The sequence below is a fragment of the Rana temporaria genome, chromosome 10, assembly GCF_905171775.1.
Source record: "Rana temporaria chromosome 10, aRanTem1.1, whole genome shotgun sequence".
In the NCBI taxonomy this organism is placed as follows: Eukaryota; Metazoa; Chordata; class Amphibia; order Anura; family Ranidae; genus Rana; species Rana temporaria.
The window spans coordinates 71,349,431-71,421,519 of record NC_053498.1 but is presented as its reverse complement, the minus strand read 5'-3'; the positions used below and the strand labels follow the sequence as shown (position 1 = coordinate 71,421,519).

General features: G+C 44.0%; 2 protein-coding genes across 5 annotated transcripts in view; both read left to right on the top strand.

The window, feature by feature from the left end:
- The window catches only part of MPZL2 (myelin protein zero like 2), a 32,208-nt gene extending 32,171 nt beyond the window's left edge, over positions 1-37 (top strand). For all 4 annotated transcript variants that reach the window (XR_005743847.1, XR_005743846.1, XM_040325438.1 and 1 more), the window contains one exon: positions 1-37. This exon is cut by the window's left edge and continues 723 nt beyond it. The gene's annotated coding sequence lies outside the window, so the exon portion shown is untranslated.
- Positions 38-23,533: 23,496 nt separating this feature from the next.
- On the top strand, positions 23,534-63,750 carry MPZL3 (myelin protein zero like 3). The gene is made up of 6 exons (XM_040325436.1): positions 23,534-23,903; positions 36,360-36,523; positions 49,025-49,235; positions 51,536-51,698; positions 61,310-61,418; positions 63,428-63,750. Exons 1-6 carry the CDS (start codon positions 23,849-23,851, stop codon positions 63,443-63,445), a joined length of 720 nt encoding a protein of 239 aa, XP_040181370.1. The 5' UTR covers positions 23,534-23,848; the 3' UTR covers positions 63,446-63,750.
- The last annotated feature ends 8,339 nt before the right edge of the window (positions 63,751-72,089 follow it).

Below are 72,089 nucleotides of genomic sequence, written 5' to 3'. Positions count from 1 at the left end.
AAAGGTCCAACAGACTTTTTCCATCTGAAATTCCGACCGTGTGTATGCCCATCTGAGTTTTTCCATCGGATATTCAGAGGACTTTCATCAGAGTTTACATAGAGAACATGTCCTCTTTTCCTCCGATGGAATTCCGTCGGAAATTCCGATGTGAGTTTGGTCGGGCAAAAACCTGATCGTGTGTACAGGGCATTGGGCTACACTATTTGCCAGGGAAGTTTTACATTACAGCAGTCTGCCAAAAGTGAGGTTAAAGAGGCAGAAGTGTGTGGGCTTAGGTTCTTGCCCACTGGCCTATGAGGTTTCAGCATTGGAGAGCACATGGGGTGCATTAGCTGATAAGAAATTCTAGTTCAGTGCATCCAAAGGGACCTGCTTTATGCTGACTGCTCTCTATTGGTATTTTGCTTTTTAGGGATACTTTATAAAAGGATTTGCACATGTGTAAATAGAATCCTTTGGTTTTGAAGTGTGGAAGTTCCTACTGTGGACATGTGTTTTGAAGGTGCAAGTTATGGGGCTGACAAGCATTTTCCTTTCTTCACTGCTTAGTTGATCATTGACCTGAAACAAGCATTTGCATATCCAGTGTTGGTAACTGTGCACACACTTGTCCTGAGACAATGATTCATTGAGTAATACAAGAGTATATACACCTTCAAATATTGTTAAATAATAGCTAACTTACAGACCCTATCTTGGTTTCTTTCATTGGTTTTTGCCTTTCTTTAGTTTGACCTAGCGATTCTGAATGAATGAATGAATGAAAAACTTATAAAGCGCGGCGCATGCGAACTGAATCGCTTCTGGGCGCTAGTTGTTCGTGTCTCATGACATCAAAAGAGCAGAGTTTTGATCTGTCTTCTGAAAGTCAGGTGGTTTTCCTCCAACCGAATGCTGGTTGGTAAAGCGTTCCATAGTCTAGGACCCTGAAAAGCAAACCTTCTTTCTGCTTGGCCACTTCTTTTCCCAAGGTGACAATGCTCTTTGAGCAGCTCTATAAGCAAGCATTATGTTGTCACCATAGGAATGAGCACTTTTGTCCGTACTAAAAGCTATTTTTCCCTCCATTTTCAATTTTCAGTCATTCCTTATTGCATTGTCCATTCCCAGTGACATTGGCACCCTTCTAGGGTATATTTCTGTCATGTGCTGCAGCTTACAGTCCCATGACAAATGCCTTTGGCAGTTGGCCAGCTTTAAAAGGCAGGCTTGGGTATACTTAAGACATAGATGAAAATGACAGCCCTGGGGTTTGCACCTAGTCAGTTTTTTTTTTTTTTTTTAAAGGACACTATATTTGGTCAAATATATTTTACTTTTTTTATGAAAGTTCCTAAACTGATATAAAATAATATTTTTAATATTTGTATAAAATACCTATTTTACAAATAAACATTTTAATGCTTCTTTGTAGGCAGTACATGGCGAGCTGTCGAATAAGAACTTCCCAGCACTAGATCTGCATGTGCACACTGATCACACTGCCTTAACGTTGTATTTTTGCACATTCAAAGATCTGTGGATTGTGTTGCCTTGATGGTATGATATATCCAGTAATAGTTTTCATCCGAAACTCTGTTAAGCCCTAACAAAAATCATTTTTTTTTGGGTGGATGTTGGGGCAAAAGCAATGTAGGACATACTGGTAGGAGACTTTCCTTGCTAGAGTCCCTAATCTCATCACACCGCCTATGGGAGAAGAGCCGACACGCGCAGAGGGGGCGGGGCAGACAGGAGACTGCTCCACGTGCACCAGACAGAATTAATTAGTGGAGCCTAGTACCGGAACGTGTTCCAGTACTAGGCTCCGCTGCGGTACCCAACCCGGATTCCGGGGACAGCAGGAGGTATGCGCTCTTGTCAGTTCCCAGCGGAGAGAGCAAGTGAGATGGGGAACCGCAGCACCCGCTACATGCGCTCTGCCTCTGGACACAGACAAGGATGAGGGAGGGGAGCACTTTCAAACTTTGGCGCCCCCACCTCTGCGGCGCCTGGGTGTGAAGCACCCCGCGCACCCTGCCTAGGATCGGCCCTGTTCTGTAATATTGAAGGCATTTCATAGCTTATCTAAGCCACTTCTGATAAACCTGAGGTCCTCAGCACACCAGCATTTATAACTAACTGCACAGGTATTACAGGCTTCTTAATACAATCACCATGGGATGTATCAAGGCAGATGTTGATTGTAGCTGGAGTGTCAGAAAAAGATCTTTATGCCCATTATGAAGGAGGAATAAGTAAATCCTAATGTCTGAACACTGTTTTAAAACATTGACATGTGTTGGTAAAACTGTAAATATCATTGCAACTACTTAGTGTATCCAGGTGGACCATGCCTTGTTTTTTCAGAACAAATTGGTTATGGATATTTTCAGAATTTTTCTATTATAAAATCAAAACTGACACAAAATGGTAAAAAAAATATGTAATTCTTATAATTTATCTGTATATTCCTTGCTATTACCATAAACTACCAGCAAAAGTTCCCAACGATCACATCGATAACACATATGTGTAAATTGTTGTTTGTACCTGGAGTAAGACCCAGAAACAATACAGTGCATTTTGCTGTTTTTTCCTACCTAAAACTGATACCAATTAAGAAATAAATTAAAAAAATACACATATATATATATATATATATATATATATATATATATATATATATATATACCATCTAAAATACTCTGATGCTGACCTTTGACTCTGACCCTGACCCCCTAACTGACACTGACTTAGATCAAACCCTGATCTAGATTTTTTTCTTCTTTTTTTGTTATATTTTTTTCTTTACACATACTTCTTTGTTTACAATTTTATCCTCTAAAATTACGTGTATCTTTTTTTTTTCTCCATTAAAGAGGAGAAAAAAGCACTGGGTCGAGCTACACAGAGACTGATCACTGTAATAGCCTCTGACTGGCTATCACAGTGATCGGGAATGGGGCCTTCCGAGTTTACAATCATTGGGACAGGACATGGGAGACAGCCTGGTTTCTGTGCTTGGAGCGCATTCCGAGCACAAAGACAATTATGGATAGAGGACCCTACGGATAAAGACAAACAAATAGCCAAACTTAAGAGGGCACTTTTTACAGGTCACCGAGCAGTTTTCCTACACCTTAAGAAAAGAAAGAAAAGGAAAAATATTTTTTTAAATACAGTGAGTTGCACATTTTCAGAACACAACTCTATAGCATGAGGCCTGAAAGAAACTATCTACGCCAAACTGAAATAATCCCTAAACAGGGATGTGTGCCTTCAGCACATTTTCACATTTAATCTTCATCCTGACAGTTTGACAACAATTTATACTTCTAGCACACACATGTGAATAGGAAGATTAACACCTATGTAGATTTCCTGTCACCAAATATGGAATACTTTAACTAGAACATGGTGGTTCTACAACTCTTGCACCTCCAATTTTGTCCTTAGACAATCAACATCTGCCTTGACACATTCCATGGCGATTGGATTAAGGTGTCTGCTACCTGGTGGATATAAAAACAGGGGGAATTTTTATGGCACTCATCAAAATTAAAGAAGTGGCTTGGATAAGCTATAAAAGGTTTTTAGAATTATAGAAGTCCAACTGAATCTAACTATTACTAGTTATAGTATGACCTGGATGAATGAGAACCTTCACCGAAACTTTGAAACTATTTATTTTTATGGCTTCTGGCTTGTCAAGGTATTCTGTTCCGTATTTAATACTATTCCAAGGACCATAAAGCAACCAATGTGACTTTCACCAAACATTCACTGGTGGAGAATCAATCACTATTATTTAAAACACATGCACCTTGATGATTCTCCTGCAGTGAATGTTTGCAGTTTCACTGCTTTAAATATAAATTACACCTCTAAATGCTGTGGCTTTAGCTCAATGTTTTTGTTATCACTACTTTTGCTTTGCATTATTAAAACTTGACCAAATGTGAACCCCCCCCCCCCCCACTCCAAATTACTGAGTTCAGGGGGCAGATTCATCAAAGAGATACGACGGCGGATCTCCTGATCTGCCGTCGTACCTCTGAGTCCAGCCGGTCGGATCTATGAGGCTGATTCCTCATAGATCTCCCTTAGATCCGACTGGTGTAAGTGACTTACACCAGTCGAATCTTAGGCTGCAATCTACCGCCGGCCGCTAGGTGTCGTCGCTTTTTTTTACGCGTCGGATATGCAAATGAGGAGAACCGCCGATTCAAGTCCGTACGCCCGCCCGTCGCTTTTTTTTAACGCCGTTTGCGTTCGGCTTTTTCCGGCGGATAGCTACCCCTGCTATATGAGGGGTAGCTAATGTTAAGTATGGCCGTCGTTCCCGCGCCGAGATTCAAATTTTTACGTCGTTTGCGTAAGTCGATCGGGAATACGGATGGCCGCAATTGACGTAGCCGTCGCAAACAATGACGTCCTAGCGACGTAATTTGGAGCATGCGCACTGGGAAATTACGCCGGCGGCGCATGCGCAGTTAAATCGGCGCGGGAACGCACCTGATTTAAATTGTACACTCCCCCTAGCCGCGGAATTTGCATTCCGCCGGGGGAGTTACGATCCAACGATGCAATTTTCGAGGTAAGTGCTTGATGAATGCTGCACTAGCCTCGCTAAATTGCACCGGCGGATCGTAAAACACGTAGATCGAGCGGATCTAAAGATCCGCTGATCTACATGAATCTGGCCCCAGGTGTTTTGAAGAGTCTGGTGTGGAGGAACTCAAGTAGTCTGCACAGAGCCTGGGCTTTATTAATTGAAGTTCTTTGGAAGAATTTAGAATGCTGATTGTGAGCCAAGTGTTATTCAAGTACCTGACCTCGCAAATGTTCTTTTGGCTGAATCGGAACAAAATTCCCACAGACACACTGTGACTACAAGATCTTCCCAATATAATGGAGGCGGTTATAGACACAAATAGGTATATAGGTGCGATGGTCAAGTGTCTGCAAACATTGCCAATATAATGTATAGTTAATTACAACTAAATCCATCTTGTGTTATATTAACCTCTTTACCACCGCGCTATAGACAAAAGACGTCTACAGCGCGGTGGAGTTATTGTGGGAGGACGTCCTTCACTCGCGCGCCCTCTAGAAGACCCGGCGCATCACAGATCGCGGTTAATCGCCGCTGATAGCGGCGGTTTACCACGTGATCGCTCCGTCAAATGACGGAGCGATCACTTGTAAACAAACCGGCGTCCCTCTCCTCTCTGTACCGATCGGTACAGTGTGAGAGGAGAGGGGGGAGAGCGGAGGCAGCAGCAGCTGCTGTGGCTGGATCTGTGACAAATGCAGTCACAGATCCAGCCATCCATCCCTCCCTGTGCAATACTCTGCAACACCATCAATACTCTGCAATAACCCCCCCATACTCTGCAATACCCCCATACCCCCCATACTCTGCAATAACCCCCCCATACTCTGCAATAACCCCCCCATACGCTGCAATAACCCCCCCATACGCTGCAATAACCCCCCATACTCTGCAATAACCCCCCCATACGCTGCAATAACCCCCCCATACTCTGCAATAACCCCCCCATACTCTGCAATACCCTCAATACTCTGCAATACCCGCTAATATGACAGAAACAAGATTTTTTATTTTATTTTTTACAGAAATTTCAGTGTTTTTTCTTTTATAGCACAAAAAATAAAAAACCCAGAGGTGATCAAATACCACCAAAAGAAAGCTCTATTTGTGGGGAAAAAAGGACAAAAATTTCAGATGGGCACAATGTTGTATGACTGAGTAATTGTCATTCAAATTGTGAGAGCACCGAAAGCTGAAAATTGGTCTGGTCAGGAAGGGGGTTAAAGTGCCCAGTGGTCAAGAGGTTAATAAAATGTAGCTTTATTACAGTCCAAACCGACCGCGTGTATGGCCCATCGGACTGTTGTCCTTCAGTCCAAAGTTTTAGGCCTTGTACACACGATCAGTCCAAACTGATGAAAACGGACTGTAGTCTGATGGTCTGATGTGCCTACACACTATCAGTTCAAAATCCGATCGAGTCCAACGCGGTGACGTAAAACACAACGACGTGCTAAAAAAACTAAGTTCAATGCTTCCAAGCATGCGTCGACTTGATTCTAAGCATGCGCAGGTTTTGAACCGATGCTTTTGCGTACTAACCATCGGTTTTGACTGATCGGTCATCAGTCCATCGGTCCGATTTTAAAGCAAGTTTTAAAACTTTGGTCTGAAGGACAAAAGTCTGATGGGCCATACACACGGTAGGTTTGGACTGATGAAACTGAACTTCAGTCCGTTTTCATCAGTTTGGACTGATCGTGTGTACAGGGCCTCAGAACTTGCTTTAAAATCGGACTGATGGACGCCTGACCGATCGGTCAAAACCGATGGTTAGTACGCAAAAGCATCGATTCAAAACCCGCGCATGCTCAGAATCAAGTCGATGCATGCTTTAAAGCATTGAACTTCGTTTTTTTCAGCACGTCGTTGTGTTTTACGTCACCGTGTTGGACTCGATCGGTTTTGGAACTGATGGTGTGTACGCACATCAGACCATCAGTCCGTTTTCATCAGTTTGGACTGATCGTGTGTACAAGGCCTATGAGTACTTGTTTAGGTACTTTTTTTTACGTATTATTTTTTATAGAGGGAAAGGGTCCTCTTTAAGGCTCAATGAGAAATTATTTAAAGTGAATGGGCTGCCTTAACTTGGCACATGAATAAACTCATGTGTGGAAGCTGTATCTTTTACAAGCTTTCTTATTTTTATAACTTTACTTTTTTATGCTCATTGAATAGTTTGAATACTATGACTTTATAAAAAACATAATTTTTTAGATAGGATGCTTTGCTTTGATGGTTTATTTTATACTACTTTATACAAAGCAGACATTTTGTATTTGTAGGATATATGTGCATTTAAAGGGCACAACATGTAAAATAGGCTTATTGTGACTTTTTAACCTAAACTATAGTCTGTCTGTGTCAAACTCTGTGCCATATTTAATAGGAGACACAGTTTAGGAGAGAGTGGAATGTTTTTTCTTTTGTCTACTAAGAAATATGATAGTAGGTAAAAAGGATTGTAATACTGTCTAAAGCTGGCCATATACTAGTATAATTTTATTTGAAAACTTTGATTTTACGAACATTTATTCAATTTTCTAATCCTTAGTGTGGTCAAATAGACATTCATTTTGTCCGTAGTGAAGAGGCTATTCAAAGGAACAGGTTGGAAATGGAAGTGAATGTGTTTTCTGTTCAAAAAAAGTCCATTCACTTCAAAAGTCAAATGTTAAAAGCAAGTTTTTTTTAAGTATTTTCTATTATGATTCAGCATGTTATTGAATATCCTGATGAGAATCTTCATATGAAAGCTTGTACGAACGTTTGCGTAGATGTTCGCTCAGGAATCGACCATGGAAAACATCACTGCAACAAATAGTAACCAATTGTATGTTCTTTTGCATTTTCAAATTGTGGGTATATTTATCCTATACGATGCTGTTTTCAATCTTCAGTGAGATAAAGACACTGGGCCAGATCCACATAGCGTGGCGCATTGTTCCGTCCGGCATAGCGTACCTCTGATACACTACGCCGCCGTAACTTACAGCATATTTTCCTTATCCTGAAAGAATTTGCGCCGTAAGTTACGGCGGCGTAGTGTAACTTTGTTGGCATAAGGGCGCGCAATTCAAATGGATGAGATGGGGCCGTGTTTTATGTTAATGCGTCTTGACCCGACGTAAATGACTTTTTTTTTAACGGCGCATGCGCCGTCTGTGGGGGTATCCCAGTGCGCATGCTCCAAATTAACTGCCAACATGCCAATGCTTTCGACGTGAACGTAATTCTATGCAAAGCCCTATTCGCAAACGACTTACGCAAACAACGTCAAATTTTCAAAATTTGACGCGGGAACGACGTCCATACTTAACATTGAGTACGCCTCATATAGCAGGGGTAACTTTACACCGAAAAAAGCCTTACGGAAGCGACGTAAAAAAATGCGCCGGATGTACGTTTGTGGATTCGCGTATCTAGCTAATTTGCATACTTGACGTGGAAATCGACGGAAGCGCCACCTAGCGGCCAGCGTAAATATGCACCTTAGATCCGACGGCGTACTAAGACGTACGCCAGTCGGATCTAGCCCAGCTTCAGCCGTATCTTGTTTTGTGGATACAAAACAAAGATACGCCGGAGCAACCTAGCAGTTACGCGGCGTATCAATAGATACGCCAGCGTAATTGCTTCGTGGATCTGGCCCACTGAATTTAAAGAATAGGTAAATAGGCAAAGCCTCAAAATTGAAGAAAGTTCACACTTATTTTTCTACTATAAAACATTATCCTATGTATCAAAGCCTACATATATTTGGGGTCAGCAAAACTTCACAAATATATTTTAGTAAAATACTGCCATAGTATTATTGTAACTGAACAAAATAAAACTGCATTTTTTAAAGATTGTTGTCTGTTTATAGTAAACATTTCATGCAGAGTATTTATTAAATCCATCTACTAAATTAGAAGTTTTACATATGTTAAAGAAATGGTGGTGTTCTCAGTTTGCTATGCAAAGCAATTTTAAAAGAGATGTATTACTAAGTTAACTGACAATAGCCTACTGAATTTGGTTTGATCACAAAAATGTTAATTAACCTTGCCTAAATTGTCATATTATCTTTTACTTTGGTGTAAATGGGATTCAATTCCTGGTTAAAATGTCTGCAAATAAGTACTTGTGTTTGAGGTTTAATTAAACAACAAAAAAAAATGACAAAAGCCATTTACTTATTAGTTGAAGGTTACAGATAAAACAAAAGAAGTAAATGCTTAAATTAGGTGGGATTTAGCCATTGTCCTGTGACTTGTTTGTCCTTTTTTATTGATGCTGTCAGTGAGGCAATGTTGACTTGTCACTGATTTCATGTACTAGACCAGGGGTGGCAAACTCAAATTCATCGGGGGCCGCATCAGCAGTATGGTTACCCCCAAAGGGCCGGGTGCGCTACGTATACAGTGCATGGGTCAGGATTGCGTTACGTATACCGTGCAGGGGTCAGGATTGCGATACGTATACAGTGCATGGGTCAGGATTGCGATACGTATACAGTGCATGGGTCAGGATTGCGCTACGTATACAGTGCATGGGTCAGGATTGCGCTACGTATACATTGCATGGGTCAGGATTGCGCTACGTATACAGTGCATGGGTCAGGATTGCGCTACGTATACAGTGCATGGGTCAGGATTGTGCTACGTATACAGTGCAGGGGTCAGGATTGTGCTACGTATACAGTGCATGGGTCAGGATTGCGCTACGTATACAGTGCATGGGTCAGGATTGCGCTACGTATACAGTGCATGGGTCAGGATTGTGCTACGTATACAGTGCAGGGGTCAGGATTGTGCTACGTATACAGTGCATGGGTCAGGATTGAGCTAAGTACACAGTGCATGGGTCAGGATTGAGCTAAGTACACAGTGCATGGGTCAGGATTGAGCTAAGTACACAGTGCATGGGTCAGGATTGCGCTACTTATACAGTGCATGGGTCAGGATTGCGCTAAGTACACAGTGCATGGGTCAGGATTGCGCTAAGTACACAGTGCATGGGTCAGGATTGCGCTAAGTATACAGTGCATGGGTCAGGATTGCGCCTAAAACTTCCTCACATCTGTACTCTCTCCTACCTTCCTACCTGGACCAGCTCTGGTACCTCCCTGTATAGGCGGCTCCCTCCCTTTGTATTGGGCTATAGTACCTTTTTTATTTCATGGGGCTATAGTGGTACCATCCCTATTTGGGCGGATCTCCTGTGTTAAGTATCAGTACTATGCTTTTTTTTTTTTTTTTTTCTTCACTAAAACTGTAAAATAGCAGCAAACACTTTATTAAGAAGAGCCACAGGACACAGCCCGCTGGATGGGAGGAAAAAAATGCCCAAAAAGCTGCCAGCAATCTCTGCCACTATGCACAGTCAGTGGCATGCAAAAAAGCCGGCATCGCTGGCTGGAGGGACTGGGGAGGCGGGGTGGAGACGGGGCGGTGGTAGAGGCGGAGACAGGGCGTAGACCAGAGCGACATTGTAAGCCGACATGGCTGGAGACAGAGCGGAGGCGGAGACCAGAGTGGCAGCCTGAGACGCGGCGGTGGAGGCGGAGACAGAGCGGCACAGTAAGGGGAAGATGTTAATGCCTATGTTCAGACTGGCCGTGCATGTGCTAATTTGCTGCGCCGCTTGCGGCACTGGGGCTGGGAACCCAACCTGGCAAAATGAGGAGACTGCTGTGCGGGCCACATTACAAGGTCCGGCGGGCCGGATTCGGCCCACGGGCCTTGTGTTTGCCACCCCTGTACTAGACTGAGTTGTAGTAGACTAAAGTCGTGCATTCATGGATCAAAATTTGGCCGGTTTAGCAGGGACCTGACAAATGTTGATCCATGTATGGATAGAAAAAAATATAAATCATTGGTTTATATTGAGTCTTAGTTTTAAAAAAAACAGCAAGACATTACTTACCATCAGTGTGATTTGTTCCTTTATGGTCCTTTCTCCAGGTTTAGGTGACAACTTCCTCCTCTGATCTACCCAAAGTTTTCTAAACTTTGGGTTTAAGCTGGCAATAAACTGTGTGAAATGTGTCCGGTTTCTGATGCATCCAATCAATTGGCCAGTGAGACTGGCTATCAAAATACAGTGGCCAGTCTGGGAGATTTGTCCATTCCTTATATATAGTGTGAATGAGCCCACAGGCTGAATGAAAAATATCTGTATGGGCATGGCCACCTTTAGTGATGAATAAGAAAATTTGAGAAGAGCCAGATATGGGCCCTTAAGAATGTGATAGTCCGCCAAAGTCTGAAAATGTTAGCCTAGTATCTAGGTATTCTGGTTAGTATGAGGCAGGACCACCATGTTTCAGTACATCTCCATCTTCAGTCTACTCCTATATTTACAATCTGTAAAGCATTAATTTGAGTGAGAAGTGTGAAGGTGTACCAGTCAAGGTGGTTCTAAGAACCAATGGGGGAGAACTTTGAAGGTTGATTTCAATTTTGGTAATATTGATTCAACATATGACTGGGAAGTAGGTTTGTTGCTATTTCTCTCTAGGGCGACTAGCATTTTCAAAAATAGAGTTTACAAATGGTAGAATATTTTTAATTTTTTTTATTTTTTACAATACAGGTCTACTTTAAAGTGATACTAAACACACACTGTTCATTGTCCCTTCTATTTCTTTATGTGGATGATGGCACTGTAATTACTTTAATAAAAAAAAAAAATATCGAAGTATCTTTTTGCTAATCGATATACAGCTGTCACATGACCCAGATCTTTCCCAGCCTGTCTGCAGGGAAACATAAGCAGGAGGAGCTTCTAGTCCTCTGCTGCTGGTCACAAAAAAACAGCCTTTGGAATACAGATCAAAAACAAATAATATCAATAAACTGTTTTAAATCGTCATACAAATATATATTTGAAATCAAGTCTTTATTATTGTTTGCCAATAACAAGGGGTGTGTGCAGATTTCTGCCAGTCACAAGCTGTGTCACACCCCTCCAGCATTTGTCTTAAGCCTCGTACACACGATCGGACTTCCAGTGGACTTTTCCGTGGATTTTGGTCTGAAGGTCGTTGGTTGTGAACTTGTTCTGCATACACACAGCCCAACATTTTCAGCCAACATTCACCAAACCACATGGCTTTTCAGCTCTTTACCATCACCCTTTGGGCAACTTCTGCTATTTTCTGATGTTTAGCATTGGTTTCCAAGTATGCGTGTTTATACTTTGGATTTTAGTTGGACGGATTTGTGTACACACGATTGGATAAACCGACGTAACAGATTTATTGCCACAGTTGTTGAGCATGAACAGCCAACATTTGTTGTTAATTCAGCCAACAGTAGTCTGATGAAGAATACACATGGTCGGATTACCTGACGCAACACGTCCATCAAACAATTATGGCCATAAAATTGGATCGTGTGCACAGGCCTTTAGAATAAGAGGGAGGTGAAGCCTCCATTAATCTACATGTAATATCTCGCCTATTGTGTTTAGCTGGTTAGAAGGCATGGAGGAGGGAGAGGGCTGTCATTTACCACTGTGTATACACCTACATGTGTGACTCTATAGTAACATGGGCTACTCAGATATTATAGAGAGGAAATATTCAGCATAGAAACTCAATGAAAACTGAGCATGTACAGGGTTGCAAAATCCCTAGCTGAATTGCGGACTTGGACAGAAGGTAGAGATGGAGAGCATCCGGGTCAACCAGGTTTTTTGCAGAATGCAGAAAACGAATCTCACGGTCACTGAGTGAATATAAACAGCATGTAATGCAGCATTCGTTGATAGTTTCTTAATGATGTGGGTTTAGTGACACTTGAACATCATTTTCCTAAAGAGAGCCCTTAACCTTTTTAACCACTTAAGACCCGGACCTTTATGCAGGTAAAGGACCTGTCCAGTTTTTGCGATTCGGCACTGCATCGCTTTAGCTGACAATTGCGCAGTTGTGCGATGTGGCTCCCAAACAAAATTGGCTTCCTTTTTTTTCCCACGAATAGAGCTTTCTTTTGGTGGTATTTGATCACCTCCTGCGATTTTATTTTTTGCGCTATAAACAAAAATAGAGCGACAATTTTTAAAAAAAAATCTATTTTTACTTTTTGCTATAATAAATACCCCCAAAAAATCTATATTTTTTTTTTCTCAGTTTAGGTCGATACATATTCTTCTACACATGTTTGGTAAAAAAAATTGCAATAAGCGTTTAACGATTGTTTTGCGCAAAATTTATAGCATTTACAAAATAGGGGATAGTTTTATGGCATTTTTAATAATATATATTTTTTTACTACTAATGGCGTATATCAGCGTTTTTTTTTTTTTCGTGACTGCGACATTATGGTGGACACATCGCATTTTTGGGACCATTGTCATTTTCACAGCAAAAAAAATGCTATAAAAATGCATTGTTTACTGTGAAAATGACAATTGCAGTTTAGGAGTTAACCCCTACAGCGCCCCCTAGTGGTTATGTGTCACCTCATATGTGTTTCTAACTGTAGGGGGGTGGGGCTGGACATGTGACGTCATTGATCGTGTTTCCCTATATCAGGGAACACACGATCAATGAAGCTGCCACTGTGAAGAACGGGGAAGGTGTGTCTACACACACCTCTCCCCATTCTTCAGCTCCTGTGACCAAACGCGGGACACCGGCGGCGATCGGGTCCGCGGGCCCGCGGCCAAGGAGCTTCGGACCGGGTCGCGGGCGTGCGCCCGCGACCCACGGCTGGGCACCTAAAGGGGGACGTACAGGTACGTGCCTGTGCCCAGCCGTGCCATTCTGCTGACGTAAATGTGCAGGAGGAGGTCCTTAAGTGGCTAAAAAAATTTATTTTAGACCTACAGTATGTAAAGGTGACAGCCATAACTTCAGTCAAACAGCTAATTAAACACTTATAGGATATAATCTGTGAACAGGTTTTACATGCTATAAATATTTTTAATTACTGCTTACCTTTTAAAAATGGCAGGTTGAAATGATATGCTTTTGTGAGAAGACTTACCTTGGCTGCACTTTCCTACTACTACCATAATAGAAATAGAGGCGCATGTGACAATTCTGCCGGCGCGCTTGAGCTACCAATCACCAGGCCTAAACACTGTCACATGAGGGGGGAGGAAGAAATTAACCCTGTGTAAGCTCTGACGCCAGTACAGAGCATATGCTGGGTTTGCTGCTCTGCTGCTGATATCTTCGGGAAAGATGAGTATCAGTGGGTAGGGATTGTTCCTACAAGAGAACCTGTCACTAAGCTCTGGGTGGGCAAAGTAACAGAGTTTCTTTAAGTGTAAAAACAATCAGGCCCTACACTACGGACATGAAATACACTCCCAGAGGCATATAGGATCACTCTCTGGTGATTCACTTAGAGGTCAGACCCACAACTGCCTTGGCATGTGCCCATTGGAAGCTTAATGAATTTTGTCTTGAAGGAGTCCAGCCTGAGCTTGTTTGGCTGGGATTTCTCTATGGGTCACAGGAGTGCAACCAGTGCACTCCTGTGACCCGTTTTCTAGCAGAGAGCGGTCTGAAGTCTGCTATCTGTTGACGTCACCAATATCAGTCCAGGCACCACGTCATCCCGACTCTGGATGTGCCAGGTGCCTGGACTGATAGCAGTCTCAGCCTCTCAGCGAGCCGCTGAGATGGCCGCTCCATGCCTCTCCACAGCTCAGTGCTCCAGTGAGCGTGGAGGAGCAGAGCAGGAGAGCTGCTGATTGTCAGGCAGCAGCTCTCTGCTCTGGGAGTCGAGAGAACTGAGCCATCAGCGGTATTCAATCGCTCGGTTCTCAGTGCAGAGATGCCGGTGGACAGATGCAGCATCCACCTAGGTAAGTATAAAACCTTTTTCTTTCACGTCTGTAAACCACTCTATTGCAGATTTCCTCACAGCCCATGAGCATCACGTAGATATCCTACAAGGCTATGATGCGTTTAACCACTTGAAGACAAGCTGCCATCATTATACTGTGGCAGATCGGCTCGTTCCCGCAAATAGCCGTAGCTGTACGTTGGCCCTTAAAACTGCTGTAGCAGGCGTGCGCATGCCACTGCAGGCACACGCGCACGCCCACTGCACAGCGGGGGGGCTGATGCATGTGGCCGGCACCCGCGTTGTTCGCCAGCCACACATGATCACTCCACAGTCAATGTAAACAAACAAATTCCTGTTCTGTCAGGGGAGTAGAGAGTGATCGTCTGTTCCTAGTGATTAGGAACGACGATCTTTCTCCTCCTCCTTCAGTCAGTACACTGCCCCAACAGTTAGAAACACCTCCCAGGGAACACATTTAACCCCCTAATTGCCCCTAGTTTTAACCCCTTCCCTGACAGTGACATATATACAGTAAATGCATTTTTATAGCACTGATCGCTGTATAATGGTCAAGTGTCCGATCTGTCCATCGCAATGTCACAGTCCCACTAAAAATTGCTGATTACTGCTATTACTAGTGTAGAGGTACCCCCGTGGGGGCTGCTGATAGACTCTATACCCCACTGGCCACCCGACCCAGAAAATCCTCTCTTACCTCTGACACCTTGGGTTCCATTCTGAAATGTTGCATTAGTAATGAAAAACTCACACAGTATCACTGAACTACTCAGAAATGTTTACTGAGATAAAGAATCAACACAAGAAAAGATATGAATGAACACAGCTTATGTTTGACAGAAAACATCACTTGACACTGATATACAAGGGTGTGTACCTTTATGACCTGAAAAAGATAATATCCAACGCACTCAGCACACAAATATTGTGATAAATAGTGATTTAGTGATAATAGACTATTTATCACAATATATTTCATTATATTTCATCACATCTACATCTATATTCTAATATTTTATAATTTTAATTTTATTTACCATAATAATTTTTACATTACAAAATTAGTGCCACTTAATTGGCCTTTTACATGATTTATATAAAATACAAAACATAAAATTAATAAAACACAAAAAATAAAACGCATAAAACAAAAATATTTATTCACACATTATATTTTTACTTTTATTACACCATATTAGAAACATTTCCAATGTTATGCATTTTAGGTGACAATTGGTCATTTTTATATATATATATATATATATATATATATATAATCACTTAATAACTTTTATTAGTTCCTGGAAGCGAACAAGATTCACTAGTAGCTTTTTCACTGTTTAATTTTCATTTTAATTTTTCATTTCCTATATACCACATTTTAACCACAAAATCGTATCACAAAGGCCATTTTATTTATTAGTTACCAGGTGTGCATACACTGTCATTAAAACAGTTTTTTATCACTAGACACGCATATCTATTTAACCTAATTTAATGCATTTTTGTTACGGTATCACTATAATACCCATTTACAGATGAATTCATATACTTTTAGCTATTCACTCCTTCTTTATTCTAAATGTGAGTTATATTTTTGCATCTATATGAATTCCTTATACGGGAAACATTTATTACATATTTTTTTTTATTATATATTTTGCAACGATCCAGATATTCCAGGGTTAAATCTCAGTGATCTCTGAGATCTATTCACATACACAGATGATTGTGGTTAGGGATTTAGATCTGGTCATCCCATTGGTTAATTGTTTCTGACCTATTAGGGGCCAGCATTGATCACATGCTTTTGAAAGTTTATTATATATTATAAGTGATGTTTTATAATTGTCAGCTATGATTAAGCACTAATTAATAGTGCGAAATGCGTCAGGTGTTTTACCCCTGTGTGGTGTGCTGTGATTTGTAGTGCATCCTTCCTTTTTTTTAAATAAAGACAATCATCAAGGTTTTTTGGAGTGCGGCTGTCCACATTTCCTCTTTCTACTTGATGTCTTAAGTTACACACTTATTGGGTGGGAGTAATGCATACGTTAAACGCGGTATTTCAAATTGCTATATCGCTTGACCCTAAACTTTGTCTTTTGGGCATATGGCTAGAGCTCTCTTTCAGGCTCGGAGAGTAGTACTTAGATACTAGGGGGCAGATCCACATACATCTGCGCCAGGCGCAGCGTATGTAAGATACGCTACGCCGCTGTAACTTACTTTGCATTGGTTTGAATCCTGAAAGAATTTGCACCGTAAGTTACGGCGGGGTAGGGTATCTCTCGCGGCGTAAGGGCGCGGAATTCAAATTCGGCGGGTAGGGGGCATGTTTCATTTAAATGAAGCGCGTCCCCGCTCCGAACGAACTGCGCATGCGCCGTCCCTAAAATATCCCAGGGTGCATTGCTCCAAATGACGTCGCAAGGACGTCATTGTTTTTGACGTGAACGTAAATGGCGTCCAGCCCCATTCACGGACGACTTACGCAAACGCCGTAAAAAATTCAAAATGCGAGGCGGGAACGACGGCCATACATAACATTGAGTATGCCACCATATAGCAGCTTTAACTATACGCCGGAAAAAGCCGAACGGAAACAACGTAAAAAAATTCGACTGCCGGTCGTACGTTCGCGGATCGTCGGAAATAGCTAATTTGCATATTCGATGCGGATTACGACAGGAACGCCACCTAGCGGACGCCGAAAAATTGCATCCAAGATCCGACGGCGTACGAAGACGTACGCCTGTCGGATCTAGCCGAGATGCCGTCGTATCTTGTTTTGAGGATTCAAAACAAAGACACGACGCGGGAATTTTGAAATTACGCCGGCGTATCAGTAGATACGCCAGCGTAATTTCTTTGTGGATCTACCCCTAGAAGTCTACTGACTCTCCATCCCACAAGGAGTAAGTACACTGTATGGGTGAAACTCTTAAGCTTTTTACACACGATCGGATTTTCCAAAGGGAATTGTGTGTTGACAGACTGTTGTCCTAAAATCCGACCGTTTGTACGCTCCATCGGACAATTGTTGTCGGATTTTCCGCAGACAAAAGTTGGATGGGAGGCTTTAAAAAATTTCCGCACAAGTCCGTCAGACAAAAGTCCAAAGTATAATCACGCATGCTCGGAAGCAATGCTCACCAAACACAACATTAGCAGAAGGTGCCCAAAGGGTGGCACTAAAGAAAACATGTAGTTTTGTGTTTGTTGGCAGACAATTGTGTGCTGTTTGTATGCAAGACAAGTTCATAGCCAACGCCCGTCGGACAAAAGTCCTACGCTTTGTACGCAGAAAATCCGATCGTGTGTACAAGGCTTTAGACTGGAAAAGAACATTTATCGGCACAGGGGATGCTCCCGGCAAATTGGAAAACCTTTGGGGCCCTTGGCTGGATACCCCAGACCTGAGTCCATTAGAATTGGTTATGGATTGAGCTGATTGAACTCATTAGTTGAGCCATACCCCCATGGTAGGATCATTTAATTGTGCATGTATTAATAGTGGTAGTGGAATGTGGTTATTAAGTCGTTGCTTACTCATGGCAAAACTATATTGTCCTTTAGAGCTGGTACACACTTGTGTCGCCCCAAGTCGCACGACATGACACATTACATGCAAGTGAATGAGAGCCGTCTTAATGCACACTACTGCAGTCGCTCCGACTTCAGAAAAGGTTCCTGTACTACTTCAAGGCGACTTCTAGGTGACTTGTACCCATTGATTTCAATGGAAGTCGCCTCCACGTCGGATCCCTGTCTTAACTGAAGCAACTTTCCAGGAAGAAAAACTAGTTTTCTCAGGCAAACTCCTCCCTCCCACAGAGCTGATTACTGTTTGATTGGCCACTGGCAAAGTCGCCTGTCCTGCAGTCACCTTGTAAGTCGCGCTGAACTTGCTGAAACTTTATCTGATTTAAAAAAAAAAAAATTAAAAACAGGAAAGGACTAATGTACAGTATGAATGGCCCAGATTTCTCTGTAAAGCACTGTACAGTATGCCACAGCTCTAAAAATGAATATAATACTTCTACTATCAGTTTTTTTTTCCTGTTTTTTTCTTCATCAAACAGAGCTCTAAAGACCTCTGTTGTAAAAAGACATAATAGGAACGTTCACATACAGAAGTCATTTTTGTGAAATAATGAAACTATGCAAAAGGTAGCTACTAGATTAGGCTGCTACACGCCTGCTTTAAGCAAATAAAAGTCAGACTGTTCTCTGTAAATGAAGTAATATTATTATTATTTAGATGAGTGATAAAAGGGTTTAAATGAGAGTTCTTGGCTTGCTTTGTCATATAATCTTATACAGGTACATTGGGCCAGATTCACATACATTTGCGGCCGTGTAACGTAACCCGTTTACGTTACACCGCCGCAAGTTTCCAGTTTTAGTGCCCGATCCACAAAGCACTTACCTGGAAACTTGCGGCGGTGTATCGTAAATACGTCCGGCGCAAGGCGGGCCAATTCAAATGGGCGTGTGCCATTTAAATTAGGCGCGCTCCCGCGCCGGACCTACTGCGCATGCTCAGTTTCGGAATTCCCGCCGTGCTTTGCGCGCAGTGCCGTCATTTTTTCGAACGGAGACGCGCGTAGCGTAATTCTGTATTCCCGGACGGCTTACGCAAACGACGTTAATTTTTAAATTTCGACGCGGGAACGACGGCCATACTTTATACAGCAATACGATTGCTGTGTAAAGTTAAGGCACCAAAAACGACGACTAACTTTGCGACGGGAAACTAGACTAGCGGCGACGTAGCGAACGTGAAAATCCGTCGTGGATCGCCGTAACTCCTAATTTGCATACCCGACGCTGGTTTACGACGCAAACTCCCCCCAGCGGCGGCCGCGGTATTGCATTCTAAGATCCGACAGTGTAAAACAATTACACCTGTCGGATCTTAGGGCTATCTATGCGTAACTGATTCTATGAATGAATGTTTGCTGAAAATTAAAGTTTTCCTTTTACCTTGTTCATGTTTTCTCTTCATACACTCAGCACATCCCGTGAACTCTTTGTATGGATCTGTGTTCATGGTAAGTCTAGCGGTGGCTGAAAATGTATATTTTACATTTGTATTCTGGGTTTGGCTCAGGCCATGCCACAACTTCCCTGCAATAGTGTGTAATGCACACGGTTGCAGCACAGTGGTGCAGTGCTTATGCCTCTAAAAAGCAATCCACCACAGATCACTCTTCAGAGGGTAATGTGGGTGTAAACAAGCCCATTCTGCATACCTCCTAACTTATACTACAATATGTGAAGGCAAAAGATACACATTCTGCCAGGCCTCCAGTTACAGGGACTATAAAGAATGATTTAAACATGCACCTGCGCTGCACCCGGTGAGGATATTCCCTAAAAGGCCAGGACAAAGGAAACACCATGATGGAAAAACACCCCCGCATATGTAGCTAGCAAGCGCATGTTTGCCACCTCCAAAACACATGGTACCTCTGTACCATGCATTTTGGTGCGACATTTTTTATAGAGGTCTCGACACCTGTCCAAATAGAGAAACAACTAATGCCCCGTACACACAATCGGAATTTCCGATGGTCTAAAATCCGATGTAATTTTTCGTCGGAATTCCGTTCAAGCTGTCTTGCATACACACTGTCAGACCAAATTCCAACCGTATAAAACGCGGTGACGTAAAACACTACAATGAGCTGAGAAAAATAAAGTTCAATGCTTCCGAGCATGCGTCGACTTCTAAGCATGCGTGGGTTTTTTCCCTGTCGGAGTTGCACACAGACGATAGGAATTTCCTATCGTTTTTTTTTTCCATCGGAAAAAAATAAAACATGTTCTATTTCTAAACACCGACAGAAAAAAGTCTGATGGGGCCAACACACGATTGGAATTTCCGATGAAAAAAGTGCATCGGGCTATTTTCATCGGAAATTCCGATCGCGTGTACGCGGCATAAGGAGAAAAGAGGGACAGAAGGTTTTGGTTCCAAATAAAGGGACAGCTGGAAGGTATTTAACTCTATTAACTTGAGCACCAAGTGCTAAGGCAAATCATTTACCACTTTGCATGGGCACAAATGCTTGTAGTCCAACTCATAGGACACACCAACCACCCAAACATCAAACAAAATAAATATAAATAAAATAAATGACCACAACATATTAGACTGGAAATGGACACTGCACTTTATTGTTTTATTACACAAAAAAACATAAACATATAATGCTAAAAACCAGTATCAGAACTTGACCTATATCAACATGAAATACTTCATCACTAGATATAGGTGTCTACACAAGGAGATGTAAATAACATGCACAAATAAGTTAAGTGCATACTTGAAGCAGTAGTAAACCTCAGAGAAAAAAAACGAGCCCCGGGGAAGTTTAGGTCATAATGTGCTTGTATGCATCGCATACTAGCATATTATGACAGATTTACCTGAATTTGAGGCTTTTCAGTAGTACGCTGTCACCACTGAAGGTGCTTTCATCCTCACCCAGTATTGTTTCCGGGTTCGCAGGCTTTGGCGTTATGTATGGCCGAGCTGGCAATGACGTTACTGTTTACGGCACGGTTCCTTCAGAGTGCATGCGCCAGTAATGACCTGTGACACGTGTACATACAGGTAAGCCTTATTATAGGCTTACCTGTATGTACAAGTGGTGTAACAGAGTTTACAACCACGTTTTAGGGAGCTTCCAGATTCCAATAAGCCCCCTGCCCACAGACCCCCATAACCAACCTCCGGCCAGGGTTGTGGGGAAGAGACCCTTTCCCCCATCAACATGGAGACAAGGTGCTTTTTGGGTGGGAGAAGGAATGCCTCCTACCCCAGAGCACCTTCTCTATGTTGAGGGCATGTGGCCTGGTATGGTTGGGGGTGGCACTCTGGATAATAGTCTGGTATAGATTTTGGGGGCCCCCATACGCCATTTTTTTTTAAATGTTGGCATGGGGGTTCCCTTCAAAATCCATACCAGACCCAAAAGGACCTGGTAAAGGTTGGGGGGGGGGGGGGGTAGAACGCTGTTTTTTTTTTGTTGTTCTGATTGAATTTGTGTTCAAAACTGATCAGATGTCCAATTCAGATGTGTTCCCATAGAAGGCAATAAGCCTGGAATTTGCATCTGAATCGCACTGCAGTACTTGCAAAATGCACAGGGCTCTTTTCAAATTTGCAGGAAATTTACACTGCCACTGCATCGCATATATGCGAGCTGGCTCCATAGAAAGAAAAACAAAAAAACTGCGCTAACACACAATAAACATCAAGGCAGCAGCTAACGTGTGAAGTACACAAATAAACATAAAAAAAACAAAAAGCTGCGCCAAGATAATAGTTAAACAAGTCCCCTATTTAAGGTAGAAATGGTGGCAGTGAAAAAAGTCTGTGGGTTCTTATCCAGAGGCTAGAAATTAGCTTTTGAAAGTACAAAGACACAAGTTCCATATAGTGTGGCACAATGATGAAACGATGGATGTAAATTTCTCCAGCACCCGGTGACATGCATGCAGTAAGTGAAATTCCTCCACCTGGAAATTAAAGCCTCTTACCGGAAGGTAAGAAATCAAAGCAGATGGCTATAGCCCAGCCTCGGCCTTTGTATCCCCAGGGATCTCAGATCGGGAGTCTGCAGCGTCACGTTCAATAGACCACAATCGCTCCAATGGAGGGAGTGTATATAAAAAAAGAGGACGCATATAGCGTAATACAGTACAATACCAGAGTTTATTAAAAAGTATTCTACTTACAGCAGCAATGAATAAAAACAGCCAGTGTGTTTTACAATTGGAAATGCCGGCCGGCAAACAGGAGCCCTTCCTCCCGAGCGTGGTGACGTCACTGACGCAGCCTTCCAGACGCGTTTCGTCACAAAGCGGACCTTATCAATGGGGGTGCGCTGCAGACTCCCGATCTGAGATCCCTGGGGATACAAAGGCCGAGGCTGGGCTATAGCCATCTGCTTTGATTTCTTACCTTCCGGTAAGAGGCTTTAATTTCCAGGTGGAGGAATTTCACTTACTGCATGCATGTCACCGAGTGCTGGAGAAATTTACATCCATCGTTTCATCATTGTGCCACACTATATGGAACTTGTGTCTTTGTACTTTCAAAAGCTCATTTCTAGCCTCTGGATAAGAACCCACAGACTTTTTTCACTGGCTCCATAGAAAGCCAGCTTGATTCACATGTCATGCGAATCAGATGCGGTTCAAAACACATCCAGTTTGTATATGTAAACGGAGCCGAAAGGTGATTTAGGCCTCTTTCACATTGAGGCGTGGAGCCGCGGTGACGGTATTTGTAGCGCGGCTATACCGTCGTATTTACTGCGATATTCTGGCGCTAGCGGTGAGGTTTTAACCCCCGCTAGCGTCCGAAAAAGGGTTAATACTGCCCACGTTGCGGGTGGTATTACCGCGGTATTACCGCGCTTTCCCATTGATTTCAATGGGAAGGCGCGGTATAGGAGCGGTGAACACACCGCTCCTATACCGCGGTAAAGATGCGGCTAGCAGGACTTTTGGAGCGCTCCTGCTAGCGCACCGCTTCAATGTGAAAGCCTTCTGGCTTTCACATTGAACACTACAGGGCAGGTTTTTTCATGCGGTATAGCAGCGCTATTTTTAGCGATGTACCGCATGAAAACCGCCTCAATGTGAAAGGGGCCAAAGTGATAACGTTTTATTTCGACGTCCTGAGGAGGACGAGCTTGTGCTTTGTTGAAACATTGAAATAAAATGTCATCCTTTCAAGCCCTGTAAATGGCGCTTCATATTTCCGATTATATATACGTTGTGCTGAGCACCCGGGCCCATTTTCTCCAGACGTGTGTGCAGCGGCAACTACTGAATTATACATCATTTTAGCGTAGGTAGAAAATATCTTATATATTATTGTTCATATAATAAAATAAGTAATGGTACATTCTATTATTTTATTATATTTAATATCTTATTATAATACTGTACTACTTATTTTACCTCATGAAAATCTACAAAAAATGTTCTGTTCACAAGTATTGCTTAGCTTTTAGTTTTATTTTATGAAATTGGCTCTTAGGTTTTCTCCCTCACTGTTGGTGTAATCTTGCAGGACGCGTTTTTGATAAGATTAGGCTGCTGACATAGTGGGGAGGAGATCATTGTGTCATTATGTAACCTCACTGTGATGAATACAATACAAAGTCCTGTTGAGCAGCAGGAATGAGCAGTGATCCCAGCTGGAGGAGGTTGCACTCAGAGGCGGGAGACAAATGTTCTATACTCTGGTTTCTCTTCAGATCATATGTCGTCAGCAGTAGTATTGGAGGCTGGCCTAGACACACCGCCCCGCCTGTGAATCACCTGTACACCGAGAGCTCTTACCTGTAATTCCAGCCATCACTTCCTGTTTACTCACCTGTTAGTCAGACTGGAGAGGCATAAACAAGCAATGGCTCCGTTGTGGGGGAATGTACTATGGAGGTCTCTTCTCCTCCTAATGATGGGTGAGTACTCATCATTTTACACTGCTGATCTTACTTCTGATATGTTACATATTATACATGTGAAGGAACTGCTGAAAGTTCTGTTCTATGGTATTAAGCCGGCCATAGATGGATTGAAATTTGTCCGGTTCAGCAGGGACTGGCCGAGTTTCGATCCATCTATGGGCAGGCTAGTTGTACAGAAGTCAATCTATTGACTAACTTCTGAACAACCAGCCTGTTGGAAAAATGTTACTTGATCAGTGACCCCCAACTATAGCTGGCAGTGCTGATGAGTGTATTCTAATGGTGGGGAAGCCTTCTTTCTGTCAGAATGCAGGAGCTCTGCGGCAGTGTTGCCAATTGTCCGTATTTTCGTAAAAACAGGCACTTTTTCCCCCCCGTTTGTAAATGTCCGTGGTTGTGGAAATGTGCCAGTAAAAATAGCCAAGATCGGTTTGGCTTGGAACTGTGCACGGAGATTGGAGGCAGGGGGTGATGGTGGCTGCGGTGGCACCGCAGAGGAGGATGAAGGCAGGGGGTGTTAGTGGTAGGGGAAGATTGGAGGCAGGGGGTGTTAGTGGCAGGGGAGATTGGAGGCAGGGGGTGTTAGTGGCAGGGGAGATTGGAGGCAGGGGGTGTTAGTGGCAGGGGGAGATTAGAGGCAGGGGGAGATTAGAGGCAGGGGGTGTTAGTGGCAGGGGGAGATTAGAGGCAGGGGGAGATTGGAGGCAGGGGGTGTTAGTGGCAGGGGGAGATTGGAGGCAGGGGGTGTTAGTGGCAGGGGGAGATTAGAGGCAGGGGGTGTTAGTGGCAGGGGGAGATTAGAGGCAGGGGGAGATTAGTGGCAGGGGGAGATTAGAGGCAGGGGGAGATTAGAGGCAGGGGGTGTTAGTGGCAGGGGGAGATTGGAGGCAGGGGGAGATTGGAGGCAGGGGGTGTTAGTGGCAGGGGAAGATTGGAGGCAGGGAGTAATGTGACTAAATAATTTGCCCTTATTATATCGAAAATAATAAATATGTTTTTTTTTACCTAGCGTACTTGTTTGTAGCCTAAATACTGAAATTTGCACCTAAAAATGTAATTTAGTAACTTTTGTGAAATGCCAGTAAAAACGTGGCTGCGCCAGTAAATTTCAGGTGTCGTGCTAGTAAATTTCAATCTGGTAGGTTGGCAACACTGCTCTCTGCGGGAGGGATTCCCCCATTCACCTGGAATGTGTGGATAGGGAAATCGAGTAATTTTGTTCTTTCGTTCAACCCGCTGTTTGAATGACCGAAAACAAATCATGTATGGCCCGTTGGCTTGTCTTTACACAAATGTATTTTATAGTACGGTATGTGGACTATTCACTTTACAATGTACAGTAAAACCTTGGTTTGAGAGTACCTTGGTTTGAGAGCGTTTTGCAAGACAAGCAAAAATAAATAAAAAATTGACTTGATATACAAGTAGATGTCTTGATATAAGAGTAGCGTCATGTCACAACTGAATATGAAAGAGAAGAGAGGAGCCTCTAAGTGTAGCAATATGGTTACATTTAATGAAGGTACAACATTTAGCAACTCACATGGTTGATGATTTAAAGCAGCGTTCCACCGAAAAAAATATATATTAAAAGTCAGCACTTACAAATACTGCAGCTGCTGACTTTTAAAATAAAGACACTTGCAGTACCTGTCCAGTGCGCCCGCAATGTCCTCACCCGAAGCCAACCTGTCCATAGGCTCTGTAAGGGAAGTGAAGCCTTGCGGATTCACAGCCTGGTTCTCTACTGTGCATGTGCGAGTCACACTGCGCATTCTGACTTGTCCCTGCTGTCTTCTGGGACCTATGTGTCTCCCAGGAGACAGCAGGGGGGGGGCGGATATGGCGTAGTTCAATTTTTGGATAGAACTCTGCTTTATTTAAAACGAGTACATCCAAGTATGCAAGCATCCAGGGTAAAGCTGTCCACATAGACCGTCCTCCACACCACCATTGACGTCATCACTTCCACAAGCGCTTCAAGCCTCGCATTCAAATCGCTCTACTGCAGGGTAGTTTTCCCGGTCACGATTGCAGACTGACAGCGGTGAGAGCTGGCGGTGCGGAGGATGGTCTATGTCAGCCATTCTCAACCAGGGTTCCTGAGCGGTTGCTAGGGGTTCCTTGAGCTGTTGCTGATGAACCACCTATTTGATGCCTGCAGAGTTCAAGGTTCCGCACCATGCCAGCAGCATGACGCCAAATACATTTTTACCTTTATTTAAGTGTGACATTCTGAGCACCACTTTAAGGGGGGCATTCTTCCTATTGACCACCAATATAAGGAGAATGGTTCCTATTGAGTCCTGATGAATTGGTTATAGTAAGGGTTCCTTGAGACATGAAAATCATTTTTGGGGTTCCTCTAGGGTTAAACGGTTGAGAAAGCATGGTGGATGTGGACAGCTTTACCCCGGATGCCTGCATACTTGGATGTGCCATGTGAGTTGCTAAATGTTGTACCTTCATTATATGTAACCATATTGCTACACTTAGAGGCGCCTCTCTTCTCTTTTATACTCCGTAGCTCCTGCTGGATTTTGCTTCTAAACCCCTTGTGGAGGCTTCCATCTGTGGATGAACATGTTATGGTTACACAACCTATCACATTGCTATAATCTTTTTAAATGGACTATAAACTGAAGAACTTATGAATAAATGGTTGTGGAACGAATTATCTGAGTTTCCATAATTTCTTATGGGGAAATTCGCTTTGATATACAAGTGCTTTGGATTACAAGCATGTTTCGGGAATAAATTATGCTCGCAATCCAAGGTTTTACCGTATTTGTCACCTGCCAGAGTTGGTTATGGAGATGGATTGGTTATTGTATCCTAAATGATTTCCAATCAGGTCCATCTGTCCATTTTTCAGGTGGATCTGATCCAAAGCTCCATGCAGCCCTATGGACAAGTAAACAGATTTGTGTCCCTATAAAAACCCGGCTACCACAGAGTCCATCGGGGTCCAGAGAAACCTGATCAAGACAGATCATAGCCTGATGTAGGGTTGCCACCACATCCCTTTATAACTTAACACATATTAATTACACAGGTTCTCTGACTGATTAAGGTGGTAATTGAACTCACCGGGTGCCTTGCCTGCATTAAATTGGCCTCAGAACCTGTGTAATTCATGTGTTTTGGATTTAAAGGGATGAGGTGGCAACCCTAGCCCTGATGTAAATGGACAGCGGAGTCCGTGTACATCCGGCTGTCCATGGAGCTGTCACTGGTCTGCCAGACACAAACTGAATGGGCACAGATGTCAGAAAATGGACATCTGGATCTGATTCAGAAGGTGATCTGCTCATGGATCCCCTGCTGCCCAGAGCAGACACTGCTCCATGTGAAATAGCCCTTAAAGGGTTTGTAAAGGAAAACATATTATTTTTTTTAATGAACAAACATTTTATACTTGCTTCCACTGTGCAGCTCGTTTTGCACAGAGTGTCCCCGATCCACGTCTTCTGGGGTCCCTCGGCGGCTGTCTCTGGTCCTCCCCGCAAGAACTCCACACATTCATGCGAGCTCCCTCACATACGGTGGAGTCCTTGCGGGCACGCTCCCTTGATACAGTGAGCGGCTACGGCCCCTCTGTGCGCCGCATCATTGGATGTGATTGACAGCAGCGCCAGCCAATGGCTGCGCTGCTTTCAATCCATCCACTCTAGCCAATCAACGGCCAGGCTGGGTGGCGAAGAGGATGTCGGGGCCAAGCGCGGGACTTTCGAGCGGTCAGGTCAGTATAATGGGGTGCCGGTATACTCAGAATGTTTTTCACCTTAATGCATAGAATGCATTAAGGTGAAAAAACTTTTCCTTTACAACCCCTTTAAGCTGGCTGTAGACATCTTGTGCTTTTTTCTTTTTTTCTTTCATCACCAAGAGAAAATCTATGGATTCCCCCATGCTTGAAGCTTTGACGGATGAGTCTCCACTATTGGCTATTGAATTGAGATACCTGCAGTACCCAAGATTGTCTGAATGCAGTGGTGCTGCCAAGTAGTGACTGCATCTGATATAGGACTGTTCAGACAATACTTTTCCATGCTGCTCAGTCGATTTCTAAATCAACTTTTGTCAAGCAGGGGGGTGCTTGTAGGATCACACAACTTATAGCTGGTTTATCAGGAATTGGCCAAAATTCAAGCTGTCTATTGGGGCCTTTATACCAAAAAGCGATCCTGTTGCTGGAGGCAACTTGTCAGTGTCATGCCGCGTACACACGGTCGGAATTTCCAACAGAAAAAGTCAGATGGGAGCTTTTCGTCAGATATTCCGACCGTGTGTATGCCCCATCTGACTTTTTCTGTTGGAATTTCCGACGGACTTATAGAGCAGGTTCTCTATTTTTCCATCGGAAATTTTGACTGAGTTTTTCCCATGGCAAAGTCAGATCGTGTATACACGGCATTAGGATTGCTAAGTGATCAGTGACAACATTCACCTGCTTCTGCTTGAGTCAGGGGGTAACATCACAGGAGAAGATGAGAAGCTGTCAGCCAGTGATTTTCTGCCAGCAACAGGATCACTAGCGTTTCATAGCATTGCCTAGAGCAAGTAAATAACCTAAGTAGGCCACACACTACAATCTCTGTTAGATCTACCAACAAATATGTAGTGCAAAGTGCTGCGTGACTTGATATTGATTGGGTTGATTAGGTTTTCCTCGTATTTCTAGAAGAAATTGTATAGTGAATGACTACCTATAGAAGAATAGAGGGGATTCTGTCACTCATAAATTTGTAATCTGTAACAGAGCTTGTATAATTTATTTAATTCAGGTACTTATATAGCGACATCAATTTATGCAGCGCTTTACATATATATTGTACATTCACATCAGTTCCTTACCCCCAAGGAGCTTACAATTTAAGGCCATAACTCTTGCGAATCCTGTGAAGTAACAGTGTGACATATGCCCATGGAAGAAATAATAGGAAATACTACGGTATATGAAAGCTATACAGACTATCGTTCATTTCAGGCATTGCCTCCTGATGCCCTTCTATAACTCTGACTCTATCACGTATGCATTGTCTTTGGTTGGGAACAAAATCAGAAGTAATTAATTTCTTTGTGCCATATAACAATAGCAATAATGATGCTGACAGCACTTCGCCCATGATGACAGGGTCTCTAATAACGCATACACATGAACGGAATTTCCAATGAAAAAAACTCACATGGGGCTACACACGATCGGCATATCCGGTGGAAAAAGTCCGTCTGACTTCTCCTGGTAAGAGAGATTCCGTCATGTTTTCGGACAGTGAGGGAGCAACGCTGAAGCAGGGGATGTGTGCTCTTTTGCTGTTGCTAGCAAATTACTGCTCATGACTAAAGCCTCGATGATCGGACTGCCATCGGACAAATCCGGGGAATTTTGTCCGAAGGGCGTTGGCAATGAACTTGTTCTGCATACAGACTGCAGAGCTTTTTCAGCCAACATATACTACGGTTTTTTTTCAGCTCTTTGGGCACCTTCTGCTAATGTTGTCTGATGGTTAGCATTGGTTGGGAGTATGCGTGTTTGTACTTTGGATTTAAGTACGAAGGATTTGTGTACACACGATCGGATGATCCGACAGAACACATTTTGTTGTCGGACAACTTGAGAGCATGAACATTCAACGTTTGTTGTTGGAAATTCCGGCAACACGTCCATCGGACAATTGTTATCAGAATATCCGATCGTGTGTACGGGCCTTTAGAATAAGCATGGGTTTGGCTCAAACATAGGTTTGAACCAAACTCAGAATAAGGCTGTCATTCCTGCAAGCTGCCACCCAATCAAATGCGGCCAGGACATTCCCCCACCCCGCAGCTGTATATACACAAAAGGGCCTTTGTAGTAATATAACCAATGCCATTGACCTAATACGGCCATGTGGCCTTTGCCCTAATATGACCAATGCCATTGACCTAATACGACCATGTGGCCTTTGCCCTAATATGACCAATGCCATTGACCTAATACGACCATGTGGCCTTTGCCCTAATATGACCAATGCCATTGACCTAATACGGCCGTGTGGCCTTTGCCCTGATATGACCAATGCCATTGACCTAATACGGCCATGTGGCCTTTGCCCTAATATGACCAATGTCATTGACCTAATACGGCCATGTGGCATATTGGGTCAATATTTTCAGAAGCTTGCCCAGGAAGGGATTCGGCGGGAGTGACCGCTTCAGACTAAACCCAGAAAGAAGCTACGTTTGGACCAAACCCATGCTCATCCTTACTCGTGACATGATCACTACTGTATTCAAACATTAACACAGTGAGGTTAATTTACTATATAAACTGGGATCTTCTTTCAACAAATTATGAATAATCGCTACAAATATCTAATCATATGGTATACACTTTGAATACCCAATCATGTAGTGATCCCTTTCATGCAACTGGACAGTTGAATTGAATATTAACAATTTTTGTGTGTGTGTATATATGTATATGTGTGTGTGTATATGTATATATATATATATATATATATATATATATATATATATATATATATATATATATATATATATATAGGCCCGGATTCACAAAGCACTTGCGCCGACGTATCTCAAGATACGCCACGTAAGTGCAAATATGCCGGACCCACAAACTGAGATGCGCCTAAAAACAGGCTTCATCCCGCCGACGTAACTTGCCGGCGTAGGGTGGGCACACACTTACACTGGGCGCATATTTACGCTCACATTGATCAGCCATTCAAATATGCAAATGAGGAAAATACGCCGATTCACAAACGTACGTGTGTCCGACGCATTCCGCGTAAGTTATACGTCCAGCGTAAAGTTATGCCCCATAAAGGAGGTGTAACTCAGCAGCATCCATGCAAAGGGCTGCACCAGGGAACCCAAGCCGGCGTAATTTACGTTGGACGTGTGTGACTGGGCATAGATTACGTTCAGGGCGTACGCAGTGATCCGGCGTATCTTAGGCAGTTGTTCCGACGTGGTTGTGAGCATGCGCACGGGGATGCGCAGTTCGTTATACGCATCTGTCTGGCGCTCGGCCCATCATTTGCATGGGGTCATGGCTCATTTGTATGGCTCACGCCCACTTCTACCTACGCCGGCTTACGCCTTAGAAACCCAGTGCAGTTTTGGGAGCACTGGCTTTGTGAATTCCGTGCTTGCCTCTCTGCGCTGCGTCGGCGTAGCGTATATTATTTGCGCTATGGCGGCGTAATGTGCGCCCGCTCTCTGTGAATCCGGCCATATTCTATAATTATTTTTTTTTTTTTAAATCATACTTGTATAAAATGTAAATAATGAAGCAAATTGCTGGCACCTTTACAAGCAGCAGTAAAGAAAAGATTCACAATGGCTTTAAAATTAACAGGACTGAGAGCAAAGTTCAAAGATTAAACCACCACCAAATTAGTAAAACTAATATTTAAATGTTTACTTGAGCTGTGACAAACTGGTTGTGTCAGTATTAGATGAACCTTTATTTTTCCAATAACGGGCAAAACCGTTTAAATTTATAAAATTACAATAATTTTCACCTTGTCACATACCACTTTTACTGATATATCTGTGAATAAACAAATTCCAGCAGTTCATTAGGAAATTCTACCAAAATTGCCTGTGTATAGGGTTATCTGCAGAAATTCCTTGTTAGATAAACCACAAAGTTAGGCTTGGTTCACACCTACAGTAAGCAGTTTGCTTTTGAAACGTTTCTGCGGTGCATTTTGCATTTTTTGCACACAGGTTTTTTAATACGTTTTGTATTTTGCACTTTTTTTTTTTTACAATTTGTTGTTGGGCAGATTAAAAAACGCAAAATTAAAATCGTGGCAAAAACACTTTAAATGCTTATCTGCAGCTTCTCTATTGAAGTCTATTAAACCTAAAACGCACCCTTTTGCTTTTAAATAAGGGCCCTGACCCTTTCCAAAAACACAGTGGCTGAAAAAAGCATTGAGGTGAACGTGTCCCATAGGAAACCATGTTAAATGGACTATAGTGCGTTTCTGCATAAAACATTAAAAAATGCATAGGTGTAAACCGAGCCTTAAGCCCTGTACACACGACCGGGATTCCCGGCGGTAAAACCGAGAACCTGCTCGGTAACATTCCCCCTGTACACACCAGAGGTTTTCCCGTCGGGAAAACTGCGGTGAGAGCTTTGGCCGGGAATCCCGGCCATGTTCATACAGTGTTTCCCATAGGAAAACTGCTGGGTTAAAAACCCCCGCTCTCTTTTACCCGCCACGATTCGCAGTAGTTTTCCTGTTGGGAAAACTGCCATGGAGCATACACACGGACAGTTTTCCCGCCCAAAAGCTGTCATGGCAGTTTTCCCGACAGGAAAACTGGTCGCATGTACGAGGCATTAGGCTGAATTCAGTTCTATTTCCCATTTCCTTACTACATACTAAGCGTCTGTATTCATTTTTTATGTTATTGTTTTAAATAAAAAGTGGAAGAAGTATTTCTTAAATAGATTTTAATTAAGTTTCACATGTATGTATGATCTGTCAGATTTGTATTGCTGTGACTTTATTGGGGAGATTTCATCCTGTAACATCAGAACAAAAAAACAATAAAAGTGGGGTCACCAGGACAGGAAGGGACGGTCTTCAGTAAAAGCCTCTAAGGTTCCAACCCTTTCCCATAATTTAAATCTGAACTCCAGGTATGGCAATTTTACTTGGACCAATGAAAGTATGTGCCATACCTGAGAGATCCCGCTGATAGCTGGAAATCGCTGTAACAGGCACCACTAATACAGTCGTCATCCAGCTTTTGGGTCCCATGCCAAGTGTCTGCCCTGCTGCTTACTGAACACAAGGGGGCACTTGTTTGATACGGGTGGCATTGAGAGAAATAAATGGTTTTCAACACTTTTTACAAATATGTGAAAAGTGTGGCGTGCATTTGTAATCAGCCCCCTTTACTTTGATACCCTAAAAACTAAAATCTAGTGGAACCAATTGCCTTCAGGAGTCACCTAATTAGTAAATAGAGTCCACCTGTGTGCAATTTAATCTCAGTATAAATACAGCTGTTCGGTGAAGCCCTCAGAGGTTTGTTAGAGAACAAACAGCATCATGAAAGCCAAGGAACACACCAGTCAGGTCAGGGATAAAATTGTGGAGAAGTTTAAAGCAGAGTTAGAGTATAAAAAAAATATCCCAAGCTTTGAATATCTCATGGAGCACTGTTCAATCCATCATCCGAAAATGGAAAGAGTGTGGCACAACTGCAAACCTACCAAGACATAGCCGTCCACCTAAACTGACAGGCTGGGCAAGGAGAGCATTAATCAGAGAAGCAGCCAAGAGGCCCATGGTAACTCTGGAGAAGATGCAGAAATTCACAGCTCAGGTGGGAGAATCTGTCCACAGGATAACGATTATGCCCCGTACACACGATTAGGCTTTTGCCCGGCCAAATCGCATCGTAATTCTGACAGAATTCCATCGGAAAAAAATAGAACATGTTCTATATCTAAACTCTGATGGAATTCATTGGAATTTCTGATGAAAAAACTCAAGACGGGGCTACACATGATCGGAAAAAGTCCATCTGACTTTTTCCATTGGAAATTCCGATCGTGTGTATGGGGCATTAGTCGTGCACTCCACAAATCTGGCCTTTATGGAAGAGCGGCAAGAAGAAAGCCATTATTGTAAGAAACCCATAAGAAGTCCCATTGGCAGTTTGTGAGAAGCCATGTGGGGGACACAGCAAACATGTGGAAGAAGGTGCTCTGGTCAGATGAGACCAAAATCTTAACTTTTTGGCCTAAAAGCAAAGCACTAAATGTTGCAGAAAACTAACACTGTACATCACCCTGAACACACCATCCCCACTGTGAAACATGGGGGTGGTGGCAGCATTATGTTGTGGGGATGCTTTTCTTCAGCAGGGACAGGAAAGTTGGTCAGAGTTGAAGATGGATGGAGCCAAATACAGGGCAATCTTAGAAGAAAACCTGTTATGCCGCATACAGACGGTCGTTTTTTGTGATGAAAAAAAACGACGTTTTAAAAAACGTCATTTAAAATGATCGTGTGTGGGCAAAACGTCGTTTTATGTCTTCAAAAAAACGACCAAAAAAAAATTCGAACATGCTCGAATTTTTTGTGTCGTTTTTCAAAACGTCGTTTTTGTTTCACAGAAATTGACCGTGTGTAGCAAAAAACGACGTTTAAAACGACGTTTTTAAACCCGCGCATGCCCAGAAGCTATTTATGAAGTGAGCTTCAATGGAAAAAAGTGGTGAAACGTAACCTCGCTTTGCTATAGCATTGTGAAAAAACGATGGTGTGTAGGCAACATCGTTTTTGAAAATGATGTTTCAAAAACGTCGTTTTATTTCATGATTTAAAACGTCGTTTTTTTTCATCACAAAAAACGACCGTCTGTATGCGGCATTAGAGTCTGCAAAAGACTGAGGCAGAGGTTTAACTTCCAGCAGGACAATGACCCTAAACATACAGCCAGAGCTACAATGGAATGGTTTAAATCAAAGCATATTCATGTGTTAGAATTGCCCAGTCAAAGACCAGACCTAAATCCAATTGAGAATCTCTGGCAAGACTTTAAAATTGCTGTTCACAGACGCTTTCCATCCAATCTGACAGAGCTTGAGCCATTTTGCAAAGAAGAATGGGCAAAAATGTCAGATGTATAGATGTGAAAAGATGGTAGAGACATCCCCAAAAAGACTTTCAGCTGTAATTAAAGTGAAAGGGGGTTCTACAAAGTATTGACTACACTTTTCACATATTTATTGGTAAAAAAAAAAAATATGAAAACCATTTATCATTTACCTTTCACTTCACAATTATGTGCCACTTTGTGTTGGTCTATCACAAAAAAACACAATAAAATACATTTACGTTTTTGGTTATAATATGGGTTGAGCAAACCCGAACTGTAAAGTTCGGGTTCGTACCGGACTTTTGGGTTTTTGGGACCCAAACAATTTTCTGTAGGTTCGGGTTCGGTGTTCGGCAATGTAATGGCGCGCTGCAGGGCAGCCAATCACCATTTGTTTTACCCGTGTGACCTAGAAGCCATCACAGCCATGCCTACTAATGGCATGGCTGTAATTGGCCAGTGCAGCATGTGACACAGCCTCTATATAAGCTAGAGGCACATAGCACAGCTCGTCACTCTGCTTTAGATAGGGTAGGGAAAGGCTGCTGCTGCTGCTGCTATGAGGGAGAGAATCGGATAGGAGTCAGACTGTCCTGCTTCAGAAATCTAATTACACCAGCACTGCATATGTTCCTGTGAAATACTCTGCATTAGATACTTTAGGGAAAGGTTCCTGATTTTGCTTATAGGGAGAGAAATATATAGGAGTCAGCCCTGCTTCAGAAATCATATTACACCAGCACTGCATATGTTACTGTGAGATACACCCTTTAGATACGTTTCTTCTATTGTGCTATTCAAAAAATATCCATTTAGGGCAAAAAAAATAATTTGCAGGGTTTCCTCCATATTTGTACGTGTGAGATAAACACTTTAGCCAGTGTTCTTCTATTGTTCTATTCAAAAAACACCCATATAGGGCAAAAATATATATTTTTCAGTGTTTCCTCCATATATGTAGGTGTGAGATGAACACTTTAGCTAGTGTTCTTCTATTGTTCTATTCAAAAAACACCCATTTAGGGCAAAAAAATATTTTGCAGTGTTTCCTCCAATGTTTGCAGTGTTTCCTCCATATCTGTAGGTGTGAGATAAACACTTTAGCTAGTGTTCTTCTATTGTTCTATTAAAAAAAAAAAAACATTTAGGGTCCTCCTCCACCGCCGCTTCCACCTACACCGCCACCTCAACCTCCTACTCCATATGGACCTCGTCCTCCTAGGTCAAGATTATTTTTTTTATTTTTATTTTTGTTATTTTAAGTTATTTCCCTATCCACATTTATTTGCAGAGTATTTGTCATGCTCTTACCAACATTTTGCTGCCATTTGCAGCCCTCTAGCCCTTTCCATTATTTTTTTAGAGACATTTAAGTACTCAAAAGTTCGGGTCCCCATTGACTTCAATGGGGTTCGGGGTCAAGTTCGGGTCCCGAACCCGGACTTTTTTTTCCGAAGTTCGGCCGAACCCGTCGAACCCAAACATCCAGGTGTCTGCTGAACTCTGGTTATAACGTGACAAATGTGGAAAATTTCAAGGGGTATAAATACTTTTTCAAGGCACTGTAATTATATTGGTCCAAACTGGAATACTTGGAATTCATCTTTCACGTTTATTATTATATGAGTAAGCTCTAATAAGTGTGAACCCCATCAGAGTCTTTTTTAATGTACATCCGCTGCACTTTTTAAGATCTTTTGTAAGTAGAATCTCATAGATGTGTGTCTGGGTAGCCAGCTAGCTGCATGGATTTAGGAATGCTTTGCTATCCATAGGCTTTATTGTTTTATCTCTGTTTCTTACCAGGTATCCCAGAGGTTCTGCTCATAGACATCCGCATGGACTCGGCAGTATATGGCGTTGTAGGAGAGTCCATCAAGTTATGGTGTAGCTTCTACTCAACTGTTCCCAATTCTAAATTTGCAGCTGTGGACTGGAGATACCGCCCGCCACAAGGCCCTGCTATTACAGTGAGTTATATGATTATAAAAACAACTGGAAATATTTATTTAGATCTATATGGCCATAGATATGAATGTTGTTGTTACGTACCTGGTATGTTTAGAGTCTGGTTGTAGGAGGCCTCTCTTACGGCTCTGGTTCACGAGCCACTGAAGTGGGAACAGCGGACTCGGAGCACAGCGGGGTAGGAGTGCCGATGCAGAGATGAATAGATGTAGGTGGCTGAGTCTCTCTGGCGGGGAGGTGCAGACGGCACTGAGGCAGAAGAGGGGGTCAGCGACCCTGACAGGTGATACGACTGCAATGGCAACAAGCTGATGAAGAAAGCAGATAAATAGGAAGCAAGAAACAGCAGGGTCAGGCAAGCCGGGTCACAACGGATAATCAGATGGTTCAGATGCAGGTAACTGAAGCGTAGTCGTGGTGCAAGCAGGTGGGTCTGGCAACGGTGGGTCCAATCAGAAGGGTAGTCAAACAAGCCGGAGTCAGGGATTAGAGAGATACGGATAGTCAACAAGCCGGGTCAAGGTTCAGTCAGTAATTCAGGATCAGGTTTCAGGATCAGGTTTCAAGTGTAAGTTCACTCCAAAACTGCAGATCAGGCAGCAATGTGTTTGAGTCCAGCAATGGCTTTTAAAGTGTGCTTTGGCGCCAAAAACGTGCACACGCACGCTCCCGCTATTGTGCACGCGCGCGCGCCCGTTGTGCACGCTCGCGCCCCCGTTGCGCACGCGCAGGCGTGCGGGAAGTGCTGCGGTGTGTCAACATGGAGGAACCCTGTTGTTTCCTCAGAAACGAGGATGGATGAGGCTGGGAGGTAAGTCCCTGACATTGCCCCCCCCAAGGGGCAGCCTCCGGATGCCCAGTCGGGCCTTTTTGTCTGGGTGAGCAAGAAAAAAGGCACGTAATAACTTCTTGGCGTGTAGATTACCTTCAGGTTCCCAAGAGTTATCTTCTGGGCCATACCCCTTCCACTTGACCAGAAATTGGTTTTGTCCTTGTCGCTTTCTGCAGTCCAATATAGTTTCCACTACGTACTCTTCACAACCATCGATCTGGACAGGTTCAGGAGGCTTGGATCCTCTGTTAGGGAAGGGATCAGGGGCTGCAGGTTTGAGTAGAGAAACATGAAATACAGGATGTATTTTCAGGGAATTAGGTAGAGACAGTTCATATGAGGCTAAATTAATTTTCCTCTTAACCGGGAAGGGTCCCATAAACTTAGGTGCCAACTTCTTAGACGGGCAAGGTAATCTTAGGTTATTTGTGGACAGCCATACCTGATCATCCGGTTTGAGATCCAACTCTCCCCTTCTTCCCTTGTCGAAGAATCTCTTGCCGTCAGCTTGAGCCTTGGTTATTGCTTCGCGTAATACCTGGTTGTTACGTTTAAAAAATTCCAAGATATCTTGAACCGCTGGAACTGCTGATTCTGAAAAGAAATCTGGCAAAAATGTTAAATTAAAACCATAATTAGAGAAAAAAGGGGATTGCCCGGTAGCTGAGTGTTTGGCATTGTTGTATGCAAATTCTGCTAGAGGTAGCAGCGAGACCCAATCATCTTGAGAAAAAGTTGTAAAGCATCTGATATATTGTTCTAAGGTTTGGTTTGTTCTTTCGGTTTGCCCATTGGTTTGGGGATGGTAGGCTGAAGACAGAGAAAGCTTAATTTGTAACTTCTCACAAAGGGCTTTCCAGAACCGAGAGGTAAACTGGACCCCTCTGTCGGAGACAATATTGGAAGGTACTCCATGTAGCCTGACGATTTCTTTGATAAAAACGCGAGCAGTTTCAGCAGCAGAAGGTGTATTTTTCAAAGGAAGGAAGTGAGCCATTTTGGTAAAACGATCTACAATCACAAAGATTGCTGTACATCCTTCAGAACAGGGAAGTTCCACAATAAAGTCCATTGCAATCATTTCCCAAGGTCTATTGGGCACGGGTAGAGGTTTTAATAGACCCCAGGCTTGTTTTCTGGATGTCTTGTTCCGATTGCAGATGGGGCAAGAGTTGATATATTTCTTACAAAAGTCCTCTAAGTCAGGCCACCAGAAAGTGCGTCGCACTAATTCGAGGGTTTTACGAACTCCGAAGTGCCCCGCTAACGGGTGGTCATGGAGAAGTTTTAGAACTTCCACTCGGGTATTCTCCGGTACAAAAACTTGACTCCCTCTCCAAAATAAACCGTCTCTGGAAGTTAACGAGATATTGGGGGGTTTGGAAGATTCGGAAGATGCTTCTCTGATCGTGGAAAGCAGATCGGTATGCAAAAGTAGAAAGTTGCCATCCGGAAGGATGGTGTCTGGAATGGATGTGTCCTTCGGGTTGTCATGCATTCGGGATAATGCGTCTGGTTTAACATTCTTGGATCCAGGTCGATAAGTAATATGAAAACAAAAGCGAGAAAAGAAGAGAGCCCAACGGGCTTGTCGAGGTTTTAGCCGTTTAGCTGTCCTTAGATACTCCAAATTTTTGTGATCTGTGTAGATCAATACAGGATGAGCAGCGCCTTCAAGTAAGTATCTCCACTCCTCTAAGGCGGTTTTGATTGCCAACAGTTCTCGATCCCCCACGTCGTAATTCCTCTCTGCGGGGGAGAGCTTTCGGGAATAGAATCCTACTGGATGCATTAAATCCTTGTCCCCTGAGCGTTGTGAGATGACAGCCCCTACCGCCACTTCAGAGGCATCTACCTCAAGGAGGAAAGGCAACGCTGGATTGGGATGACTGAGGATTGGAGCGGATGTAAAGAGTCCCTTCAGGGTATCAAAGGCCTTTTGAGCTTCAGGATTCCATCGGAAACGAAGATTCTGCTTAGTGAGTTGAGTAATGGGAGCCACTATCGTAGAGAAGTTTTTAATAAATTTCCTATAAAAATTTGCGAACCCAATAAAACGTTGTACCCCTTTTTTATCCAAGGGTGTTGGCCAGTCTAGGATGGCGGATACTTTTTTCGGATCCATTTCAATTCCGGTTGGAGAAATCACTAGACCTAGGAATTGGATAGTTAGTCGCTCGAACTCGCATTTCTCTACTTTTGCATACAAGCTGTGCAGGCGGAGACGATTCAGGACCTTGCAGACGTGCACTCGGTGCTCTTCCAGGGAACAGGAAAAAACCAGGATATCGTCCAAATAAACAATGACAAAGATGTCTAAGAAGTCTCTAAATACGTCGTTAACAAAGTGTTGAAACGTAGCAGGTGCATTGCATAGGCCAAAGGGCATTACCAAGTACTCATAGTGTCCATATCTTGTGCGGAACGCTGTCTTCCATTCATCGCCGTCCCTGATGCGTATCAAGTTGTACGCTCCCCTCAGGTCCAGTTTAGTGAAAATAACGGCAGATCGTAATTTTTGAAAAAGTTCGGGTATTAGGGGCAGGGGATAGCGATTCTTTACAGTGATGTTGTTTAGTTCCCGATAATCAACACAGGGACGAAGAGTTTGGTCTTTTTTTGTGACAAAAAATATTCCGGCGCCTGCTGGCGAAGTGGACGGACGGATGAATCCTTTATCCAAATTTTCATCAAGATAAATTTTTAAGGCGTCCTGTTCCTTCTCGGAAAGTGGGAAAATCCGCCCAAAGGGGATCTCAGCCCCAGGAAGGAGCTCAACCGGACAGTCATATGGCCGATGAGGCGGAAGAGAATCAGCTCCTTTCTTGCTAAACACATCAAGGAATCCATGATATGGTTTTGGAACGGACTGAAGCAGACTGGGATCGGCATTTAAACACATCAGGGTAGGAGATGGGTTGGACGGTCTGGGCAGGCAGTGTTCCTGACAGTAGTAAGAAGGGAAGGTGATTCTTCCAGATATCCAGTCAACTTGGGGGTTGTGTGCCCGGAGCCAAGGTATGCCTAAAATTACTGGGAACAAAGGAGATGAAATGACATCCAAAATTAACAGTTCCTTGTGTTGGAGAGAAGTAGTAGCAGGTAGGGGAAGCGTCTCTTGTGTTACCTGACCAGACTTGATGTGTGAGCCGTCGGCCAAAAAGACAGAAAGTCTACAGTCCTTTTTACGTAAAGGTATATTATGGAGATCAGCAAAAGTGGAATCAATAAAACAGCTGCATGTGCCTGAATCAACGATAGCGTTGACCAACACCGTCTTTTCCGGAAGCTGTAACGAAAGGGAGAGAGCAAGGTGGGTGGTGTTGGCAGAAATGGCAGAAATATTAATAGGAGCTGAAGACTTGAACTTACGTATCTTGACGGGGCAGTTATACACGTAATGGCCGGCCTCGCCGCAGTAGAGACACAGGTTCAACTGGCGACGACGTGTGCGTTCTTCCGGAGTGAGAGTAGGTCGCATCACACCTAATTGCATTGGTTCCGAAGTGTCCATAGACGGATCAGTAGAATTCGGAGGAGTAGGTGGTCGGTAACGAGAAGCGGGTAAGGGGGCCCGAGCAGTGACCCATACTGGGCGACCTTGTTGGGAAGAACGCTCTGCCCGGCGTTCCCTTAGTCGCCGATCAATTTGCACGGCCTTAGTGATAAGTTCGTCTAGGGTTTCAGGTACCCCAATGCGGGCTAGTTCATCCTTCAGGGGTTCTGACAAGCCTAAGCGAAATTGGTGGCGCAGAGCTGCGCTGTTCCATTGAGTATCTGCACTCCAACGACGAAAATCGGTTACATAATCCTCGACCGCTCGGCGGCCTTGTTGAAGTGCAAGTAAAGCGGTTTCAGCCGTGGCAGTCCTCTGGGGATCGTCGTAAAGTTGGGCCATGGTCTGGAAGAAGTTCAGCAAAGTCTCTGTCTGAGGGCCATTATCCTCTAGCAACCGATGTGCCCATTTTTGGGGTTCCCCTTGAAGCAGGGAAACGACAAACCCCACTTTCGTGGCCTCTAGTGAGAATGTTCGGGGTTGCAGGGCAAAATATAACTGACATGCGTTCTGAAAGTCCCGGAATTTAGAGCGATCCCCTGTGAATCGTTCGGGCATAGGAACCCTGGGTTCAGGTGGTAACATTACCACAGACGGAGCAGCAGCGGCTGATGAAGACCTAGTGGAAGATGCTGGGGCATCTCCAGGAACGGCTAGGTTCTGGACCTGTCCTTCCAATCTCAGGTAGCCATCTTGCAAGTTTTTAACCGCTTGAGTGAGGGATGATAGATGCTTGCATATCTCCTCCATCGCTGGGGCAACTCCTGCAGACTCTGTCATGGCTGCCTGATACTGTTACGTACCTGGTATGTTTAGAGTCTGGTTGTAGGAGGCCTCTCTTACGGCTCTGGTTCACGAGCCACTGAAGTGGGAACAGCGGACTCGGAGCACAGCGGGGTAGGAGTGCCGATGCAGAGATGAATAGATGTAGGTGGCTGAGTCTCTCTGGCGGGGAGGTGCAGACGGCACTGAGGCAGAAGAGGGGGTCAGCGACCCTGACAGGTGATACGACTGCAATGGCAACAAGCTGATGAAGAAAGCAGATAAATAGGAAGCAAGAAACAGCAGGGTCAGGCAAGCCGGGTCACAACGGATAATCAGATGGTTCAGATGCAGGTAACTGAAGCGTAGTCGTGGTGCAAGCAGGTGGGTCTGGCAACGGTGGGTCCAATCAGAAGGGTAGTCAAACAAGCCGGAGTCAGGGATTAGAGAGATACGGATAGTCAACAAGCCGGGTCAAGGTTCAGTCAGTAATTCAGGATCAGGTTTCAGGATCAGGTTTCAAGTGTAAGTTCACTCCAAAACTGCAGATCAGGCAGCAATGTGTTTGAGTCCAGCAATGGCTTTTAAAGTGTGCTTTGGCGCCAAAAACGTGCACACGCACGCTCCCGCTATTGTGCACGCGCGCGCGCCCGTTGTGCACGCTCGCGCCCCCGTTGCGCACGCGCAGGCGTGCGGGAAGTGCTGCGGTGTGTCAACATGGAGGAACCCTGTTGTTTCCTCAGAAACGAGGATGGATGAGGCTGGGAGGTAAGTCCCTGACAGTTGTATATAGGATTATTTCATTTTTTGGGCATGCGCACGGACATGTATGCTTGTTTAGCGTATACATGGATATATGTAAATGGTACAGGCACTGCTGGGGCTGATTTTTTATACAATAATAAAAATTGTGCTTATCCAACAAAATAATCAATGTAAGTGAATTAACAATTAACATAAAAGTGAAAATTAGGGAGGCAGCAGTTCTGGTGCCGAGGCACAAATATAAAGAGCAAGGAAAAAAGGGGGGTTATAACTGCGCCATGGCACCCAGACTTTGTGTGTTATAAAGTCAATATAATAAGTTAACCCTCAAGGGGTTAAACAGAAAAAAGTCTATGTTATCCAACAAGTTCACAATCCTGATGTATGGGATGATTAATTCCACCGTGATGGTCAGCACACTTGTACAGGTGAAGCCCACCACCAGAGTCATAGGCAGCTTACCAGATCAATAGCTTAAAACAGCAGTCGGCTGTGACCCAGCCGCGGCCTTTAAGGGGGGGGGATAACCCCTTCCTGGAGGTAGCGCTCGCTCCCCAGAGCCTGCCACAGAAACCACAGGGTATGCAGGAGATAGTCCAACGTGATTCACAGCACACTAGTAAGAGTGAGATCCCACCACCGGTATTAGGAGCAGCTTACCAGATCAAAAATCTCAGACAGCAGTCAGCTGTGACCCAGCCGCGGCCTTTGGGGAGATTCCACTCCCTGGTAAAGGATCACCACTTGCACCCTCGATTATTACCAAGAACGTCACCGCACATTCAAAGATAGAAAACGGCAAACATAGTGTAATTCCGTAGGGAAGGTAATTTATTAAAAACAGTAAAACATTACTCAGATTGTATGAGATTCAAACGAGCATTTAAAATTGCCGGCCGGCATGTATACAGAGCGGAGCCCTTCCTCCAAACGTGATGACGTCACCACACGTCCTCCCAGACGCGTTTCGTCATTGGACGTTGTCAATGGGATGCTGATTTTTTATGTTTTCAGTAATATTTTATTTGGCAGTATATGTTAAAAATATGTGGATAGAGGTTAGAGCTGCACGATTCTGGCTAAAATGAGAATCGCGATTATTTTACTTAGAGGATAGATCACGATTATTGCGGCGTAACATCAACTTTCACAAAAAAAAATAATTGGGCTGACTTTACTGTTTCGTTTTTTATTTTTTTTATTTATTCATTGAAGTGTATTGTTTCCCAAAAAATTGCATTTGAAAGACCGCTGGGCAAATACAGCAATTGACATTTTTTTCCTAGGGTCTTTGCTAAATTATATATAATGTTTGGGGGTTCCAAGTAATTTTCTAGCAAAAATATTGATTTCTTAAGAAGCAAGTATCAGAAAAAGATTTGGACTTTTTAGTGGTTAAACTTCCTGCATTTACACACAGAAGTTTGTTTTAAGAAGGAAGTTAGCTACAATGTTTCATGTTGTAACAAACTTGACTGCCTGGATTTTTTTCTTTATATACACACATACACACACACACACACACACACACACACAGAATTGTATCCCTTTGATCTAAGAAGGAAGCATTAGTTACAATGTTTACCATTAAAAACTTGGCAGACTGCCCGGATATTTTCTTTTAACAGCTGAGAGAACAGATACTGTAAATCTCTCCACTTGTTATATGCGACCGAGAAGGTGGGAGCCACCATGGAGCAAATTTGCAGGGCAGCAACTTGGTCAAGATTTTCTACCCTTTGTTCAACATTACAGACTGGATCTGATATCCAGTCAGGACCAGGCTTTTGGTAGGAAAGTCCTCCAATTCAGCATTTCCAGCCGCTCAATACACATGTGCTGGGAAGATGCACTGGGGTGCCATTTAGAATGAATAGCACCTCATTACATCACACTCATAACACAAATTATGGTAGTGTGCGTTCCGCAGCACAGTAGTGTGAAGGGACCCTTAGAGCCATTTCACATTATGTGTGGTGACAGATGCTTTGCCGCATGGTAAAATGTCTGTCACTGCAGGGAGACACATGAAACGTTTACCTATGTGTCCCATTCACACTGCAGTGCAGCCTAGCGCTGCTGGACATGCTACATTTTACAGAGCAGCATGATGTCTGACATTGCAGTGAATAATCTGTATGTTTTTCACACTTCAAATAAAGCTTGTAAACACATCAACCACACACTTTCAGATGCCACTGGAACAAGATAATCAATGTTATTCAGTTTGCCTGTCAGTGATCATAATGTTATGACTGGTCAGTGTAATGTCACATGTCGGAAACATATTTATGGAAACTTGTAAAGAAAATGACAGGTCCACTTTAAGTAGAATTCCAACAAGTCACTCTAGTAAATGTGTCAGATTTAAACCAGCCTTTTTAATACAAAGAGCTCACTGTAACACAAATTTGTGTGAAGCGTCATACAATACTTTGTACATTTCAGTGCAACTGCATTCCCAACAATGGCCATCTCAATGATGCTTCTAAGGTTGCTACATTTCCTGGGAAAAAATACCAGCCTTCTGATCTCTTTCCTATTAGTAACATTGGCACCAAGCCCTAAGGCCAGGCCAGTAAATTTCCAGCGTGACTCCAGGTACTTGTTGGCACATTACAGGGTAATCTTTCATGAATATACTATGTGGTTGTACTTGTGCTGCAACATTTCCCGAGGAATTTGAATTACACGAAGATGATACCAAGAATGAAAAGTTAGGCTTATAACAGGAACTACCCAGACGTCACAGCAAAAATACACACTTGTGGTAACTAGGAATGCAGTCTAGACAGGTTCAGCAAGTGATATGGATGATGTATAATTTAAAGTGCATTTTAAACCCAATGCCACGGTATAATATATTGCAGCTTACCAGTCCTTAGGCGTGTCAGCAGCATTCGTTTTCTTTTTATCAGGGTTTTTTTTTGCCTCTTTAGAGGAGCAGCATTGTCCCCCAATACAAACTAGGGTTGCCACCTTTTTTTTTTCAAGCCAAACCCAAACATTTTAGCGGCACCGGGAAGTTTTTTTTTTTTTTTTTACATAGTATACATTATAGTATTATAAAAGATATGGGACATCTTTGGGTGCCCCAAGGAGAGTGGTAATGCAGCACACTGCGGCAAACCACTGGAGATTTTCTTTAACCACTTCAATACCAGGCTTTTATACCCACCTCAATACCGGGCCTATTCTGGCACTTCTCTCCTACATATATAAATCATCATTCTTTTGCTAGAAAATTACACAGAACCCCCAAACATTATATATGTTTTTTTTTTAGCAGACACCCTAGGGAATAAAACAACAGTCATTGCAACATTTTATCTTGCACGGTATTTGCGCAATCATTTTTCAAACGCCTTTTTTTGGGAAAAAAATGGTTTCATTAAATAAAAAAATAACAAAACAGTAAAGTTACACCAAGTAAATAGATACCTAACATGTCACGCTTTAAAATTGCGCACACTCATGGAATGGCGCCAAACTTCGGTACTTAAAAATCTCCATAGGCAACGCTTTGAACATTTTTACAGGTTACCAGTTTAGATTTACAGAGGAGATCTAGTGTGAAAATTGTTGCTGGCACTCTAACGCACGCGGCGATACCTCACATATATGGTTTAAATGGCGTTTACATATGTGGACGGGACGTTCGCTTCTGCGCGCAAGCTACCGGGGACAGGGGCGTTTACATTTTTTGTATTATTCTTCTTATTGTTTTTTTACTTACACTTTTTTTTTTTAATTCTTCTTTTTTTTTTATAAAATGTTATTCCTATTACAAGGAATGTAAACATCCCTTGTAATAGGAAATGTGTGTGACAGGTCCTCTTTATGGAGACATGCAGGGTCAATACTGTAAGACCCCGAATCTCTCTTCCAGGCTGGAAATCATGAGATTGTGAAAAAAAAATTCACCGATCTCATGCTTGGTATTGCTTACTAGCCGCAATCGCGGCTTTGTTTACTTACGGGTACCCAGGCGTGACGTCATCAAATCCCGCCCGGACCTCTGACGGTCATAGAGATGACTGGTGACCATCTGGTCACCAGTCATTTCTATGCTTCCTGCCTGCGCCGGACGATTCTTTCTCCGGGCCCCCGATGGCACGGGAGAGCCCGGAGAAGCACTGGATGGCGGAGGGAGGGGGGGGGATGTCCCCTCCCGCTGCCTATATAAGAACAATCAAGCTGCGGAAACGCCGCTATGATCATTCTTATCGTGCACAGAATCGCTGGCACTAACGAATGATATCTGAATGATGCCTCTAGCTGGAGGCATCATTTAGCGATCGCTGCACAAAGCCCAGGACGTCATATGATGTCCACCCAGGATGGGAGATCCCATATGTGGACGTCAAATGACTATGGGCTAGTATTTAAGAAAATCCCTTGAAAATGGGGAAAATCCCTGGTAGTTACCTGGGTCACCAGAACCAGTGTCCTTTGAAAGATTTCACCCCCATTGCTGCTCTAGCTATAATATTTTCTACCTATAGAAGCCACATATAGAGGTTGGCAGTAACTTCTACAGATTGTGAAGCCTTTGCTATCTTTGGGATGTGAAAATAACATCTCTACACAGGCTCCCAAGTGTCATTATAGTCAAAAGGAGAAGAACAACAAGATGGACTTTTAAGGTGCCAGCAAGAACACTCAAATAAAATCAATACACTTTATTTTTCCAACATGTATAAAAACATTCTCATAAAAGACAGAACCAATATAATAAAATGGACCTCCCACAGAGTAACAAGCACTAGTAAAAAGTTGCTGGTTAAGCAAAATGGTCTGGTCTGATTTACTGCAAAGAGAGGGCGAGAGTGTGATCCTACAGTGAATGGAGAACAAAACGTAAAACTTCATATTAACCTTCTGGGTAACTGAGAATGAAAAGTAAAGGGAAAGAGGAGCAGCTAATTTGGGGGAGGAGGTGGTGGTAGCTGGTGGACGGAAGTTCTGTCTGAGGGGCTGACTGGTAGCTTTATGGTTTGCCCTATACTGTGTACTGCACCTTTCTAGGGACTGGGCCTGGACCACGGTGTGCATGGCCTCGGGAAGCATACACCAGCTTTTCTCCATATTCAAATAAAGTGTATTGTGTTAAAGAGCTGGTGGAGAGAATCCGCGCTCAACACGGTTATCCTTCCAGTGTTTGGCTAAGTGAAGTCATTTGGCTTCCAACTAGATCATCTTTATGCCGCATACACACAATAGGAATTTCTGATGAAAAAAGTCCATCTGCGTTTAGAAATAGAACATGTTTTATTTTTTTCCGATTTGAAAAAAAAACGATTGGAAATTCCTATCGTCTGTGTGCAACTCCGACGGAATAAAAAACCCACGCATGCTCAGAATCAAGTCGACGAATGCTCGGCATTGAAATTCATTTTTCTCGGCTTGTCGTTGTGTTTTACATCACCGCGTTTTGGACGGTCGGAATTTAGTCTGACATAGCTGGATTCAGGTAGGCGGGCGCATCGTTGCGGCGGCATAGCATATCGTATTTACACTACGCCGCCGTAAGTGAGCTAGGCAAGTACTGTATTCACAAACTACTTGCCTGCTAAGTTACGGCGGCGTAGCGTAAATGCGGCCGGCGTAAGCGCGCCTAATTCAAATTATGCTGAGGGGGCGTGTTTTACCTTAATGTGGGGTGACCTGACGTGATTGACGTTTTTTATGAACGGCGCATGCGCCGTCCGTGTACATATCCCAGTGTGCATTGTGGCAAAGTACGCCGCAAGGACGTATTGGTTTCGACGTGGACGTAAATTACGTTTAGCCCTATTCACGGACGACTTACGCAAACGATGTAAAATATTAAAATTTTGACGCGGGAACGACGGCCATACTTAACATTACTAGTCCAGCTATTTGATGGAATAACTTTACGCCTGAAAATGCCTTACGTAAACGGCATATCTTTACTGCGTCGGGCGCGCGTAAGTTCGTGAATAAGTGTATCTAGTGATTTACATATTCTACGCCGAGCGCAATGGAAGCGCCACCTAGCGGCCAGCCTAAATATTGCACCCTAAGATACGACGGCGCAAGCCGTCATATCTTAGATAGGTTTATTTGTATCTCTGTTTGAGAATACACTTAAACTTAGGACGGCGCAGATTCCGAGTTAGGTCGGCGTATCTACTGATACGCCGGCCTAACTCTATGTGAATCTAGCTAACGGTGTGTATGCAAGACTGATGGAAGTCAGCTTTCATCGGAAATTCCAATTGTGTGTACGTGGCATTAGGCTTACTTTCAGATCACATCTATAATAGAGAGACACGTCACCACCTTTTTCTATTTACTATATCTCTTCAAAAGCATTGCAGTAAACATTAACAAGCATGAAGAATCATGATTCAGTAGCAACAATAAAATCCTAGTGTTCCTCAAGCACTAAGACCTCGGGCTTTCTTGCCTTGCACCTCAGGTTTGTGGTATGTTTGAACATACAAGTGACAGTTACAGATTGGTTTGTGGTCTATATTCTTTTGTGAAGATGGATTATTCTAGAATATATTGATACATTTTTCCAATTCCACTGACAGGTTCTGTTACTTCTTCCATTTCTAGATTCTACATTATCAGTCAAAAGCATACCCAATTCTAGAGGGACCCTTCAAGGATCGTGTGACTTGGGAGGGGGATATTGGCGGAGGAGATGCCTCCATTCGGTTGAATGACCTGAGGCTTACAGATAATGGCACCCTGTCTTGTGTGGTGAAAAACCCTCCAGATGTCCATGGGAAAGTGCCTGAGATGAAGCTAATGGTCACCCTGCAAAGTAAGTTTATTATCCTAAAGGAAAAGAGTTTAGAACTCACATTAAAACAAATAATGTAAACCAAAAACTAAGTAACGCAAAGTGTCACCATTATAGTAAAAAAAATATATAATTTCTCAGTGACAGCTGCACTCACAAATAAAATAAAATAAAAATGAAAAACGTGTTGCGCTATCAAAATACAATGCATAAATTAAAGTGGTTGTAAACCCCTACAGACCACATTGACCTACATACGACCAGGATGTTCAACAGTGAGCTAAATTATCTCCAGAGGGTGTGTATTGCTCAACGCCATCAACAAAAACTATTTATAACGTTCCACTTGTTTTTAGCCCACCTAAACTGCAAAGGCAGTAGAGGGGGGTGTTCACATGGTATGGTCCCAATGCTTTGCACCTGTGCCAAAAACTAACATCCCTGTTGGTATTGGTGGGCAATAAGCCCACCAACCACGACGGATCTAAGCAAATGGGGAGGTGCCGAAACCATCCGGCAACCACATGCAATGATGGATGTCTTAACTTAGCCTAATTTAATACTTAAACAGGCACATGTCTGCCATTACTGTATATAAGAATGTATATAGAAATGTTAGTATTGCAGCTTGTAATGTTATAGCTTGCATTTATTTACAAATGTTGCCCATTGCAAACCTTGATCAGGGGCGCTGATCATGGGGCCCCGTACAGCCTACCTGACGGGGCCCCCTTCAGCTCCACCCCTGGTCCCTTCTTTAGCCCCACTCTGGCTCCACCCCTGGCCCCTCCCCAGATGCCATATTATGCTGCAGACAGTGCCACCCATTCCATGCCTCCTGCCAATGCCATATTGTGCTGCAGACTGTGCCACCCATGCCGCCAATCCCGTAATGTGCTGCAGACACTGCCACCCATACCGCCAATGGCATAATTCTTCTGGCAGCATGGGTGGCACTGTCTCTGCAGGCAGCACATGCGTTATGACATTAGCGGCATGGGTGGCACTGTCTGCAGCACATTACTGCATTGGCGGCATGGGTGGCACCATCTCCCATGCTGCAGACAGTGCCACCCATGATGCCAATGCCATAACTTATGTGATACCTGCTGACAGTGCTACCCATCCCGCCAATGCCATATTGTGCGGCATGGGTGGCACCGTCTCTGCAGGCAGCACATGCCCTATGCCATTAGCGTCATGAGTGGCACTGTCTCTGCAGGCAGTACGTGTTATGGGCAGACAAAGCCACCTATGCCACAATGTATAGGTGCCATTACCAGAAACAATGCAAATAGAGTAACACAGTGTTACTAGAGGTACCAGCTACAAATAAAACAGTGGTTGTAGATCTTTAAGCACCCCCCCCCCCCCCCCCAAGCAAGCACACACCTGACCTGTGTAATTGTTGGCTGGGCTGAGTCACTTATTCCTGGTGATCCTGCTGCTGCCTGGACTTGAGGGTCTCCCACAAACTATTCCAGTCAGAAGATCATTATGGGATGCCTCTGCCGATGCCGACATCCTCTGCTGCCACTGCTCCTCTTGAGTAGCCTCACTGCTATTTCTTCACGTGGAGCGAGAGGAATCGGAGTCACTCTGCCACGCCAGGAGGTGACGGCTACAGAGGATGTGCTGGCCGGGACTTAACCCAGCATCAGTATGGCATGAGGAGCGGGCACGGATGAGGTATTCTTCCGTGCCCGAAATATGAGAAACAGTTCCTCCCCTGCCGCGGCCGCCATATAAGAATGAACATAAGAAATAAAAAACATTTTAAATGTAAAATGTACAGGGGGGGGTGGTGGCTAAATGGCTGTTTGGTGCTGGACGATGTTAAGGGCCCATTCACACCTAGGCGTTTTGTCGCCTGTAGTGTGACGCCGCAGCAGCCCCGAGACGCTGGAGGGATGAAAACACATTGCCCTCTATGGAGATGGTTCACATCTCCACGCCGAACGCCGTACGCCTGCTGCCTGAAAAAAAGTCCCGAACCTTTTTTTCAGGCGGCTTTCGGCGTTCGGCATAGGAGATGTGAACCATCTCCATAGAGGGGGTGAGGCTGCATTCACAATCGCGGTGTTTTGTCGCCGCAAATCGCGGTACAAAACGCCGCAATTTGTCGCCGCAATTCCCGGGACAAAACGCAGCGATTTTGTACGCCTAGGTGTGAATGCAGCCTAAGGGATGCTGATCGGTATTTTTATTTTTTTTTACATTTAACTAGTATTTTGTTCAGGTTGCCGGCCCCCAACTGGGCCAGTTGTACTGGCCTATCAGCGGCCCTGACCTTGATTGTGTACCACTTCTCTTTTCTTCAGGTCTTTCCTTTAAATTTAATACAGTCATCTTGCTGTCTGCACTGGTGTTTATACCCTCCATTTTGGTCTCCATAATATTACTGGTAAGAATGAAAAGGGCGATTCGGAGAGAGAGAGCCAGGAACAAGAAGCTGAAAAAGTCTCCCATTGAAGCATCACGAGAGTAAGTGCCGCCATAAAGGACTATGTTTACATTTTGTAATTTACCATAATTGTTTTTAGGTCTAAAATAAGTCATAGTAGAATTAAAACTATTTTGGATAGAGTAAGAGAGGGTTGTAAGCAGTCAGGTTTTTTTTTCCTTCTCTTTCCCATTGGGAAAAAGCAGTTAAAGGAAATTCCTCCCAAGTAAGGGAACTCCTAGTTGTCACCAGAACTTGTCCCCAATGGAAGATTTCCCCAGTGTCCTGTTTCGGCTACTTCAATTTTGAAATTGAAGGATGTTGGGCAGTAGGGAGCTGACAGGGTCACCCACGTGGCAAAGTGCCTGATTAAATTTGCCAAAATACACACATTACATACATACATACATTATATGTAATAGAAGGAAATGGATACCAAGCGCCTTGAGGTGATTCAGTTCGCATTTGTAGCGCTATATAAGTTATTCACTCAAATTTTTATTTATTTTTTGCTGTCACAATGTAGAGCAGGCATGTCCAAAGTCCAGTCCGCGGGCCAATTGCGGCCCCCCTGGTGATTTACTACGGCCCTCCTGGTGATTTGGATATATATATCGTTTGTGGCCCCCAGGGCCAAAAAAGATATACACCATATTTATCAGCTCTGCCTCGGAGGAGACAGGGGGAGGGAGCGGGACGAGCACCATCAGATTACATTAAGAGAATCTCCAGTTTACTTTTTTTTTTGAAAATTCTTTTTATTGATTTTTTGAGCACAAAAAAACAGCCATTCACACCAGATAGGCAACATGCCCACCTAGACACAGGCCACGCAGGGCCGACACACCCAACAACAACAATTACAGTTGACTGACGTATACCCTCCCCCCACCCCCCACCCCTGACCCCAACCCCAACCTTGACCAACCACCCTCTCATAGCAGTCCAACATAGAAACACCTTGTGAATCCTAAAAGTATAGTGCCCGCAGGCCTCCCTAGCTCAATAGATATAGAAACATGTCATATTCAAATACTCAGATCAGGTGTATAGATCGCTGTATATCATCATTAATTAGCGTAGACTCTAAGGCAGTGGCGGAGCCCTCAATGAGTCAAGCCACAGCTCTAACCCACCGTGTCAGATGAGTCCAACCATGCCTGCCAAACCCTCTTGAATTTCTTATCACAACCCCTCGACCTATAGGTGGCCTTGTACATGTGTATTACAGAGTTAATCAGTCCCTTCCAAAAAGATAACGTAGGGGCATTGGAGTTTTTCCATTTCAGTAGAATAGCCTTCCTGCCATAAAACAACCCAATATTTAAAAGGGTACGGTGTGCTAAGGAGGGAACTACCTCCTCAACCAACCCGATGAGGCAGACCTTAGCAGTTAGAGGAACTGGGACACTCAGTACTCCCGACAGACACTCAACCACCCCTGCCCAAAAGTTCTGAACTTGAGGACATGTCCAGAATATATGCTCCGAGCCCGCTGGGGTATAATTGCACCGCCAACACTGGCCAGTACAGGCGGGGTAAATACGTGATAACCTGGCTGGGGTATAGTAAATGCGATGTAGAAATTTAAATTGGATTAGACGATCCCGAGCCGAGACCAGGTGTTTGAAGGGATGGTCCCACATGTCGTCCCAGTCTTCCCCTTGAATGTCGGGAATCTCACTCTCCCATCTCTCCCTACACCTAGACACCCCAATAGGGGTTTTTGTAAACATGGCCTTATACACTGTGGACAGGGTTTTAGATAAATCCTCCGTAGTTAATAAATTCTCCAGCGCCGAGGGAAGAGACTCCACCCTACGGCTCCCGAACTGGGCCTGAAAAGCATGGCGCAGCTGTAAGTATCTAAAGAAGGAGTTCGGCAGATTATGCCTGGTCTTTAGCTGGTCAAATGAGATCAAGTCTCCCTCTCTAGTAACATGTTCCAGCAGTTTGACCCCCCCACAGGCCCAGATCATTGGGTCTGGGAGAGAGCAAAAGTCCGGTAAATTTGGGTTCAACCACAGAGGTGCCGAGGGCGAGACTCCCAAATACGAAGGCGAGACCATGGTGGTAGCAACCTCCCATGCCCTAATGGTAGCCCTCATAGTGGTTGTTAACGGTAGGGTAGATTTTGGGCCTCTGTATAGAGCCAATCTCAGACTTTCATAGGACCCCAACAGTGCCGCCTCCAGAATAGTGGCCGTGTCCCCCTCGTCTGCCAGCAACCAGCGCCTGGCAAAAACCATCTGGCCAGCCAGATAATATTTCTGCCAATCCGGGAGTGCCAGCCCCCCCTGACCCCAAGGTTCTTGGAGGACCTTAACACCTATTCGGGGAGACTGAGGCGACCAAATAAAAGACCCAATTATACCGTTCAGTGATGTAAAGAACGATTTGGGAACCCACATCGGGGAGTGACGCAGAAAGTATAGGAGAACTGGTAAAAATTTCATTTTAAGCAGGTTGACTCTTCCAAGTAGCGAAAGGGGCAATTTCTTCCAGGCCTGAACCCGTTGTTTCAGAGTAACCACTAGTGGGAGAAGATTTAAAGTCATATAGTCGGTAATATTGGCAGTAATTTTAACCCCCAGATACGTAATAGAGGACACCCACTGCAGCGGCAGCGCATCGTCCCGCTGCATCTGGGCCTCGGGACCTAGAGGTAATATAGAGGACTTGTTCCAGTTCACACGCAGGCCCGAAAAAGAGGCAAACGTGTCCAGAACCTGTAAGGCTGCTTTAAGCGACACCCCGGGGTCCCTAAGGAATAGTAGCAGGTCGTCTGCATAGAGCGCCACACTTTCTACAATCGTTCCAATTCGGATCCCCCCCTCCTCCCCCGATTTTCTAAGTGCCCTGGCTATAGGCTCCATCATTAACGCAAAAAGGAAGGGGGAAAGCGGGCATCCCTGTCTTGTACCCCGACCAATTTGGAAGAATGGGGATATCTTAAAACCCATCCGAACAGCCGTTCAAGGGTTGGCATATAGCAACTTAATCCACTTACGATAACCAGGACCGAACCCCATTTCCTCCAATACTTTGTGCATGTACTGCCAATCTACGGAATCAAAGGCTTTTTCGATGTCAATGGACACAATCACTTTACCCGGGCACTCAGCATTATCCAATTGGATATGCGTGAATAACCTTCTCAAGTTTGTGTCCGTTGACATACCCGGCATGAACCCCGTTTGGTCAACCTCCACTAGGGTCGAAATGACTCCAGCCAATCTCGACGCCAAGACCTTAGTAAGGATCTTAAGGTCCATGTTGAGTAGAGCAATCGGCCTATAGGATGAGCACTCCATCGGGTCTTTGCCTGGTTTTAAAAGGAGCACCATGTACGCCTCCATCATGGACTCAGGTAAGGCCCCCGATTCCCAGCAGTGCCTAAAGAGCCGGTTCAGTCTAGGCGCCAATTGAGACTTATAGGTCCTGTAGAAATCCGCCGGGAACCCATCAGGCCCCGGCGCCTTCTGCGGAGGAAACGCCTGCATTGCTGCCTCTATCTCTAGAACCGAGATGGGCCTATCTAAGGATTCAGCATCCTCGTCCGACAGGTGGGGCAAGGCTACCTCCCTCAACAACTCGTCCAACCCAGCAGAGTCATACGCCGAGATGGGCGAGTATAGAGCTGAGTAGTACCTCACAAATTCGTCTAGAACTTCCGCGGGATCTGTAACCAAGGCCCCTCCCCTCCCCCTCACTACAGGTACACTGACTGTCGTTTTTGGGTCCGCAGCTAGATTAGCTAGAAGCTTACCGTTTTTGTCCCCTTCTGCAAAAATAGTCTCCGCCCTACTCTTCACCTCAGTATGGGCTAAGTCCGAAAAATGTAGGGCAACTGCACGCCTAGCCTCCAGTAGGGACACATAGTTGGCCTCCGAGGGAGAGTCTGCATGTGTTTTAGCACTCTCCCGCTCTTTGGCCGTCAGGAGTTCACATTCCCGATTATGGTCCCTCCTGGCTGCTTTAATGGCCGAGATACACTCCCCCCTGGTCGCTGCCTTGAACGCATCCCAGACCACCGGGGGTTCAGCCGAACCCTCGTTGGTCTCCCAATACGTAGCCATGGAAGTTTTAAGGTGTTCTAGTACCTGATCCTCTACCAACCAACCCGGCGATAGTCTCCAGCCCCCCTTCGTCCCCCGGTCCGGGAAGGCTAAGGTGGCCATTAGAGGGTTATGATCCGAGGGGCCCCCGGCTAGATATTCCATCATGCATACATTTTGTAGGATAGGGGCATTGCCAAACGCCAAGTCTATCCTAGCCGACGACCTATGCGTAGTGGATAAGTGAGAGTAAGAGACGACATCCGGATGTTTCCACCTCCATAGTTCCGTCATTCCCGCCACCGAGACCCAAGAACTGAGATCCCCCGAGGCCGTCCTAGCAGCATTGGAGGAGTCCAGCACCGGATCAAGGATGGCATTAAAGCGGATCTCCACTCTAAAGTGGAGTCCCGCTGATCGGCACCCTCCCCCCCTCCGGTGTCACATTTGACACCTTTCAGGGGGGAGGGGGGTGCAGATACCTGTCTACAGACAGGTATCTGCACCCACTTCCGGCCCTACGATACGGGCAAAGGACGGGTTTTTTCTCCGCTTCCCGTCGCCCCCCCCCCCCGTTGTATGCTGGGAACACTCGGCTCCCAGCACACAGCGGGAGCCAATCGGCGGGCGCAGCGCGACTCGCGCATGCGCCGTAGGGAACCGGGCAGTGAAGCCGGAGCGCTTCACTTCCTGGTTCCCTCACCGTGGATGGAGGGGGGAGCAGCAGGGTGACGAGCGATCGGCTCGTCATCTGCTGCGATCACCGCTGGACTCCAGGACAGGTAAGTGTCCTTATATTAAAAGTCAGCAGCTGCAGTATTTGTAGCTGCTTGCTTTTAATATAGTTTTTTAGTGGCACATCCGCTTTAAAGTCTCCCATGAACAATGTCGGAACATGGAGATACGGGCCCAGTGTCACCAGCAGGTCATACAACAATTTAGATTGGAAGGGAGGAGGCACATATACATTTACCAATAAAAGCTTATGAACCGATAAATTCAAGAGGAGGGCCACGTATCGTCCCCCAGGGTCAGTGAATACCTGGTGAACTACACACTGCACGGCCTTGCTAATCAGGATTGAAACCCCCCTAGAATATGTGGAATAGGTGGAGTGAACCGCCCTCTGTATCCAGGTCTTACGCATTGCTAGGATCTTACTACCCTCCAGATGTGTCTCCTGAAGGAGAACAATATGTGGCCTGACTTGTTTGAGGTATTGAAATACCGCCGCCCTCTTGAACCTATTATTCAAACCTCTGACATTCCATGACAGTATCTTAATTCTACTATCCATTACCTATTGTAAAATTATACATTCTCAAAGACATGACCATTGAATAGGAAAAAAATAGCCAGAGAAACCTGCAGCAGGTCAAATAGTCCGTGTAGTTCAAAGGTGCAAAAAACAAAAAAGGTCCCATGGTGTTGGTCAAAAACCCTCCCCCCCCCCCTGCCATTATACCAGAAACTAAAACAAAAACTGTCCGGTATGCAGCTTCATCCCTGTAACAAACAAACCTGTCAGAGTTCCACCGTCGGTGACGATAGTTCGGCTTAGACGTGCACATAGTATAACAAAAAAAGAGAAAAAAGAAAACTTGTGCCCATCATCAAAGCCCCATTGGCTGATCAAATTCAGTTATATTGCGGCCTTGTGGGAGAGTATATAGAGCAAGGGCCTAGTGGCCAAGTCCCACCGGGGATTCAGCCGGCCGTGACAGCAGAACATGGCACCCCAAGGACTCAATCAGCGAGGTCTAGTATTAAGGATTCCCAATAAATTTCACCCTCCTCCCCTCCCCCTCCAATAAAACTGAAAATAAAATTTGGTAATCAAAGAAAAAAAAGAAAAACGAAGAGGGGAGAATCAGCAAAACCAGCAAGAGGAGGCATCCTCGTGTGTAGAGCAGAACTGCAAAAACAGGAACACAGACCCCGACAGGGTCCTGAAGAGACCATCTAAGGTAACGATAACGATTCTGGACGAGCTGCAAACTTCACCGCGACCGATCCAACCATTCACAGGCCTCTTGCGGGTTGTCAAAGAATTTCACCGACCCCTTGAATTGCACGCGAAGACGGCTTGGATACAGCATGCTGTATTTGAGCTCTCTTTCTCGGAGTCGTCTCTTCACATCCGTGAAGGAGCGTCTGCGTCTCTGCGTCTCCGCCGAGAAGTCTGGGAAAAGCATGATCCTTGCGTTGTCATACCTTAGCTCCTTCTGTTTTCTCGCTTCAGCCAGCAGCATGTCACGGTCTCTATAGTTGAGAAACCGGACCAGGAACGGTCTGGGAGGGGCACCCGATGGCCGAGCAGCAGTGGGTACTCTATGGGCCCGTTCAACCACATAAGTGGGAGGGAGATCCCCCAGACCGAGCAGGGTCTTGAAGAAGCCCTCAGCAAAGGTGGCCGTTGACATTCCCTCTGCTCCCTCAGGCAGGCCTACCACGCGGATGTTATTGCGTCGTTGCCTGTCTTCCGCATCGTCCGCACGGTGTTGTAGGGACCGGACCATGTCATGCAGCTCCGCAAGTTGGGAGACATGTGTATGGGAGATATCCTCTACCCCCGAGATACGGTCCTCAGCAGCGGTCAGCCTACCCCTGATCTTGTCCAGATCATGGCGGATGAGGTTACATTCAGTCGCCAGGCTGTCCATGCGACTCACCAGTTCAGTCTTTGAGGCCGCTATGGCTTCCAGGATGGGACCCGTGATCGCAGCTGCGTCCACCTCAACCTCCTGTGAGACAGGGGGTGACCCCTCGGGTGCTGGCATCAGAGTGTCTTGTTGCAGCGCCATCTTGCCTGGGAGAGAAGAGGCGCGCTGAGCGGAGGAGCTGGAAATCCAGATGGCGTGGGCGGGACTAGTCGCCATGCTGCCTTGAGAGCGGAGCTGCCGTTGCTCTTTCGGAGGCTGAGATCTCTGCTTCTGCTTCTTTTTTGCGGCCGAGAAGGACATCCCCGTACTCCTCAGTGCTTCCCCCAGCCAGGCAACCTCTCTGCGGTGCTGAATGATCGATCCGGCCGCAATAATCAGGATGTATGTATCGGATGGCAGCCGGAGCTCTGAAGAGACACGTCTAGCCTCGATCACATCCGGCCACGCCCCCCAATCTCCTGTTTACTTAGCGGCGTCTGTAATAGGAAGTCCAGTCTCCTGGGATGCCATTGGATGACTGTTCTGTCTATCATAGGAGGCGGAACTTTGTATTAAAGAGGTAACTGAGTAAACAAGAAATTCTCCTGTTTGTAATCTGTCAGCCCTCACGCCCCCCCTCCCTGTCCCCTCCGAGGCTGCAGATGGGCATCAATCAGGCTGCACTGATGGCAATGGTAAGGCTGCATTCATGGCACATGTGAGGTTGCAATGGTAAGGCTGCATTCATGGCAATAGCAAGCCCGTGCATGTTATATGCAGATAAATATGGTATATCCAAATAACACATCCAAGGTCATCATTAGTCCTGAGCAGCGCTCTGGGATTCGTTGGGGTCACAAGAGATATATACAGTGTATCCAAATAACATGCCCAAGCTCATCTCTTCACCACACACAGCCACAAAGGCAAGATAATTATTGTTGGGCAGTGTATTAGTTGCTCGGACGAACACACTTAGACCGAATTTTAATGGTTCAAAGAATATCAGGCAAAATGGTCGGCCCTCAGGCATGTTCACTTCATCAAATCTGGCCCTCTTTGAAAAAAGTTTGGACACCCATGATGTAGAGTATAAGATCTATCATCTGTGCCCAGTCTTGCCACAAAGAGTTAATACAGCTCTGAGAAATCCTCTTTTCTTTTTTCCTTTTTTCAGTGAGATAAACGGACAAACAGGAGAAAACTTTTGTCCGTTCTTTCCCCTTGCTGTGAATGACAGGTTATTTACATATCTCATGCACTAGCCTGAGACGGGCATTATTTTTTAATTCCCACCCCCACTCCTTTTCTGAAGTCATGTGGTTACTTTTCTGGATGTTGGTGATCATAGCAGAATTTAGTGTAAGGCCCCATACACACGATAGAATTTATCCGCGAATACGGTCCAGCGGACCGTTTCCGCGGATAAATCCTCTCGTGGATTTCGGCGGATTTTCATGCGATGGTGTGTACACACCATCGCATTGAAATCCGCGCCGAAATCCTCTGGCGATGACGTGTCGTGCCGTCGCCGCGATTATGACGCGGCGACGTGCGCGACGCTGTCATATAAGGAATTCCACGCATGCGTCGAATCATTACGACGCATGCGGGGGATCCCTTCGGACGGATGGATCCGGTGAGTCTGTACAGACCAGCGGATCCATCTGTTGGGATGGACTCCAGCAGATGGATATGTTGTGCATGTCAGCAAATATCCGATCTGCTGGAATCCATCCCAGGGGAGATTTATCCGCGGAAAAAGATCCGCTGGCGTGTACACACCATAGGATCTATCCGCTGAAACCCATTTGCTGGGATTTATCTGCGGATGGATTCTATGGTGTGTACGGGGCCTAAGGAATACACAGGAGAAAATGCATGTTGACAAGGGGAGTCAACAGATCCACCCACAGAATCTGCAGTTATTCAGTTCTTATACCAGACAGAGGAGAGACATTTGACAGGTAAGGATTAGGGATGTCCCGATACCACTTTTTTAGGACCGAGCACAAGTACCGATACTTTTTTTCATGTACTCGCCAAAACCGATTACCGATACTTTTTTTTAAATGCAGCCTTGTGTCCCCAAATGCAGCCTTGTCCCTAAATTCAGCCTTGTCCCTAAATGTAGCCATGTCCCTAAATGCAGCCATGTATCCCCAAATAGAAAGCCAAGCCCCCCCCCCCCGCCGCTGCCGTCTAGTTGATTAGCGCTCAGGGGAACATAACAGCTTTCATTTGAATAGCTGTGTGTTCCCCGCCGCGCCTCGTCATGTATAGACACTCCCCCTTGCTCGGGCACTTTGATAGACAGATCACCCGTCCAATCCTGGGACGGGTGATCTGTCTATCAAAGTGCCCGGACAAGGGGGAGGGGGCTATACATGACGAGGCACGACGGGGAACACACAGCTATTCAAATGAAAGCTGTTATGTTCCCCCAGCGCTGATCAACTAGACAGCAGTGGTGGGGGGGGGGCTTGGCTTTCACTTTGGGGACTAGGCGGCAGCGGCAGCAGCTCTCCTCTCCTCCATACCCGAGGACTGCTCTGCTCCGCCCGCTCTCTGCCCCCTCTCCATCCGCTTTCCACCCATTCTCAGGGGGGGGGGGGAAGTATCGGGGGAAGCATCGGGAGCATTTGCGCGAGTGCAAGTACTCACGCAAATGCTCAGTATCGGTCCCGATACCGATACTAGTATCGGGACAACCCTAGTAAGGATACATGCAGGAGGCATGTATATCCTTATAGATCAGCACTATGGCAGTAGTTTAGAAAGGATGAGAGCGGATTTACATCCACTTTAAGTCTGCAGTCTGGCAGTCTTCAGTAGCATTGTATATAATGAATAATATATGTGGCCCTTTGGTGATCATTAGATCTAATCTAAAATGTATATTTCACTTCTGTTTAAATTAATATATATATATATATATTGATATTTTCATAGCTGTGTCTATGATGAAAGTGATACAGCTCCTCTTCACCACACGTCTTCGTCATCGGAAAAACCACCAGGCTGTCTAATGAAGCTTTGTTTACGATGTGCAGATGCCGATGTAAGTTTAACCCCTTCACATTTTTCATCTCTATTTTACCATTTTGCAATGTTTATATTTAAATGATAATAACTTCTTAACTGCTTTGTGTATTAATGCAAATATTGCATTAGTTATCTGGATTTGGCTCTTGGTTTGTTAACCTGCATTAAATATATTTTTATATTTACTATTCAGTTGTAATAAACATGCTGAAAAAAATATAACAAAAACACAATAAAAAATAAAAGTATAGAATAAACTAACTAAAACCAATGACATAATAACAATTAACTGATGCTGCCAACATCTAAAACTGTGCAATGTCACACATTGGTGGTAAAAAAATTAAATTCCAAACTGTGCGCTATTACAGCATTTCATAAACCTTATCATATACACCAATCAGCCAAAATGTTATGATCACTGACAGGTTAAAGGGACACTTAGAGCCCATTCACACAGGGGCGACAGCCGCCTGACAAGTCGTGTCCCACTCTGTTCAATAGAATCGTTAAAATAGGAGCGACACAGGTCGCTCTGACTTAGGCCCCTTTCACACTGGGGTGGGAGCCGCGGTGGCAGTATAGCGCCTCTAAAAATAGCGGCGCTATACCGTCGGATTTGCCGCTAGCGGCCGATAAAGGGTTAATACCGCCCGCAATGCGCCTCTTATTTTAAATGGGAAGGAGCGGTATACATACCGCTCCACAGATGCTGCTAGCAGGAGATTTTTTTCTCTCCTGCCAGCGCATCGCCTCAGTGTGAAAGCCCTCCGGCTTTCACATTGAGGTTGCTGGGCAGGAGTACTGAAAAACTCCTCAGTATGAAAGGGGTCTAAGAAAAAGGTTTTTGTACGACTTTAGGGGCGACTTACATTGACTTCTATACAGAAGTCATTTTGCAAGTCGCCTCTGAAGTCGTCTTCAGGTGGCCTTGCTGAGTCGCCCCCAAAGTCGTGCCGCCCCTGCAGAGGCGTTGCTGCGGGGGTGCGGTCCGCACCCGGGTGACCCCCGCTAGAGGGGTGACCCCATCCCGATTTAAAAAAAAATTTTTTTTAGAACTTTGGACAGACACCATAAGCCTTCAATGACAGATTCAACGTTTTCATGTTTTTAGCTTCTTCGTCGTTCATGTCGAATGGTCTACCCCAACACTGTCTCTATAATGTCAAATCTTTTCTCTCTATGTAGAATAATCTTGGACTAATAGAGTTAAGGTTAGGCCGCATTCGACCACAGATTCGATACACAGATTGCTATTGTCAGCGTCATGTCCAATCTCCTATCTATATTGAACTGTTGTAGCAACGAAATTAAAACATGTTTTTATGTCGAATCCTTCGGATTCTGCACTTTCGTTTGTTAAAACGATATAAAAAATACCCGAAATTCGGACGAAAACAAATGCACATGTCTATTTGCAAATAGATGTGTAAGCTGCAGAGACTGCGACAAGGCACCCGAGTATTATCTGCAGGCCAAACTCTATGTAACTGTGCCAGATACCACAGCATACTTTCAGAGGTCTAGTGGAGTCCATGCCTTGACAGGTAAACGCTGCTTTGGTGGCAAAGGGGGAACTTACTCAAGATTAGGTAGGTGGTCATAAAATATCAAAACATTGTGTGACATTGCATGATTTTATAGGAACATAAATGCCGCATTTTTTAACAGAAATAAGATTTATATATGCCCTGCCTTCTGTACTGTTTTCAGGTTTAATCCATACGTGTTGTTGTTTTTACTAAATTAATTTTTTACACTTTTTTTTTTTTTTAAGTATTTATCATACCTCAAAATATGTTCAAATATTATGCATGTGAATTAATCTGACTGACTGACTAATGTTTTCCAATTCATTGAAGAATTTTATCACTTTGCATTGTTTGCTGGTTTAAAAAATAAAAATAAAATAGGAATGTGAATATTGCATTTGTTATCCTTTTAGAGAACTAAGGTTTATATATGTCCTGCCTTGTGTTTTATTTTCAGGTTTATTCCAACTAACTTAGTTGTTCTTTATTTAAGGATTCATATGATTACTGAGATGATGACAGTCTCTGTGTGACTGGAAATATATACGGACTATGAAGGTGTTGTACAAAACAATGTGGAGAAATACTTGAACTATACAGATTTACTTGGACTGACGTGATGAATATTTTTTTCTTCTGTTCATGTCAAATATAATACAACAAAGCCGCACTTTGGTTTTGGACTTAAAATACAGAACTTGAAATAAATTAAAGCATATTTTTATATATTTTAATAAAATGTTTAATATTTAGATAGTTTTTGTTTCTTGTACAGCTATAAATAATAATTGTAATATACAAGTTGTGTGACTGCAATCAACCCTCTTTTGTTTTTTTTTTTGTTTTTGTTTTTTGTTACTGTCGTGGGACTTTTTACCTGGAAAATATTTAAAAAGAAAATAGATTTTTGACAATTCAATTTGTATACTTTCATCAGAATTGAACAGAACTACAAACAAGTAATACAAACTAAAAAGGATAACCAAACCCAAGAACAAAATGAAATCTATTGCAGTTTACCAGTATTAGATGTGGGGACTACATTCTTCTTCTTCCCTATTTTTTTTTTTTTCTCAGCTAAGAATATTTTCAACAAGTTCAGAAAATACCTGTTGATTTTGCTAGAATGTTCTTGTCATTTCCGTGAGCTGAAAAAAAAGAAAAACCTATCTTGTCTTTGTTCTGTAACTACGAATCCCATCACTGACCATGTAATAATGGTGAACAAAGGCGGACGTGTTTGAAGTCCAGCCTGGGTGACCACGGCTGCCCGATAGTTGAGAAGTGAACCATGCAGGGATGGGAAGTGTGTTATTTGCAGGATTACATTACTGCTATGCAGAGGCGTTGCAAGGGGGGAGCGGGGGGTGCGGTCCGCACCCGGGTGACACCCGCCATAGGGGTGACACCTGTGACGTGTCCCAGAAGATTGCAGGAAGGGAGGGGGAGAGGAGAACTTCCGCTCGAGTCACCGAGAGCAGAAGTGGGAGCTGTGTACCTGTCAAAACGAGGATCAAGCCTCGGTCCCAACACCCTGGCCATCCAGATTTCCTGTCAGACCAGAGAACTATTTCCACTGACACAGACAGCTGCAGGAGAACGTCAAAAGCCTTAAATCTACGGACGGACTTCACCAAAAGGGCCAGACTAAGGACATGTGCCGGATTTACTTTATTTCAGATGTAAGTGGATAAATGCACCTGTTGTTTAATTAAAATGTCATTGTTCCTAACCTGGAGGCGCCTTCTCTCTTTTTCTTTACATATTTGGAGTCTGCTCTCAACTTCCCCCTGAAGGCTTGCCCTGGAGTATGGACTAAAGTTATTTTTGTGTACAGGTCTTTTCTCCCATTCTCTCCCCTGTTCCTACCCTCAGCCCTAGCTACCGTGTCCCATATTTATTCGGGAATATCATAATAAGGACTAACGGACTAAATATCTTACTTTACTGGTTACAGCGCCACTATCCTCTATGTTTGTACAAATACTGTAGCTGCTGACTTTTAATGTTAGGACACTTACCTGTCCACAAATCCAGCAGTGTCCAAGCCGAGTTTTCAATCAGCTCTCGGATGCTGCCGCCACCGCTACCTCGGCTTACGCCCCATACACACTATTGGATTTTCTGCAGATTTTTGTCTTCAGATTTATCAAAACCATCTAGTGCAAGTGCCTGCCTGATTGCATACAAATTAAAACTCTTAAGGTTTGACCTCATGTTATATGGTTTTGGTAAATCTGAAGACAAGAATCTGCAGAAAATCCAATAGTGTGTATGGGGTCTAAGGGAAACCAGCAGTCAAGCCAGCTCCCTATGTGCTTCCGGCAGGGAAAGGAGGAGGAGGGCCGAACTTCCAGCTGAGATTTCCGCGACAAACTCGGTCAGAGGTGGAAGCATACCTGTCAAAACCAGGTAACCGCAGACAAGCAGACCTTCCTCTTTTGGGTGGAGCTCCGCTTTAACCTTACTGTTCTGTTTGTTTTGACTAGATTTTCTTACATAATTCTGTACATAAAACAAGCTATCTGTTCATCTCTTGCTGTATGTCCCTTTTTGCTGCACTGATAAATGTTCTCTAAATGAAACTGTTTAAAGAGTGTTTAAAGAGTATTACTTTAAATATTTGTTAATAATTGTTTTTAAGCATGTCTAAATAAAAAGGAAACATAGTTTTGCGTTTGAAACATATCTTAGATACAGTAATAGAAGAAAGCATGTGTGAATATATAAATTATAAAAAAAATAATAATATAAAAAAAAAATTCTGCTCTGTTCACCAGGACCGCTTTCTCTTCACTGGGACACCCTGGGTAACTACTGGCTTTGATGCCAGGCTGGCTAATCCCAAAACCTGGAAAAGAAGAATGATATATCTGGGCCTCTTATTTTAAAACTTTCTGACCAAGTTCCCCAAATAACACTGCATGCAATAATATAGCAATCCGCCTCCTAAGCCCTGTACACACGACCGGGAATCCTGTCAGAAAAAAAACAACGGTTTTCCTGACGAGATTCCTGGCAAGCTTGCCGTGCATTACAGATGGCCATTCAAAAGAACCGCAGTTCTTTTGAATGGCAAGAATGCAGTGACATCATCTACTACGACACGACGGCGCGCGCCACATTTGATGCCATCGCCGCCATCTTGCTACACCCTACACTACCCTTGTATGCTACAGGAAACACTCTGCCGAGAAAATAGAGAGCAGGTTCTCTATTTTTAGAGGGGTAGAAAAGACCGCACAATAGTAAGCCCTACCCCGAAAATAAGCCCTACCGTGTTTTTGGTTGCCAAAATTAATATAAGACCCAGGCTTATTTTCGGGGAAACACGGTAGGTAAAGAGAACCAAAAAATAATAATAATAGACAGACCACTGCCTGTAGGAGCCCCGAGGGCAGTACAATAAGTGATAAGGGGACACAGATTGGGGACAAGGGGGTATGGGCAGTGAATATTTTAGAAATCTACAACAATGAGAGGGGACTGCACTGGGCAGTAACATAAAAGAAAGTATCAGTGTGAAAGTGTTATTTGCTAATCTCAAGAATGTAAATAATTTACCATTGCCCTAGAAAGAGATTGTTCTGTAAAGGCACACTAGAATGTTTTTATAGTTTTCACAATGTTCTGCAAATGAAGTCACACAGAAACAATCTCCCTCCGGTGCAGGGTGTTTAAAAAGAATAAATCCGCACCAATTATCTAAAAGTGATTAATTCAATTACATTATTAAGCTGCTCCTCTAATAGTAAAAAATAGAATTCTTACTACGAAGTGATATGTGAAAAAGGAGGGCGCTAGAAAGTGATTATAAGAAACACTCATAAATATTAAATATACTAAAGTAAGAAAAATACAAATCATAAAATTCTCCCAAGTGGATAAACCAGTGATATACAATTAGTGGTAATAAATCTTTAAAATAAATCACCAAAAAGTATTGCACACATAATATAAGTCCATAAAGAAAGTGTTTGACTCTTTCTAAGGAAAAATATACAAAGCAAAAAAATATATAAAAAATTGTCCCAATTAAAAAAAAAAAAAAAAAAATGTGATTAATTTCCAAAATCCACCCACCAACAAAAAACAAAATCTTGCTGTAAAAGGATTGTTGTCCAGACAGTGCAGACTTGTTCCTTCACCATACGCAAGGATAAGACCCCCAAAGTGCACAGAAGGGGAATGTGCTTACCAGACTCAATGGATCTTTTTGATTAGAAAAAGATCTCATGCGCTTCGCAGGAGCGTGCCTGCACACTTGGCCATAAACGGGAGATGTGGGTATTGGCTCAAGACCTCCATTGCAGAGATGGAACATGGAATGTAAGTGTAAGTGTTTAGGGCCAGATTCACAAAGACTTACGACGGCATATCTCCAGATACGCCGTCGTAAGTCCGAATGGCCACCGGCGTATCTATGCGGCTGATTTATAGAATCAGTTACGCATAGATTTGGCCAAGAAACGATCGGCGTAAGTCTCCTACGCCGTCGTATCTTGGGGTGCAATAATTACGCTGGCCGCTAGGTGGCGCTTCCTTGATTTCCGCGTTGAATATGTAAATGAGCAAGATACACCGATTCACGAACGTACGTACGCCCGTCGTAATTAGTTACGCCGTTTACGTAAGACTTACGCCGGCGGAAAGATAAAGCTGGTCTCTAGGTGGCGCAGCCCATGCAAAGTATGGACATCGGAACAAGCGTATCTTTTTACGTCGTTTGCGTAAGTCGTACGCGAATAGGGCTGTGCGTAAGTTACGTTCACGTCACAGGCATTGAGCCGACGTATCTTTGGGCGTAAATACGACGTGATACTGAGCATGCGCCGTTCGTTCGGCCATGCATTTACATGAGGTCAAGCCTCATTTAAATACAACACGCCCCCTACCAGCCTACTGTGAATTACGTGCGCTTACGCCAGCCCTTTTACGCTACGCCGCCGTAACTTAGGACGCAAGTGCTTTGTGAATACAGCACTTGCCTCTCTAAGTTGCGGCAGCGTAGCGTAAATACAATATGCTACGCCCGCGCAACGTAGAGCGGCCGTACGTGAATCTAGGCCTTAGTGTTTAGTCTGTGAATCAAAAAATGCTATGATTTAAAAAAGCAGTCTCCCACCAGCGCTTTCCATTTCCCCATCCTCCATGTATAGGGCAGGGCGTGGGCGCACATGCCCGCCGCGTGATGTAGGAGCTGATGCACGTGGTTTGTGCAAAAGTTATATCGTTTTATGGCATTTTTATTATTATTATTTTTTATTTTTTGCTAGTAATGGCGGTGATCTGCGATTTCTATCGGTACTGCGACATTATAGCGGACACATCTGACACTTTTGACATGTTTGGGATAATTGCCATTTATACAGCGATCAGTGCCACCGGAGGCGTCTTAAAGTGGAGTTTCCATCCCAAATTAAATTTTTTCATTATTGTGCTCATTAGACCTAAAAAAGAAAAAAAATAATGTTTTACTCATCTGGAAATGCCTGTTGCTAGGCAGTCCCACGAAATCTGCCTTTGGAATCACCTAGGATCGTGACATCATCTCCCTCTAATGCTCCTGGGAAATGTGTGTCATCATTTCCCAGGATGCAGTGCGCTACCCAATTATCACTCCCCATCCAACACTTCCAGGAAGTAAGTGCTTGTGGGCTTCACAATGCCCACAAGCAAAATGACAACGGTGTGGACATAGTTTTATAAACTATCTTTTTTGAATATCTCTGCGGATCGGCGGCGGATTGTAAAATATTAAGTGACCGGATTTATATTATAAAAAACGCATGATGAAAGGACATACATTTAAAAAATGCTAATTGTGGTTGGAACCCCGCTTTAAAGAGTCCACGTACATCTACGACGGCTCGCGCAGGGGGGGGGCAGCCTGCCACAGTATAACTGCGGCAGCTGGTCCAGAAGCAGTTTAACCACTTAACCACTGCACACCAAAAAATAATGGCGGCAGGGAGGTTCCTTAACTCTGGGAGGACGTTGTATAACGTCGTCCCAGAATCGCGCTCCCGTGCGCCCACTGAGGCGCGCACACGGGAGTATCCGTGACAGCCGGGTCATCACGGATCACAGTAAATTGCCGCTGATAGCGGCCGTTTACCACGTGATCGCTCCGTCCAATGACGGAGCGATCACTTGTAAACAAACCGGCGTCATGTGATGACGCCGGTTCCTCTCTCCCCTCTCTTTACCGATCGGTACAATAGGAGAGGGGGAGAGCGGGTGGCAGTAGCGCTGGATCTGTGATAACTTCAGTCACAGATCCACCCATCCATGCTCTGCCATCCCTGCAATACTCTTCCTTCCCTGCATTACTCTGCCTTCCCTGTAATACTTTGCCTTCCCTGCAATACTTTGCCTTCCCTGCAATACTTTGCCTTCCCTGCAATACTATGCCTTCCCTGCAATACTCTGCCATCCCTGCAATACTCTGCCATCCCTGCAAAACCCCGCCATACTCTGCCATACCCCGCCATACTCGGTGATACCCCACCATACTCGGTTATACCCCACCATACTCGGTGATACCCAGCCATACTCGTGATACCCAGCCATACTCTGCCATACCAGCCATACTCTGCCATACCCAGCCATACTCGGTGATACCCCGCCATATTCTGCTATACTCGGTGATACCCAGCCATACTCTGCGAAAACCCCGCCATACTCTGTGATACCCAGCCATACTCTGCAGTCTTCCCAGCCTAGAGGTGAGATGTGGGGTCTTATTGACCCCATATCTCACTGTAAAGAGGACCTGTCTTGCCATATTCCTATTACAAGGGATGTTTACATCCCTTGTAATAGGAATAAAAGTGATCAAAAAATTTATTTTTGGGGAAAAAAGTGTCAAACTAAAATAAATAAAGTAAAATGAACAATAAAAAAATAAAAAAACAATTTTAAATCGTCCCTGTCCCTGGTAGCTTGCATGTAGATGCGAACGCATACGTAAGTCCCGCCCACATATGAAAACAGTGTTCAAACCACACATGTGAGGCATCGCTGCGAACGTTAGAGCGAGAGCAATAATTTTGGCCCTGGACCTCCTCTTTAACTAAAAACATGTAACCAGTAAAAAAAATTAAAACGTCGCCTATGGGGATTTTTAAGTAGCAAAGTTTTGCACCATTCCACGAGCGTGTGCAATTTTGAAGGGTGACATGTTGTGTATCTATTTACTCGGCGTAACTTTATCTTTCACATTATGCAAACACATTGGGCTAACTTTACTGTTTTGTTTTTTTAAAGCACAAAACTTTTTTTTTACAAAAAAAACACGTTCGAAAAATTGCTGCGCAAATACCGTGCAAGATAAAAAGTTGCAACGACCGCCATTGTATTCTCTATGGTCTCTGCTAAAAAACATATATAATGTTTTGGGGTTCTATGTAATTTTCTAGGAAATATATGATGATTTTTACATGTAGGAGAGAAATGTCAGAATTGGCCTGGGTGCTCCAGAACGCCTGATTGTGCTCCTTGCATGTTGGGCCTCTCTATGTGGCCAGGCTGTGTAAAAGTCTCACACATGGGGTATCGCCATACTCGGGAGGAATAGCAGAATGTGTTTTGGGGTGTAATTTGTTGTATGCATATGCTGTGTGTGAGAAATAAAAATGTTTGCAAACAATTGTAGGAAAAAATTACAACTTCAAAAAACTCACAATGCCTCTTTCTAAATACCTTGGCATGTCTTCTTTCCAAAAAGGGGTCATTTGGGGGGTATTTATACTTTTCTGGCATGTTAGGGTGTCAAGAAATGAGGCCGTACTTCAGGTGTGATACATTTTCAGATATTGGCATCATAGCTTGTGGACTCTATAACTTTCACAAAGACCAAATAATATACACTGATTTGTACTTATTTTTTACCAAAGATATGTAGCAGTATAAATGTTGGACAAAATTTATGAAGAAAAATTTATAATTTGTTAAATTTTATAACAGAAACGAAGAAAAATTATTTTTTTTACAAAATTTCGGTCTTTTTTCATTTATAGCACAAAAAAATCCTAACGGTGATTAAGTACCACCAAAAGAAAGCTCTATTTGTATAAAAAAAAAGGAAAAAAATTTCATATGGGTACAGTGTTGCATGACTGAGTAATTGTCATTCAAAATGTGAGAGCACCGAAAGCTGAAAATTGGTCTGGTTATTAAGGGGGTTTAAATTCAATAATTTTTTTTATTGTTTCCATACATATATAGCAGAGAAAGAGCAAATACAAATCCATATTCTATATTCAGTGCATTATATGTGCATACAAAAGATTAATTGCATAGGTTAAAAATTTCCTTCAATCCCATTCCCAACCCTCCCTCCCTCCCTCCTATCTTACTTTTAAAGTGCATACACGTTTTTTAGTTCTGTTCCTTTCCTTAGATTATTCTTTACCTAACTTTCCCTGATTAAAGTGAGCGGCCTATTTTACATAACCAGTGCTCCCATATTGCATTAAATTTTTTGAGGTTACCCCTTCTAATCCATGTTCCCCTTTCCTTCCCAATTGTGCTGTTCATTACGTTAAACCATTCCTCTACTGTGGGTGGATTTTGTGCTTGCCATTTTAGTGCGATCAATTTCCTCGCCTGAAACAGGCATCTTATAACTGCTACTAATATATCCCTCTGCCCCCTTCTCTCTTCAATGCATCCTAATAGACAAACCCTGGCTTCAAGTTCCAGAGTGGTTCCAAAGGTTGCATTTATAATGTCCAGAATCTTAGCCCAATATCTATGGAGTTTTGGGCATTTCCACATCATATGGATGAGGTCCCCTGTATTTTGACACCTGGGACATTTGTCATCTGGCTTCCATCCAAATCCATATCATTTCTTGGGGGTATAGTAGACCCTGTGGAGGAGAAACAAGTGAGAAACCCGTTGCGAGGGGGCTAATGAAACCACTGTCCCTAGTTCCAGTATCCTGTCCCATTGGTCATTTGTTATGAGTCCAATATCCTCCTCCCACCTCTGTTTATTCTTGCTCAGCTTCTCTTTTCCTATTAACTGATCGCTGATCCGTTCGTACAATTCTGATATAAGACCTTTCAAGACCCCCGTCTTGATTAGTCTTTGGAGATGCGTGAGCTTTTGCCATCTTACCGGCTGTAATTTAAATTGGGCTTGTAATG

Excerpts from the sequence above, each read along its gene's own strand:
- MPZL3 (XM_040325436.1), top strand. The coding sequence starts at position 23,849 with ATGGCTCCGTTGTGGGGGAATGTACTATGGAGGTCTCTTCTCCTCCTA. Across the intron at positions 36,524-49,024 it reads CACAAGGCCCTGCTATTACA|ATTCTACATTATCAGTCAAA; the intron begins GTGAGTTATATG and ends TTCCATTTCTAG. Across the intron at positions 51,699-61,309 it reads CCCATTGAAGCATCACGAGA|CTGTGTCTATGATGAAAGTG; the intron begins GTAAGTGCCGCC and ends ATATTTTCATAG.